We start from the raw sequence: 72,089 nt of genomic DNA, 5'->3' as shown, positions 1-72,089 counted from the left end.
TTGTTTGATTCATAATAAAATGTCATGGCGGCTGCAGTTCCAGTCTTTTCAGTGGCAGCTGGAAGGAACGAGCAGCGGATGGTGCTAGGATATACTGTTTGCGTATTATTACTTCACGCCTGTATATGCTACCCAGGCTCCTCGGCCATCTTTGAGTACTTAAGGAGATGATATCTCAGGGACACCTCACTTAGATTCCTTCAGCACCCCTGCTTATGGGGCGTTGACATTCAAAATCTCCGTTGACCTTCAAGTAAAGAAAAGGGTATTTTGCCATGATGGGATCTGCATTAAATTCCTTAACCTTTACAACTATTCCACTGAGCCTGGCGAGTACCAGGACAGACTTCAAAAGGTTGATTTTGAATTAGAAATGCTGTTTTCCTTGACATTTTATATTGCAAGGATTTTTTCAGCTCAGGCCCAGGCAGGTAAATAGGGAGAGGTCATGTTCTAAGACTGGAAGGACCTCAGGCAAAGGCTACATGGTAGCATCGATCCATGGGGGAGATGCACAGTGCTACCCAGGTGTGATGAGGTAAGTGGTGTCCAGAGCTCCAAAGAATCATTAACTGGAGAGCAAGCACGCCAGAAGTGCATTCTTTTTCCTCTACCCTGATGTCGCCATTTTATCTTTAGCTCTTCAAGGGTGCTCAGAATGTACCCCTTTTAAGGAACAAGTCAGAAGTAGAATTCTAACATTCCCAACTCTTGAAAAAAAATATACTTTAGGATACAAATATTCAGTTGTCTTTCAATTCTATTTCAAAATGCCCTTTCCCTGCAAGGCGGCGATGAAAAATTATCGCCGCTTTTGCGGCCGTTTTCAGCAGAAAAGCGGCGCTAATTTTATGGCTATATCAGCAAGGTCACGCAATTGCGGGAATCCTTGCCTTAGCGCCCTTTCCCATAACGCCCACCTTTGCACCTCTAATGAGATGCAAAGTGGGCGTTCCAGCTCAAAATAACTGGAGAAATGTCGCTAACTGACATTTCTTCAGTAATCAATGGGCACGCAAACAAGCATAGCTATAAGAAAAGTAGCCCTAACCTTGGTTATCGCTACTTTCCTTACGCCTGCTTTTAGTTTGACTTAGCCATGATATCCAATAGAAGGTGGATATAATGGCTGAGTCTGCCCTGCCCTATCAGCAAGCTATCGCCAAACGTTGTGCGATTATCGCTGTATTTCCAGCGATAATAGCACAATTGGCAGCTTGCGCCTGGAATTTCATCGCTTTTGAGATAAGCGTTGCTAATAGCACGCTATCTCAGCGATAAAATTCGTCGATAGCCGGCGATAATTATCCTAGTGCTAAGTGCGCTTAGCGATAATTATCGCCGGTTGTTGCTGATATGCCCTGAAGTTCCTTTAAAAGTGGAGCTTTGTCAAGTAAACCCCTTCCAGAATACCCAGCCCCAATTTCTGGTTCCTTGGTTTTAATAATCTGTTTATAGTCATTACATCTGAGAAAAGTTTCACTTCTTTTGCGTTAGGTTATGGTTTTTCCCCTGAATATGATCCTGCGCGGGATATTCTTTGATATTTTCGAGTTTTTTTTACCTGCCTTACTTTGTGTTTTTGATACTCAGAAACACATACGGCTGCATTCTTCGAACCCTACGACGTTTTCATGCTAAGTCTCCTGCCACTCATGTCTCACGCTTATTCTTGTTTCTTTGGCCATTCAATTTACATCGATCACTGTAAACCAACAGTAATGTTTGGTGGCTGGGCCACTCTTCCATTCTGTGGTCTCTTGCTGAGACTACTCCATCGGGCTGTGGGAGAGCAAAAGATGGCTTGACAACACTCATTTCAACTTTAGCTTCTATCGCCCTTAGAAATCAATTTAACAGCTTCCCTTATTACCGGCTGGTACATTTGTCGATTTAGCAGAAATACAAGGTCATTTTGATCAGATTCTGTAATAATGTTTTTAACAGCACACAGAATATGGTAGTTGTAGAATTTGGTAAGGAAATTAGGCTGTTTGGAAAGGAAATAAGAATTGACTATATGTATGTTTGGGCTTGGGATCTCAACACGTGCAAATGCCAATGTCCCGTTAGTTTAGCCTTTGGCTATTCAGACTGTTGTGGGAAAGAACAATCTCATTTTCCTCACGACTTATATGGCGAGTCTATAAAATTAAATCTTGTATAGACTCAATATGGATATGATTGAGCAAGAGGTAGATCAATGTTAAGTTTTGCTACCCACAGCCCATGGAAATGTACATTTTTCTTTTGTAGACCACATAATGATTTCAGTAACTGAACCAAATCACACCTGCCCTCAAATCCCTTAAATGGCTCCCCATTGAAGGTAGATGCATCTACAAGACTGCCTGCATCACCCACAAAGCTCTTCACTCATAATCTCCAGTTTATTTAACCAATAAACTCTCAACAACCGGAACCTCCAGAACGATGAGAAGCTCGAATGCTTTTCTCCTCGTTCTGCCACTCCTAAAAAAGAAAGCTACCCAGTCTTGTTCCTTCTCTGGAAATGCGCCTAGCTACTGGAATGCCCTTCCAATTGACCTTCGGTGCAACCTGTCCTACATCAGCTTCAAAAGAGACCATAAAAGACTTCAACTCAACAAATTCTTGAGTCAATAAATTTCTTTCTGTTCTTTCCATCCTTTGTGCACCTGAAGCAGACTTTCATCTCTTCTCCCTTTAGCCCTTTTTCGTCTTCTCTGTATGCTACCTTTTTCTACTACTGCCAGTACTCCCCCTGGTACCCCCACCTACTTTTATGGATTCTAACTTCTGGTCGGTTTGCTTTGTTTTTGCGCCCTCCCTGAACTTTCTTAGCTTTCCTGTCCTCTTTTATCTTAACCCTCCTGTGAGAGGTTGGCCTGGTATATGCTGACCACTAATTAAAGTGGGCACCTTGTACCAGTCCAAGCAACACTTATTGATGATTAGGTTAAAGACAACCTTTATTGAAAGCTATCCTAGTGGTAGCTATGGAGAGCAGCCTTCAGGCTAAGTCTCGAAGGAATGTAAAGCAGCTTGTTTTACCAGATCAGAACCTCCTGAATGACCAAATGAAAGGAGAACCTCACAAGATATATAAAATATATGTATTTATTACTAAACACTCTCTACTAACCTCTTTATGAGATTAGAGCACAAAGCACACAATATTAAATCACTAGAACAACAGTAAATAGCACAATACACAGCGGGCTCCAGGGGGAGACCAAACCATATACTCAGAAAGTGATATAACAACCACTACTTAACTAGACACAGTGCTTAGAGCACGTAGAATCGCTGGGATCCCAAGGAACCACCCAAAGTAGTGACACAGGGGACCCACGGAGGACGGATGCAGTGTGTGAACACAGGCGCGAGCTCCGTACAACTCTATGGGAAAGTCACGGTTGGAATTTTAGAGTTTAAGGACACTTCGAAGAGGACTTTAAGCAAACCCTTTCAAACATAGAAGTTCTAAGGCCAGCACCCTTGAGAGTACCGAGATACCCATGTTACCTATCTCAGAGGAGCCGGTGCATAGGGGTCAAGTGATGTTGGAAACCTTTGTCGTTTTCCATGGCGTGATGCGGAAAAGTGCTCCTGCCGGGAAGATGAAAAGTGTCCAGTGGAATCCAAGCCTGGATCCAAGGTGAGAAGAACCTGAAAGCAGAGGGGACAGAGTCTGGGTCACTTCAGAATGACCAAGGGCACGTTAGACGAATGCCCACCGATGTCGGGTACTTCAGGTGTGAAGATGTGATGCTTGACTATGCAGCCACGTGAACCAGGAGATGTCGACGACCAAAGTCTGGGGGTGAGCTGTCTCACAAAGGATGTCGAGTGCTGGGGGTGGTCAGTGTTCGGATTGAACACCAACAAGCCTTGGCAACTGCAACCCACGCGGGCAGAGGAAATAAGCTTCGGTGAGGACCAGCAAGGTCCTGGGGACTCTCCAAACAATGGAGAGTCAGGGCACATCTGGAGCAACCAGGAAAGCCCAAGGAAAGTCAAAGTTACCTTCGCAGGGACCCACAGGCCAACGGACCAGGGATCGCGAAGGGACCTCGAGCTGAATCACGAAATACCAGCCCACGGAACACTCGTGGAATGTAGGCCAGAATTCTTCGGTGGAAATACTGCTCGGGGTCAGGACTACAAGTAGCCCAAAGCACAGCCTCAGGGGTCGCCGAAAAGCATATGCTGCTGCAAAAGTACACAGTGCACAGGGGTTCGGGTTGCACGGTCCCCACAAGGGATACTGGTCTCAGAATTGCTGAGAGAGCAGATTGACCTCAGAGACCTCGATAACCCACTTACTGTGGTGCAGAAATCTTCGGAGTCCTCAGGAGTTCGGGAGATGCAAACCGGTAAGATGCATTTAGGTGCCTGCTGCTGCAGGGGAGTAACTCCTTTACTCCAAGGGAGATTCTTCAGTCATCCAGCGTAGTGTAGATCATCGAAGTACTTGGTTTCTGTAGCAGAGTTTAGTCAAGGTAAAATCTAAAGTCCTGTAGTCAGGACCTCCTACTTTATACCCAAGGAAGGGGTGGGACAAACTCTGGGGACCCACCTATGGGAGTGTCAGAACAGAGGGGTGGCTACACCCATTTCCTTTGTCCAGTTTCACGCTAGAGCAGGAGCCAATGGCTCCTGCAACCGGTTTGAACTGGACTATGCGCAGGGACACCACATGTGCCCCCAGTGCAGACTTCAAACAACTCTCAGAGTGCACCCACCCTGCCCCAATACACCTCCCTGTGACAGGAAACCTATTATCAAGCCTTCCCCTGTTCAAGCTTGGCTCAGCAGCAGGAGGGCAGACTCGTGTCTGTGGCTGGCAGCATCCATTTTGTGATGCCCAGGTCGAGAAAGCTGGTACAGGGTGTACCGGTGGTTCACATAAGTCCCTCTAGAAGGGTGGAATCATACCTCCCACACCAGTTACTTGTGTGGAGGTATGATTCCAAGGTGTTTGATACCAAACACAACATGTTTCTAAGCAGCCGTTTTAAAGTTAGCATTTACCGCGAGGTTATAATGCACTTAAATATATATGGTTGGCTGCATCACAAACAACCCCAGGAAATAGGTTCCGCAGGCTGCAGAGGGGCTCTGCTCATGCAGGTGCACCCTCTCACATAAAACCCAGCACCCTGCCTTCAGGATTGATAAGGCCTGCCATAAGGGGGTGACTGATAGGTTGAAATGTACAGTGATTTAGAATAGAAATAGTGAACCTATATCTAAGTGTGCATGCACCACCTTACACAGGCTGCAGTTGCAGACCTGTGGTGTCAGTTTGAATGGTCTCTCAGGGGTGGCATAATACATGCTGCAGCCCCTGGGAGGCCTCTGGGGTACCTATACCCTGGGTACATAGTATACCATATACTAGGGACTGATAAGGGTACAAGCAAAACACAAAAGCTACAGAGGGGTGAGAGGAATGTCCCTCTTTGACCTCCCACTCAGGACTAGGATATCACAAAAAGAAGAGGGAAAAAAACAGCCAAATACGTAGAGACCAAACAGTGAGTGGGAAATACACCAAATTTGTAAAACTGCCCTCACACACAGCAAGCCGTGTCATGCTTCATCCATAATCCAATCTGGAGTGTACCTAAAGTACAAGAAATCAATTTAGAGGAGAAAGCAGCTAGACTGGGGTCATGGATAGCAGGATCCCAGTCAGTCTAAGTCGAAAACAGTGATACATCAGCAAAAAGTGGGGGTAACCATAAGAACCAGATCCTACTCTCCCCTATTTCCCGACAATACTTTTTTTGTTATAGTCTATTGTGTGCTCCTATGCTCCACTTCCCCTATTTCATTTAACTTTTTGTAATGCTTGAATACGCAGTACCTGTTGCCTCTCTCCTGTTATTTTGATAGTGAGATTCCCTGGTTAGTGATTATATTTACTTGGAACTACTGTACTTGCCTTTTCCTTGCATATTTGAAGCACTTCGATACCTCCAGGTCTAGCCAGCGCTATACAAAACCTTAAAAAGAAATAAAATAAGATAGAACCTTCAGTACTTAGTGATCATTCGGTGCTTGAGCTCACACTCAACATCATCAGTCACAAGATGAGGGGCCCAAGACAAGCAATACCTATTAAAACAGCAAGTAAAAACGGGGTCAGCCTAAAATGGGCAAGAATAAACAGAAATAAGCTATTAGAAACTGTAGGTGAGGAGAATATTGAAGCCTTTGATATTTGTAGCAAATGGGGAGTGAACCATGAAAGGCATTCCATAATTGCAACTGCGTTGTAAACAAATTGAGAGCCCCAATAAAAGACCAAAGTAAAAACAGTAAGGCCCATGGCTGGTTCGTTAAACACTGCACTGAAGCTAGCATGAAATTAAGGAAAGCGCTACAGACACGCATGAGAAATACGGGGCATATTCAAGAATTAAGAAGGAAATCTAAATTAGCCCTAGCCACCAGGAAAAAAGGAACTACAGGAGCAGACTTGGGAGAACTTAATATGAGCAGAAGATACTAGTGATTGCATTTTGTTTTGGAAGACAGTCAATTCCCCTTTCCTTAAAAATAACTACGCCAACCCTGGAGGTCACAGTTGCCCCTGAAGTATAGAGGACCCACTTTGGAGGGATCTGTATTCCAAATAATGTAGACATTGGTCTACTTGAGGGCCTATCCGAGGTGGTAGCCTTCGAACATCTGAAGCCAATCAACATCGAAGAAGTCACCATAGCACTAAAAAAATAGCACCCTTGCAAAAGTGCCATGGCCAGATGGGGTACTCGTTGACATATTTAAATCTGTTGAATTGCTATGGGAACCCATACTTGCTATGGGTACCCATACTAACTCAAGTATGTAATGCAGCAGCGCATGGTAGCTTCCCTAAAACATGGAGCGATATTACCATTGTACCCATATTTAAAAAGGGAGGCGGGGGAGACCCATGGTGCTATCGCCTGATATCTCTATTAGATTCCTCTGTGAAAATAACGGGCAGGGTGATTTTGGGTAGACTAGAAGCTTGGGCTCAGCAAAATCACATATTGACTGATTCTCAATATGGGTTCCAAAAAGAAATTGGCACGGTGGAGCAGGGCATCAACTTACATTTGATCATTAGTAAATACACACTGTTATGTATGGAGCACAGCCAACTCTGCTTTGAAGACTAGAGTAGCGCATTTGATTTAGTGAGCCATGCTAAATTGTGGCAGACCCTAGTCGAAATGCACACCCAATCGACATCATATGCCATCTCCCACAGCTGTACGCCTCTTTAACAGCCTCCCTGCGCTTTGGGTGATGCGGAGAATGTACAGGCAAGTTTAGGGTAACAAAAGGCATCAAGCTGTTTCCTTGTCCCGTTCTTATTTTCATTATAAATCAATGGGGTCGATGCGTGCTTCAACAGCTAAATGCAGACGTACTCAAAATCGGTTACTGGCTCCACCCCAATATTATATTCAGACAACGCGGTGCTTTTAATTCATAATTTTGATTCATTTATGGAGGGCAGAAGCCTAAAATTTAACTTAACCAAAACATATACTATGGTCTGTGGCAATGGGAGAAAGAAGGTTAAGACACAATTCACAAAAGGCCAAAAGCTAGAACAGGTAAAGACCTTCAGATATTTGGGTAATTTATTTTCACAGGTTAGGCACTGGGGACCTCATCTAAAAATGCACACCTAAAATTTATAAGGGCCTCTGATATGGTCTTTAGATTTGCAAACAAAATCGGAACAAAATCTATTAGAGAAAGCGCCAAATTATATAAGAGCAAATGTCTCCTGGTTGCTTTATATGGGGCACAACAAACAGTAAAAAGATCCAGAATACCATTTTATGTAGCCTTAGCAGTCCTGCGTTCGACCTCAGCCTACATACCACATAAAGAACGTGATATTTTGCATATAGAAGATCACTTCCATCTTAGCAGTGTGACGAAATGGCACAGTATTTGGAGCAAATCCGGTTACTTGAGACGCCACAAGGAATTACCTAGAACTCAATCAGTATGAAAAAATCTCCTGGTTCCGGTATATAAATGGACTACTGCAGCAACTGGAGGTAAATTGGAGCATCTGGGTTCCTGCTTGCATTTTGCAATTCAATAAGAAATAATTAAGTACCGCCTTTTTAGGAAAAAGGGAAGCCCATAGAGAATCTCGTGAAAGAACTAAGCCCACAGTGGAGAGTTATTGCATTGCCCGATACAACAGGGGATACACGGTTTTCTGATAAATGTGATCAACAACCAGGATAGATTTTATTTGACTAGACTATGCTTCCAGTTGCTCCATCATACTGTTGCATTCCCTAAATCAAAGGTACGGTCGCCAAACCTACTCACGTGCCCATGTGATGGAAATCTTTATGTTGCTCTGCAAGCTCTATAAAGATGTTAGATTAAACATCCTCCGACACCTATTTTTAACACAGGGTCTTATTTATCATCATGTGGCCTGTGACTTTCTCGGAAGTTTGACAGATGTTTATACTTCTTGCTATTGTGACCTACATTAAGAATGCAATTAGGAGCTGTATATCATTGAGCCACCTAGAAAGGCTGTTACGAAGAAGAATACGCAAGGGTTAGGATTGTTACCCCTACACACAAAGTATAGCCCTGTATGAAATACTGTGAGGTCTCTTACCCAGTCTTAAATGAGAATTGGTTTTATACGAGGCTTTTATCCATCTGAATGCACTATCGTTCACATTGATGCGTTTTTCAATCACCGTTTTATTAGGATCAAAAGTACTTTTTTATTATGTATTTGAGAGGTTTTTACATAAACTTTGAGTTGCATCAAATACATTCATAACCCAAATTTTGCATTTCCCATATTGCACTAATAAAAACTGTTTATTATCCTTACGCTGGCAGATTGCACTTACTATATCTTATACTGGCTATGTGCAAGACTTTCAATGCATCTAATTTTATCATTATGTACGTATGTGTATTTTTACGCTGGCAAATTGCACCCACAATATTTTATGCTGGCTATGTGTGAGGCTTTTAACTGTAAATATTTTGGTTTGCTCCGCTTTTATGGGTTTTCTGAATACATCCGAATAAAGTTTATTTTGCTCCTGAGACTATTTATTTGTTATCTTGAAAGTGTCTAAGAGCACGGTGAGCTCCAAAGTAGCCCCTAGCCTTCGTCCTGCAGGGTCGTCTTCTGCTACCCCTAGACCTCCCCAAGTTGGGCTCTCCGTCCGTGTTTTACATTATTCACTTGCCATCCACATTGAACTTTGGGGGGTGAGGCAAGACGTTTCTCAGTGCAAATGTTTTCATCGATGCAGCGGATCTCCTCAGCTCCGAAACGGTCTCTGTGCTGACTCTGTCAGAGTTGAGATGACCCTCAATGTTCAGGTCTTGGACTCCTGTGGCTGTGCCACTGTCAATGCTTTAGTCATGCCTGCAGTGCCAGTGACATCTCGCCAACTCACTCTTCCACTGCAATAAAGGAGATTTTTTTTCTGCTACCGACTTGATCATCTCCTTTTAGTGGCCCGATGATGTTGAAAAACGTATTAGAGCAGATACTCCGATATCACAACCCTTACCAGACAGCCAAATTCCTTACCAACATAACGATAATCAGGCTATTGGAACAGTTCACAAGCACAATTCCCTCAATAAAATGTAACAATTACACCACTCGTACTATATAACCTGGTCCATCACTCACCCACCACCATAAGCCTGGATGGCTCTCTTCCAAAAACAGGTCAAAATATATGAAACTGGCCTGATCTTTAAGTCTATCCACAAACCTCGTTTGCGAAGCATGTCCCACTTGCAATCTGTTTAGCCAATTACAGCATCTTCATCGTCATACTCCCTCTCCGCGTTCTGATCCTTCAAGCTAATGGGCCGCTCCAATGGAGCACCCTCCCTACTCAGATCTGTACGACGGCTATCCTAACAAAAGTAAAAAAAGTTCCAAGAGCCCAGTTGCTTTAAGAAGAGCCTCGGTTTACATTTGCCGATAAACAATCTGCTAACTTCAAACCCATCAGCTCGCTGATTATAAATATAGATCTGTATCTGAACAATACCTGTGCAATTCAACTGACATGTTATTACACTGTCATGTCCTACCCATCTAAGTGACCCCTTTGCTATTGGTCTTCGTAGACACCATAGCAGTTTAGCACACAGAAGACTTTCAGTAAACACTGCAACCAAGTTATCTTTTAGTAGGAGGGTCTTCAGGTTGGTATGGTAGAGATCTCATCCATAGCAGTTACTTCCCAGGACCAGAAGGCATCATTAACCTGCCTAGGGTGCTTGTTATACACATTTCTTTATGGTGGTCTTCTGCATTCATGACCCTACAGGATGCTGTATATATATTTTGGGAGTTGGAGTATGTGAACATGTGCACACACGTGCTCTTATATACCCCTATATTTTATAGATAAAAGACCCCATATCCTGTTTACGGAATCCAAGAACTGCGATTGGCTCATGATTTCATATTGCGATATGCTCAAGGATAGTTGAAGTCCATTTCCATCCTGCCAGTTCTTCAGTAAAATGTTTGTGCGTTGTTATTAAGAGCTGTGGCCCATCTATTTTTAGAACCAGATCTCCTGTTGTAGGTCACCTGTTGGAGACATCATTCCTCATTGGGAACCAATCCTAAGGATGGTCTCAAAACTGTCCGATTGGAACCAAGAGCATCCTTCCCTTCTTTGGCAAGAAAGTAGAAGCATGATCTTCAGCATACCCAGACACCGTGTAGCCTTAGGTAGTTTCCAGTTCTTCTCTCCAGCTTGATCCCAAGAAGATTTAATATTCCTTTGTGCAGATCTACATCACACGTGGCCCATGAATGATTATCTCCACCTGATCCCTCTGAGCATAATGCAGAGTTTTCTACTTTTAGTGCTTCTAACAGGGGGCTTTAAGTGGTACCAGAAATGTGGAGGGACTCTAAAAATACAACAGGTGTGGCCAAAGAAATTGAACTATGAATCCTTTACAAGAGCTGTGGTTTATGTAATCCAGAGCATGGCACAAAATATGTGAAGTAGAATTCTCTGCTTGGCACACTGAGCTAGTATTTGGGTGCCTCTATTGGGGTCTTCTCTTATTGCGTGCAAACAAACACGCAACAAAATGGGGCACAAACACCTAAAAAAAAAAAAAGCCAGTCCTGTTGGCTTTACGAATGCTTGTCAGGACTGATTTTTACTCCATGTCACAAAAAGGAGTATGATCACCTTTCACATGACTTTCCTCTGGAATCTCCCTTTCTGCATTAATCATATCCTTTTTCACTGCACATCTTTCTCATCTGCATGTCTCACACCTAATCTCCTTCCTATCCATCACTGTTTTTTCACTTCTAAATATATTTCCTTTTATCTCTTCTACTTCATCACACACATGCACACATTTTATTTTCCTTTGTCTGTATTTGTATAGCCGTGTACTTTCTTCACATACTTCCCCATAGCATGGTAATTACAATTGGTACAATGTAGCCATAATCTGGGCACTCTGCAGACAGGAGGAATACCTTTCATGACAGTGAAAGGCACCGTTACAAACGTCCACGGTCTTCAGCCTCATCCCCAAAGCTCCCAATCATGCCCAACAATTAACAGCTATCCCCACCCTGAATTCACCTACACACCTACTGGTGGCAACACGCCATATGCAAGACCCGTGTCATATACAACACTCATGTCACATGAAAAACAAAACTACAGAAATATATCTGTGAGAAGGAAATACTCTTAGGAAATAGTGCCAAATCAACATGAGGTAAAACGAGAAATGTTACAGCAACTGCATCATGGACTTGGATTCCCTTATGGCGCTTGCACTCATTGTTGTAAAGAAATCGGTGGTTTTGCTTGTAAAGGTAATATCATAAACATAGGGCCAGTTTCAATGTTTGCTTTTAATTGTAGCTAGTGCTGCACACTGAAAAGACCCGCCCCACTAAAATTCCTTCGTGACCGGCCTCCTTTGGCTCAGGTACTACCGTGGTTTTGATAAGAATGCTAGATTACAGGGGTATGTATAGTGCAAGTATGCCAAATGTGTAATCCGTAGAATTGAGAAAGAGTAAAACTTCTCAGCTTTGATCAATCCTTGTAAATCAGGGTTTTCTTTTATAGGCACAGGAAGTAGATGTGCAGGGTGCTGCAGCACCCTCAAAATAAACCATGATGGAGGTCTGTCGTGAATAAGCAATAAAGAGGCCTCTTAATATTGGGTATCTTTCCACATTTGTTGTATTTAAAATAAAAAATGCTGCTTATTCTTTTAACACGAAGACGAGGAAGGTGGGGCCGGCATCGGCCCCGCCGCCATTATGGTGGTCGGCCGGGCCCCCGTCTCTCGCCCGTCCCGTTTCCCCCCGCATTGGTCGGGGGCCGTGCCCCCGGAAGTGATTGGATCACTTCCGGGTCATGGAAGGCTCCTCCACGCCCCGAAAGTGATCCGATCACTTCCGGGTCGCGGGTGACCCCTTGCCAGGAACCAGTTCCAGCTGGAGGCTAAGCGACCCTTTAAAGCAGGGGGAGCGCGAAGTGCAATCTCTTTACACTCCGCTCCCCTCGGTAGCACACCCGTCGCGTGTGCCCCCTCCCTCGGGAGGTTCTCTAATCTTTTTCCCCACCCACCATCCCTGAGATAGATGTTTTTTTTGAAGCAAAGTATGGTTAATGTGTTTTTCCACAGGGTGTCAATTACGAGGAAAAGTTGAATGTAGTGAATGTAAATGCCTTTTTTGTCGTGTTTTTAGGCGGTATTTCGAGTCATGCGGTAAGGTCATCGGTTAGACAGACTAAATTTACTAATCTTTTGGGGCGCCTTATTAAGTGGGGCGCCCAGAGGGGAGGGACATGTGGCTCTCATCAGACTCCAGGGGCAGTTACAACCGGTTGGTTGGAACGGTGCGGGCCGAAGGGGGGTTACGCTTTCCATTGGCTGGTTGGCCACCCCGCACGCGGGCGTAAGTAAGCTGCGCTGTCTGCATGGCCCATTTATGGAGTAAGTCTTGAACGTATGGGGGTTGCCTGGTGGGAAGTACTTCCGGGTCAGCTGGGCCCCCTGCGCATGCGCACTCTGGTTAGGGGGCGCGGGACAATTTGGATTAAAGGGGGAGGGGCCAGCGTGTTGACCTTGCTGTAGGCCCAAAGGAATACGCAGAAATGTGATCAGCAATATGCTTAGACTAGGATAGGAACATTATGTATTAGAGTTTTGTTAAAGCTAGGAATGAATCAAATGTACCGAATCCTGTCTTGTCATTTCTGCGTAATTGTATATTTGCTTGCAAATATGTGTGTTTGTTAATAAATACGATCGGGGGTCTACGGCCCCCTATTCCAAACAAATGTTTAAATTGGTTTCTGTCACAGTAGAGGGGAGGAGGGGGAGGTAGGCCGTACCGGACCATATGGGGTTTACTTTTCTTTCTCCGACTGCAAATTGAGTGTTTGGTAAAGTGAACTATGTGACAATCCTGCTGGCATACAGGGAGCATGAAAGAAAAGGCTGTAGGATATCCATTTTTCTAACACGAAAAATGATACCTGTAAATGAACTGTACATATTTGAAAATATATCACCAGTTAGGAAATCACGAATGAAGCACTTTTTTGTAACTGAAGTATTATGGAAAAAAAGATTTTAATACATTAAAAACACTCTACTTGGTGACGGGCAAACAATAGAAACGATGTCTGTGCAAACGTAGTGGCATTTCAAATGAAAGTTTGCATGAAAAGTTGTCTTTGCAGAAGGAAGCATGCCAACCGCTCATCCATGAACTGCTTCATTCATCCGTAGAGATCTTCATAAACCACTGGCACGAGCCACGGTTCGAACAGCCCACTGTACGAGAGGCAAAAAAGGCAGTGCTTTAAATAGGCAGGTGCTGTCTGATACGGAGTACTTACACTTCTTTAATTTGAACGCGAGGCACTTTTCAGCAGCAAACACTCTGAAATGAGTGCCTGCACTTCAATATTTCAATTTCAAGCTCTGAAGAAAAGTGTCATTGATCAGCTCTTCAAAATAAGTAAGCTAACTTTAAATGTACAATACACCGCGAGGGCATCGACTTGAATCTGCCTGATGTGACGCAATGTGTCGAGGCTCACTTGGCCCCCGGGGGATGCGCTGCCGAGCAGCCGCCGAGCCCACAGAGAGCATGGTCTGCCAGCCCGCCTGAGGCTCGCGTCAGTCTGTGTGGCAGCGCCCCGTGCCACCGCCGTGGGCCTAGCTGGCATTCATCCCCCGGAGGAGGCCCTAAAGGGTCCAAATACGAGCGCAATGATGCAACGAGAGCCGTGAAGACGAGGCGGGAATTCGGGGGAGGGAAGGAATGTGTGCTCAGGGGCTCGAGCCCAGGCCGCGTTTGCGTCATACACCTGACGTGGCGGCACCCCCTAACGCGTCTCTGTATTATGCAACTCTCGCTGCAGGTTACTCTCCGCTGGGCAAGTGATCGATGTACCCTGAGTCTAGTGTGCTCTAACTGGGGGTCAGTAGACTGAAAAAAGGGGTGCAACGGAAGCCGCTTATTGGTTGCCGCAAGGGCGCCTCCCTAGCATGAATAAATACACTGCTTGATGCATGTTTCTGGGCCTTTCTAACTCAACCCACAACCGGCAGCGGGCATCCATCTTCCACGCGAGCAGTGTGAAATACCCTACTCCATTTTCCCCCCTAAACTATGACCGCAGATAAATCGAGGCGGAGAGGCAAAGCAACATATACCCAATTACTGATCCCAGGGGAAATTACTTTACCCCCATTGCCTCAAATCCATCAAAAACGGGGATGCCCATCTTTAGTCCACGCCACGTAAAACGCTGGACAATACCAGCTCTGAACCCTCCTATTCACAAATTACTACTGAAATGTGGTCTCAAGGCAGGCCGTCACATAAAATCATGGCTGACTAGCCAGTGTGTGGTCAATTCTCATCAAATTAAACCATTCCAAATAAACCCCAAAACAACATAGGAACAATTCCATTCATTTCGGTGGATCGCTATTTTTGAATTATTCCAGATTTCGATGGTAATCACATTTCCCTGGCAAAGTAGAGTAGACCCGGATGACTGGTGCTCTTCAATGTCGAACGAGTAGCTGGACGTTCTAACCAACCAACCAACCGTAAGTGCAGCTATTTCAATAAGAGGCAGTCTCAATGCAAGAGCATTGGAACGAGCCTTGACCAGGTGAGTACAAATGTGCGTTCGCCCAACCAGTTACTTTTTATTGTCGCTATGCTTTTGTTAAGACATCACTTTTGTAATTTTAGGCCAGGAGTCCACTACATCATTTTCTTTGCAAAAATCAACAGCAAGATAGGGTCTCATTTTTGCGTTACTATATTCTAAGTTACAGTTGTCATAACTTGATCAATGCTTATTTATTGTGTTCCTGCTTTTGCTTTTTTTAAAGGACTGAATCCAACCTGTTACCATGACACTGAGCCTCCCATCTCATCAACTGTCCCTTTAACCATTATTAGAAAACTTATTTGCCATTCTCATGGCATGACAGGATTGTCAGTATCATTAAAATTAGAAAGCATTCTCAATAAACCAAACCAAATAACAAGTGTAAAGCATTCTGCATACACAGTGGCCACAGAATCAGCTTTGTGAATAAACCTCGCCGAGCTTAAAACAAACAAAGAGGCAGGAAACCATTAAGGGCACATGAAAAACAGTAACACCTAATGTCCTCCTGTTCGCATCACCAGCAAAATGAATTTGATTCGTTCAACAAATACAGTCCACTAATCACACACTCACTGATACTGAGGGTACAATGGTCATGTTTATCTTCAAGGCGGACATTAGATATGTCTCCATTAGAATGGATTACCCAACACAAGATCTCGGTCTTTGCGATTTCCAGTGGAATCACACTGGGGTCCACAAGAAGACAAGAACACATGAAACATTGAATTCAAAGAAGGGACCTTCTAGCAATGTATATTATCATGCTATATTCATATCAGAAACAAGGCTCTTATCTACAGCAAAGTTACGCCATCAGAAGGAGCACAAAGGACGAGACACAACACATGGCCATTGCTGTTAAGTTGTACGCCTGGGTATGTAAAGTTAGATTCTCAGCTTTCATCACCAGCAAAAAGCATTGATGTTTTGAGCACATTTCCATAAAAAAGTTAGGTGAGTACTATCTGGCTTCTTAGGATACCTGGGGCTGTGGATAAAAGTCACGAAAAATAACAGGCTCAAGCAATCCCAGTAAGAGAAGACCCGTGCAGAGTATACACCACTAAACCTGTAAACCTTGCAAGGGCGGAGCGTCAGTAATAGGCAGGAAGCCAGCAGACTGGACCATCACTTTCAGTTTATTATTTAATTCGGTTGCAGGGAAGGTCAGACCAGAAAACATTCCTATAATCTTTTTCTAGGGTAGCAAGGACTAATAGTTTCGAACACTTGAAAAGTGTTCGGTGTCCTCTGGATTCTGGACTGGGCCATTCAGGTCTCTGCAGTGCAGGTCTCTGATGCACCATACTGGGCCCCTGTGGCCAGACTCCGAACTATCCTTTCAAACGGAACAGAATTGGCTCAGATGTTAAAAGAGTTTAACAGCTTTATGAGGTGTTCAGATGAACGTTCTCACAAGAGGCTGGATGAGCATGCAGCAAACCCACTGTTGACACAGCCACACATTTTAACCACTCCATTGCCTGAGTCCTTCCATAGAACTGACCCAGGACGATACATAACTCAAACTACAGACACACACTAGGGAAAAGGGCAGTACGAGCTGAGTCACCTTGTGGCACTAACTGAAGCCATAGATCCGCAATGAGGTCAGAGTTCAAAGTCTAGGACCACGTCACTAAAAAGAGGCAAGTGTCCCAAGGAAGTTCCAGGACAGCTGTTACTGCAAGACAAAACTTCAAATCATGAGGCGGGGCCCCATGGGAACCTGGGAGTGACACCAGGCTCTGACCAACAGGACCACTTCCTGTGCCCCTGGGGAACCAAGACAAACATAATGCTGAAAACAGTGCTGTTTGCAGTGACAAAAAACAGAGTGCCAGTGACCCACTCAGTAATCTGCCATCTCTAATGTTCTTGTCACTCGTGTCCTGAAGGTGTCAAAGTTGAGGGCAGTGGGGGAAATCACATAATCCAGAGTTCCTAATACTGTGGATACTTTCACACTTTTAGGGAGACCAGATTGACAAAAGCATGTTCGCAATCAAGTACCAAATTGTAATTTTAAATGGGCTAAATAAACAAACTACAATATTTGAAGTGTTAAACATGTTCATAGTTGCTGATTTAAAGAATTACTGCTTGAACAATTCATGAAATCGTTACCTGTGCTCCTTACACCTTTGGGCCAGGTAATTAACCTGCCCCTGTCTGCAGCAGTTGTCCCCAGGACTTGGAAATAAGCAAGGGTGGTCCCTTTGTTAAAAAAGCCTAATCTTGACACGGCGAAACCAGATAACTTTTGTCCCATCTCTCTCCTACCCTGGGTCTCTAAGATTTCTGAGGCCTATATTAACTCCATCTTGACGGGATTTCTGGAGGACAACATACTGGACCCCTCCCAGAATGGTTTTCGCCCTTGCCACAGTACAGAGTCCGCTCTCCTAGCTGTGACTGAACGTCTGAGAGAGGCTTTAGATGAGGGTTGAACCTCTGCACTGATTTTATCAATCTCAGTGCTGCGTTTGACACGGTCTCCCACCAAATCCTGCTGCGGCAGTTGGAGGAGGTGGGCATCGTGGACTCCACCCTGGATTGATTCGCCTCCTTCCTTGCCGAGAGAACCTTCCAGGTAACAGCCCCCCCTTTTGCCTCCAGGTTTCACTCTCCCAAACACTGGGGGGCTACAGGGCTCAGCTTTGAGCCCAACACTGTTGAACTTATATGTCCAACTGTTAGTAGCGGTGGCCAAGAGTAGAGGGCTCACAGCAGTATCATACGCAGATGATACACAGGTGGTAGTCGCACTCTGATGACTCCCTGCGGGACGCTTGCAAGTTTTGGAGCGACCTCGAGGCTGTCGCTGAGTGGATGACTGCCAACTGTCTCCAGCTCAACGCCAGCAAGTCTGAGATCTTGCTGGTAGGGAGAGATTCTGAGCTGTGGAGTGAATGCTGGTGGCCTGCCACCTTGGGTTGTGCACCCGCCCCCAAACAGGTGGTAAAAAATCTAGGTGTTTGGATGGACTCTGCCCTTTGCTTTCAGAGGCAAACTAAGAAGGTGGCCGGGACTTGTTTTGGCCTACTGCGAGGGCTGAAACCGTTGCTGGGGGTTTTGATTTTTCTATCAGGCAGGTTATCGTTCAGGCCTCCATCTTGTCTAGATTAGACTATGCTAGCTCGCTCTATCTATCTATCGACAAACAAGACAGAAATTCTGAGACTACAAAGGTTCCAAAATGCTGCTGCCAGAACTCTTCTTGGCCTGCTGAGAACTTGCTCTACCACAAGCGCTATCAGTCGGCTATATTGGCAGCCTGTGGCCTAACGCGTTGAGTTTAGGTCTCTGCATTGCTTTTAAAATGTTTTTTCTTCACCAGGCATCCTGGCCGACCTGCTTGTTCCCTATATCCCCTCCCGCCAACTTCGGTCGACGGGGCAGCACTTGGCAGTTGTTCCTCAGGTGAGAAGGGCTCGTGCCAGTCGGCGTTCCTTCTGTTTTCTGGCAGCCAAATTGTAGAACGTGCTACCTATGCATATTCGCAGCATGAATAATTATTTGGCATTTTGTAAGGCAATTAAAACGTACCTTTTCCCACTGCTGTAGGCTTTCACTCTGGTCAGTAGCTCTGCAGTTTTTTTTTATCAGCGCTGGGACGCCCCTGTGCTGTGGCAGCTGTGCGCTTTATAAAATGTAGAACATAACATAACAGCGAGACAATATGCTTGTCAATATGAGGGGGTGGGATTTCTTTACAAGGGTGGTGGGGGAGGGGGGGCAGCACCAAAAGGTTTGATTAACATTGCTGTAAGATAAATGTGGTTCGATATTTAGAATATGTCTATTTTCATATAATGATGGTCCAAAGTTTTCAATAAACACCAATATAAACTGTTACACCACATACTTAGTGTATGTTTTAATCTGCAAATGTAATCGCATTTATGTGGGGAGCACTATCACAATGCTGAAAGATAGAATTCAAGAACATTTTAGAGCAGTTAAACAAGGAGACCCAAGATATCCTTTTGCAGTACATACAATGACCTATGAGAAACAGGATTGTCACAGAACATTTCAATTTCATGGGATTAAAATGGTGCCACCACTAATCAAGGGAGGCAACAGAGAATTAAGATTACGTCAATGAGAAGCTGTATGGATAATGCGCCTTAGAGCAGTCGATATTGGTCTTAACATTGACCGGGAATGACACTATTTTTTAGGAGAATAATCTGAAGAATATTTTGTCTATAAGCTATAGTGTTCATTTACTATAGACCAGGATTTTGTTTTTATTTTGTCTCTCAGTGCTACAAACCCAAACACTGTATAATATATGAACATGTATTCTAATTGTGATACTGAATGTATAATAATTTACCTCTGTGATTATCATTTGCAACAATAGTAGAAAAACAAGTTCTCACAAGAAATGTTTGTGATCTACATGAAAAGGATTTCGACAAAATGACGATATTAAAACTTTTGAATGTAAATGAATGATTGGTAACGGTCGCGTTGTTACTATAGAAAGGATTTTGTTAGTTACGCGATTTTACGCTGTAAATACATTGTACGAGACAATATGGTAGCTGACTTGAATGTATAATCTCTAAAACCTAATGTGTTATTTGGTTAGTATAATGGCAGGTGATGTGATATTAGTGCAAGTTACACGTTCATAACGTGAAGGCTGGAATGTTTTAATCATTTTATCACATGTTGCAACAATACGGCAACTATAGAGGCTATTTTGTTTTGATTGAATAACTTCATATCTTGAGGTTTGGCATAACGTTTTTGTTCTGGGCATTATAAAGGCCGATCCTGCTATATTATTGCAAGTTACGCGTCTTTTCAGCTAAGCACAATATGCAATTGAAAACGGGAAAGCTGGATTGCTTTATGCATTTTACGACGTAATACGATTCTGGGGCCACTTTAAAATTATAATTGCGGTCGATCAAAAAAATGTATTCGAGTAAAACGGGAACACACTAAAAGAGTGATACAATATATATTTCTGACCACTATATTTTAAATTCGGAGTCCTGAACAACAATGGACTATAAATTAGGTAAGCTTTTGCCTTCGTGGCAATCATACTATTGAATATACTTCTAGACCCTGGACTATAGATTGACTATATTTTAATGTTCCTTTAATGCAGATTTGGAAAACCGTTGAAATTTAAATAGCTGGTTTGAAATTTACGTATACAAGGTGAGCATAAGTAAGCATGTTATAGACTTATTCATTCTAGATGTTTGAAGGGAGATCACTAACAAAAGCAAACCTGGTATATAACTTTATTCGTGAACTTTGACTTCTAAAACTTTATTCATTCAAGATTTAGTTCACATAACAACTTCCTTTCACCTTATTTCCGGCATGGTTTACAGCTATCGCTTAAAAAAACAGAGGTTCCAACCTATTACTTCACGGTTTACTTACCAAGAAAACAATTCAGCCCACTAATGTGGAGACACCGGGTGATATGGTGGTGGTCACAATATTTTACACTAAGTCCTTCAATATCTCATTACAGGATTTGTGTATTACAGCATGGCGAGAAAAAATCAATTGCTATGGGCCATGAGGAAGTCCAGTTTTAAAGTTAACGGACGAAACACGTGTTGGCTTAACCTATGGTGTTGTCGAATAAGTAAATACATTTGTATATAGCTTGGATAAAAAGGAGAAAAACATGTCTGAATAAAAGACATTGGACACTGAAAAACATTGGACACTGAATACTGTATCTTAAGTTATAATATTGCTGAGTGCTTGGAGCTTTGTAAGAAATTGCTGTAAAATAAGCCTGGTGAGATGTGGCTTTTGGGTGGCGTGGTGAGGTTCTGTAGCGATCCGAACCCGTGTATTCGGTATCGTAGTACTGACACGATTTTGGTACCAATGAACCGTAAATGATCCATTATATGCATGACAGTGTTTTCGCTGCGCAACTAGCATGAATTCACTGAGAAATAGGGCATTCTGTTGTTAAGTCATGGCATCCATTTTAGTTACGGCATCCATTTTGTTTCTTGCCCTCACATAGTCAATGAAAGGGCGATGACCCCGGCAGAATCACCTTGTTAAGGATACGTAAGCTCGAGCCCCGAGAAAGGCTGACGCTGCATGACTAGGCAGAATCAAGCTGCCTCCCCTGCCTGAGACCAGTCCTGCTATACTGGTTCTCGTGTCCATTGTCCTGACTGAAAGGCCGAAGACGGTAGCCATGCCCGTTTATGATCCATAAACACCTCTTATCCTACTTTTCAATCCTTTGCACCTGGCTCTGCTCCTCTCCTTCTGGGCTTTTACAATGGGGAGGTTACGATTTTTATGATGGGGAGGATCGGGCAAAGAATGGAAAACTGACAAGGGGACCTGATCGAATACCGAAAACCTACGATTAGTTATTGTTTGATGTCTATTTACTGTTTGTTTGGGATACCGGGTTGGGCATGAGAAATATTCGTGTAATGTTGCCTAAAGACATTTTTCGTGTATTTAAGGAACAACCCACTTAATGCAATTGGAACAGTCTCGTAGATTCTGCCTCTGTGTGGTTCCTATGACTTCTGTGTCCCTGCAGTGAATAAATCTTGGTCTCTGACGCCACCATCGAGAAACCCGCGTCTCTGTTTATTTGTGCACCGAGACAGGAAGGAACTCAGGGGTCTTCGGGTGTTGTTTCCCTGACACCTCTGGACTCTTAAAAGTCCAGAACCTCAAATTGGCGCCCAACGTGGGGCGACGTCATCCGGTACCGGTCCAAAGCCTGAAAAGTTCGAGGAGTTTCGTGTGAAGATTCCGGAGGGAGGTACCCCGCTTCATCGATCCCTGCATGTCGTAAAAGTGGCCCGACGATCTCTTCCACGAGGGTTCCCGTTCCCAGACGGCTACAGAGGACCGCTGCCTTGACTGTCGCCCTGTCTTGGACCCGAGGTGCAGACCTTAGTACGGCGAGATGTAGACGGGTTCTCCTTGGTGACGTCTTCCACATTTCAGTTAAGTATTAAGTGGGTTACGCTCAGTTTGGTTGTTCTTTGTTGCTCTGGTTTAATTCGTAGATTATCATTGGTTGCTCTTGTTTAGATAATCTTTGTTTTGGTATTGGTTCATTTTGGTAGGCCTAAGTTCCCTGCGCATTTTGGTTGGAATTTGTCTTTGTTTGTCATGACTAACAGTAGTAATTGTTTCCTGTCCTGGTTACGTTGCAACGGGGATTCCCGGTTGGAGGATTCGTGTTCGGTTCCTCCGATTGGAACTCCTACATATGAGCTCTATTGTAAACACGGTGTAGGTCCTATTGCGTATAATGAAGTATGGGTCCGTTATACCAGAAAAGATGGTGTCCTTAGTTGGCCACCGCATGATAGCTTCGAAAGCGAAATTCTAGACAATCTAGAAATGAAGTTGTTTAAAAGAAAAGCCCGGCCGGCAATGTTTGATTCTTTTCGCGTATGGCGTAAAGAAGCCAAACAGAGAGAAATTAGGAAGACGAAGAAAGAACAGAAAGAGAAAGGGTTGACTTTAATGGAGTCTGCTAGGCAGCTGCATGTCAACGAGACTGAGAAAGCAATGGAGATGGCGAATAGAAAATATAATTTGGCAATTGATAAATGTTACCCTGTATTGCCATCTTGCCCTACTAAGCCGATAGAGGACCACGAAAAGGATCCTCTGTTGTCTTACCTGTTGAAATCACCTCCACTGTATGCACAGGGTATTACAGTACCACAGTTACTACCTGTTGTACAGCCAGCTGCTGGTCAGCCTGGAATAGTTGCTCCACTTCCTTTGATTCCAGCTCCTGTCCTTCCCGTGGTTAATGTTCCTTCGGCACCCCCTCTTCCTGGGTCGCCTGTTCCGTCTTTGCCTGTTGTTTCGCAAACTGCTTTACCTACTACTCCCACCCTTACTATTTCATCTGCTCCAGCTGCCCTGTCCCCGAACCCTGTGGACATTCTGACTCCGCTTTCCGTTCGTCGGAAAATAACCGACTCTGTAACTAATATCTTAACTCCTCTCTACAGGTCTTTAATTGGGACCCCCGTTTCTGACTCTATACAGAGACGTAGCCAGCTTCCTGGTCCCCAGGAACGAGAAATGTTAGATCCGACAGCTCTTAGGTGGATGTCGAAAGCTGCGAAGTATGATGCACGAAGAGTGTTAGATACCTTTATGCAATGGAATGAACCAACTCAACGTTATGTTTTTGACGTGATGTGTTCTCTTGTGCGTGAGGAATGGGAAGATGATGACTTAGATTCCGTCCCCTCTGATCTGATAAATGTTCAGCAGAAATTTGCCGCAGGAATGGTGATAGGTTCAGAAGTAAGGGAAGCGATAGAACTGATTTTAGCTTATAGGGATGATTTCCCTCTTCGAGCGCCAAAGGACCCTTATGGTTCACCGATCACTAGGAAAAGACGAGGTCAATATCCGATGAGGGAAATTCCACCGATATGGCTCGATGCAGTCCGAGCTGATGTGGCTAATGGTATTGCAGCTGCTCCGGCACAATTCCAGAGAGTGTGGATACACATCCCTTGGAAGCGGGCCGAAGTATTAGCAGTAAAACAAGCGCTGCCGGACCCGCGTAAAAACCCTGCTGGTTATTATAAAGAGTTAACACAGACAGTTCAGGCGTGTGTCATGAATTTGGCAGGCATTGAAATGCTATTTGGCAATGTAGTGCCACAGCCTATATGGGCCAAGATTCGGCAAGAGAACCACCCAGTCGCCCTAGGAGGTGATTGGCCAGCTATTGTAGCAGCAGATGCGCAACAAGTTGGCGGTGCTAAACCTGAACCTCTGATTGCTGCCTTACCTGGCAGAATAATTAATCTGATGAAAACGCTGATGCCAGCGTTACGAGTTAATTGGGATAAACTATCGGCATGCAAGCAAAAGAAGGACGAAAGCGTCTCTGACTTTTTCACTAGATTTGAAGAGACCTTTGTAGACCACAGTGGGCAAGATATGAGTACTAAGGGAGGCCAAAGGTTGTTTGTCGACAAGTTCGTGTTTAATTTACTACCTGAGCTTAGTAACAAGTTAAAGGATTCTGAAAGTGCATGGGCAGTGTCGACGACAGCACAGATACTTGCAACTGCTCAGTATTACGAGAATAGAGAGAAAGAAGAGAAGGAAAAGTCAGAAAAAAAGACAAAAGATTTGAAGACTAAAGTACTATTGCAACAGGCGTATCCGCCTCGCTCGAATCAGTCAGATTCACAGCAGCGACCCCAGTTTCAGCAACAGCCACAATTCCAGCAAGGGACGTCCCAAAGATTTAATTATGGTTTTTCCCGACAACAGTTAGCATGGAATCAGTGTGCCTATTGTAAAAAGGAGGGTCATTATAAGAATGAGTGTCCGGTACTGCACGCACAGACTAGTGGTGTCCCAGCTCAGAGAGGTAATATTGGGTTTATGCAAGGTCCTAGAGGTAGAGGACGTGGTACAATGACACCACAAGCCGATCGCCCATCAAATTATTTCGATCAGCGAAATGTACAACCTGCGCAACTAGGTAGATCTCCACAGTATCATGTTGAAGATTACTATGATCATAATGAAGAGATTCAGAGAAGCGAGTACTAGGACAGCCACAGGCAAAGAGAGGGAGTAGTATCAGTTCCAGTTGATCAGAGTGGACCTTATGTCGCAGTAGTTACATCAGGCGTGGTCGAACCGTTTCTGTTGGATACTGGTGCGGCAAAAAGTTCAATTATGCATGTGAAACTCCCTGGCGCACCTTTGTCTGGCTTAACGAACACTTCAGTAGGTTTCTCAGGCTCCCCTGTTCACAATCCTGTTTCCAGTCCTTTATCAATTTCTGTTGGGCCATGCGAACTAGAAGCACCCCTTATCCTAATAACCGGTTGTAATGAGAATCTGCTTGGTTTAGATCTGTTGAAACGCCTGCATGCAACACTGTACTGTTCTCCTTCAGGAGTACAGCTCACATTAGGCAAAAGAGTCATCTCTCCAATGTACATGTCGATGGATAAGCTCCCACCGGAGCTGCGTTCTCTCCCTGATACTCTTTGGGCGACTGGTCCTAACGATGTAGGCCTCTTGGAAATTCCCCCTTATGTGGTAAGTCTGAAAGCGAATGTTAGATTCCCACGAATCCCACAGTATCGGATTTCGAATGAAGGTGAACGTGCACTCTTGCTGATTGTGAAAGACTTAATACAGAAAGATGTGATAGAGGAAACTAGAGGAAATGTCTGCAATAGTCCTGTTCTGCCGATTTTAAAACGCACTGACCCGTCTAAACCTCCAATCTACAGATTTGTGATTGACCTCAGAGAGGTTAACAAAATAGTTTCCTGTGGTACCAGATATCACTGCATTATTGACGTTGATTCCTGCCTCAGCCTCATGGTTTACAGTGATCGACTTGAAGAATGCCTTCTTCAGCATTCCGATAGCCGAGGAAAGTAGAGACATTTTTGGTTTCTCCTTAGGAGGTCGCAGTTTCAGATTCAAACGCGCTCCACAAGGTTATCGTGAGAGCCCTTCAATTTACAGCCAAGCATTGAAGAGTCAATTAGATGCTCTTGTACTTCCTCCTGGTGTTGCTCTGATCCAATATGTAGATGATCTTTTACTGGCTACTGATGACAAGGAAACTTGCAAAATAGCTACAATTTCTTTATTACGTCATTTGTCAGACTTACATCACAAGGTTTCACCTTCCAAACTGCAATATTGTTGCCAAGAAGTTACCTACTTAGGTCATCTTTTGTCAAAGGAGGGAAGAAGGTTGACCCCAGAGAGAATCAAAGCAATTTCGCAGATGACTGTACCAAGCACACAGAGAGAAGTACGTGCGTTTTTGGGTATTACGTCATACTGCAGGCAATGGATCCCAAATTTTTCTCTCATGGCGAAACCATTGGTGGCCCTGACTGGAAAAGGTGTTCCGAGCCCTTTGCCATGGTCTGATGAATGTCAACAGAGCTTCTCCGACTTACGTGATGCGCTGTGTTCAGCTCCTGTGTTGGGTACTCCTGACTACAGTAAGCCGTTTACTTTATATGTCCATGAAAGAGAAGGTTGTGCGTTGAGTGTATTAACACAACAATTTGGTGACAAACAGCGGCCTTGTGCATATTTCTCATCCACATTTGACCCGGTAGCCAGAGCATTGCCAAGTTGTTTGAGAGCTACAGCAGCAGCTGCAGTGTCTATTCGACAGTCTGCTGGACTAGTCATGAACAACATGTTAGTGGTCATGGTTCCACATGCTGTGGATACACTCATGAATCGAACAAAAACTCAGCACCTCACCAGTGCTAGACTATCAGGCTATGAGCTGACGCTTTTGGCAAGTCACATTCAGATCAAGCGATGCAACATATTGAATCCAGCAACGCTGTTGCCGACTACTCAGGAGTCGAGTGATTCAGAGCCTCATGATTGTTGTTTCAGAACTGAGGAAGAGACAAAAGGTAGGATTGATTTAAAAGACACTCCGTTACTAGATCCAGATGGCACTTTGTACGTCGATGGGTCGTGTTTCAAACTACAGAATGGTGATGTGACGGTCGCGTATGCAGTTACGACTTTGAGTACGATTGTTGAGACCACAAGAGTGAGTCAGAATTCTGCCCAAGCTGCAGAATTAATTGCATTAACAAGAGCGTGTGTTTTAGCTGAGGGAAAGAGAGTGAATGTGTTTACTGATAGCCAATACGCCTTCGGCGTAGCACATAGTTTTGGACGTCTGTGGAAAGAAAGAGGTTTTCTCACGTCCCATGGGACTAAGATCCAACATGGACAGTTAATCAGCGATCTATTGGAATCTCTGACCCTACCGAATGAAGTTGCGATTGTGAAGTGCAGTGCACATCGAAAGATTACGGATGATGTTGGCCGTGGGAATGCGTTCGCTGATGAGGTCGCCAAAGAGACGGCCAGGAACATGACGAGCCGAATGTACGTTGCAACGTCTGCAAGATGGATTGCTGAATCAGGAATGCGTGAGAATACGATTGAAAGTGTGAAGGCAATCCAGAATGAAGCAACTGAAAATGAGAAGAATGAATGGAAGGAGAAAACGGGTAAAATGGATTCAAGTGGATGTTGGGTTGATTTGTCTGAACAGCAGCGTTGGATGTTACCTGATGCATATGTGCTCGCAGTAGTCACGATGGCGCATGGAGCGGCGCACATCAGTTCGAAAGGGATCTGTAAAATGTTAGCTCCAGTATGGAAGAATGATGGAATTACTAAGTGTGCGGAAAGAGTGGTGAAAAACTGCATGATATGCCTGATGCATAATCCTGGCAAGGGAACCCCAACCCCAACTGGTCATTTTGCTCCCCCTTCTTGTCCCTTTGAAGTGATTCAGTTGGATTTTATCCACATGGACAGGTGTAACAATCTTAAATATGTCCTAGTGGTAGTCTGTGCCTTTTCAAGATGGATTGAGGCATATCCATTAAAGGATAACACTGCTATGTCCACTGCCAAAATCCTCCTCAAAGAGTACTTCCCCAGATATGGTATGCCACGGATTGTTTGGTCGGACAATGGAAGTGAGTTCGTAGGGAAAGTTATGAAGAGTGTGTGTGCAGGTCTGGGAATCGTCCAGAAATTCCACAGTGCGAATCACCCACAGTCAGCAGGTTTGGTTGAAGGGTACAATGGTACCCTGAAGCTGAAACTTGCTAAAATCCAAGCTTCCACTGGTCTATCTTGGCCAGATGCACTGCCTTTAGCTCTACTGTCCACCAGAGCGACTGTACACTCTCGAGTAGGGCTTAGCCCATATGAAATTGTGTTCGGTCGTCCTGCTAATGTTTGGGGAGTCCCTAGGCCAAAGGAATTCAAACAGATCGAATATCCAATGTTGATTGATTATCTTTATGACTTGACTGCTAAACTAAGCCTTATTCATCAACAGGTATTCGAATCCTTGCCTAAACTGCCAGAGAGTCCAGGCCACACGTTGAAACCAGGTGACCAAGTGGTGGTACGGAATTTTGAGCGAACCCGGAACCTCCAGCCAAGATTCGTGGGCCCGTTCCAAGTGCTCCTAACAACGAGAACTGCTGTACGCCTAGCTGGAAGGAAGAATTGGGTGCACGCTAGCCATACGAAGCGTGTCCCTCTCCCACTCCCCTATGACAACTGGGTTAGACAGGGATTTGGTGTATCCGAGACAGAACCTGTTCCTAGGCTCATCCCTTTCAGTGATGCAGAGTACATAACGGACCCACGAACTGAAACGCAGAACTCTGACACCTCAGCAGGAACCGCTCCTTTGAACTTTGGACAGAGTGTTGTACAAAGTGAACATTTGTCACCTGTGGAGTCGAACATTTCTGCACCTGTAGACCAGCTATTCCAAGATCAGACAAGACCCGGGAAGTACAGATATAATCTACGTTCTCATGCTATGAACTAATGACATTGCATAATTACCTTTTTGTTTGAAAACTGTTTTGATCTTATCACATTCCATTCAGTCAGGAAGTTTGCTCTAAATTTTTATCTTTTTGTTTTTGTTGTTCTTTCACCTTGCCGTCTGGGTTACCGTAGGGTCGTAACGTGTGCCTTGTTTTAATTTGCAGGGAACCAGACACAAGGTCGATTCCTTCTGTTTACTTTGGGAACTCCCAGGGTAGACAGAGGCAAATTTTTAACAGGTACAAACCATCCGTTGCGAACGGTTGTAGAAGATGGAGCTTCCTGAACTGCGACGGGTTAACGTCATAAATGTGCACAAGACAAAACTATATGACATATTGTATAGCAAATGTTTTCTAATGCAATGTGCTCTGACAGTTCTGATTGTTTTAATAACTTTGGTAGGCGGAATTATTTTTGGTATTCAGTTGATCTTTACACCTGTTACATCTACAGTATCTCCCCATGTTCCCGTTTCTCCGACTGTTGTTTCTCTTCATTCTTTCCATCCTTTTCCTGCCCACGAGCAAGCTCAACGTTCTGAGTTTATAAATAACACTTTCATTCAGCTCTTGCACCAACATCAACTAGTGGTTAACACAACGAATTGCTGGGTGTGTGGCTTGATACCACATACCATGGACAAGGGCATCCCATATCTGGTTCTGCCCTTTAGTTATAATGGATCATTCTGGGCATTTCAGACCATGTTCGCTTATGCCCTAGAGACCTATCCTCCACGACCTCCGCGTTCCACTAGGTATAACTCCGCTAATAGAGCCTTGGTAAAAGGAATCACTGACATGGTTAGAGACGTCAATAACACTCCGTTCATTCCCAAGGATGAATTGCGAGTTTACATGGGTTGGAATGGTACGGAATATGGCATTACTTTGGGTGAGAACAAACGTAAAAGCTCGACTCCGATCTGGGTCGTACCCCACCAAGGTCAGGTCTGTTTGCAAGGAAATGGGAGGAATCCGAAAGCTCGACTAGGGAAGAGTGACTGTATCGAAACATACGTTTTCCCGTCACAGTCTTCCCCTGCATTTTTAGCTGCTAAAGGCACCTATTTTGTTTGCAAAGACAGAGCATACACATGGCTGCCCGCTGACTTCTCAGGCTCATGTTATATCGCTCAACTGTTACCTCCAACATACACTGCTGCACCGGACTATCACAAAACTAGAGTTGTGAGAGGTGTTTTCAGTAAAGAAGATACTGCTGGCCAAGAAGCAGGAGACTTCTTCAAAGGTTTCCTTCCATTCTGGGGGCCTATGGCCAACAGTAGAAACCTACGTCAACTAACACGGGTAGTTGAATCCACTATCACCGAAACAACGGGTGCCCTTAGTAACCTGACAGCTGAGCTTCAAGCGGATCGCCTCATGACGTTACAGAACCGTATGGTCCTTGATGTGTTACTTGCAGATCGAGGTGGGGTATGTAAGATGATCCAGTCGAGTTGCTGTGTTTTTATCCCAGATAATGCGCCAACGGTATATAAGGCCATTTCTAAGTTACACAAAATCTCTGACTCTATTCATGTAGAGGAAGGTGACTGGTCATTAATGGGATGGTTCTGGAGTCTGTTATCCGCGTGGGGATGGAAGGTTCGGATAGTCACTGGTGTTGCGTTGGTATTTTTATTTTCGTGCTGTCTCATTGTTCAGTGTGGTCCTGCCTTATGTAGCCTTTGTGTTTCGACATGCGTAAGAAGACCACCTGTTTTTAGAGATACGCCACGGGATAGAGTAATGCTTCAGCAACATATCAATGACCTGATGAACATAGAAATGGACTCTGACATAGAGTAAGTTATTGCCTATGTAAGGGCAAAAGGACGGTCTGAGGTTCTGTAGCGATCCGAACCCGTGTATTCGGTATCGTATACTGACACGATTTTGGTACCAATGAACCGTAAATGATCCATTATATGCATGACAGTGTTTTCGCTGCGCAACTAGCATGAATTCACTGAGAAATAGGGCATTCTGTTGTTAAGTCATGGCATCCATTTTAGTTACGGCATCCATTTTGTTTCTTGCCCTCACATAGTCAATGAACGGGCGATGACCCCGGCAGAATCACCTTGTTAAGGATACGTAAGCTCGAGCCCCGAGAAAGGCTGACGCTGCATGACTAGGCAGAATCAAGCTGCCTCCCCTGCCTGAGGCCAGTCCTGCTATACTGGTTCTCGTGTCCATTGTCCTGACTGAAAGGCCGAAGACGGTAGCCATGCCCGTTTATGATCCATAAACACCTCTTATCCTACTTTTCAATCCTTTGCACCTGGCTCTGCTCCTCTCCTTCTGGGCTTTTACAATGGGGAGGTTACGATTTTTATGATGGGGAGGATCGGGCAAAGAATGGAAAACTGACAAGGGGACCTGATCGAATACCGAAAACCTACGATTAGTTATTGTTTGATGTCTATTTACTGTTTGTTTGGGATACCGGGTTGGGCATGAGAAATAATCGTGTAATGTTGCCTAAAGACATTTTTAGTGTATTTAAGGAACAACACACTTAATGCAATTGGAACAGTCTCGTAGATTCTGCCTCTGTGTGGTTCCTATGACTTCTGTGTCCCTGCAGTGAATAAATCTTGGTCTCTGACGCCACCATCGAGAAACCCGCGTCTCTGTTTATTTGTGCACCGAGACAGGAAGGAACTCAGGGGTCTTCGGGTGTTGTTTCCCTGACACCTCTGGACTCTTAAAAGTCCAGAACCTCAGTGGGAAGGTCACAGAAGTCTGAGGGGCAAAAAAAGGCCCTCATTCTCACGTTACCTATTATCTCCAAGTTATGTGCATGATATGTCACATTGGTTAGAAGTTCTGCAAGGTGACCGTGTAAGAGCAGAGGACATGGAGAACAGCATTTCCAACCCACCTCCCATCACAGCCATTTGCATACAGCCAGACCACCATCGAACTTTGAATTATATCTTTGTGTTTCAAAGCAGTCTGTTACTGTACGTCTTAAATGAAAAAAAATGTAAACCACTGAATTGAAAAAAGGCAGCAGAAAAATGAACTCACAGTCTCGCCTCAAATTATGTTTCTGTTTCGAATGAAAAGTACTTAACTAGCGGTCAATGCGAAAGTACTTCCAACTGAAGAAAGCGAAAAGGATGAGTTTTTCATTTTATAGTGTACAATGAGAGCTGAAAATACTTAATTCCAACTGGGCCCTGTGATTGGAAAAACAGATGTCGCTCACCAATGGAGGCAGCCTATCACCCTACTAGGGCGGCATGGAAGACAACTATATGGTTTCTAATGAAAGATACACTAAACACCCATCTTCTGCTAATTGTGACTTTTTTTTTTTTTAAGAATCTTTGCCGGCATTCAGACGCAGAGCTGGGTAGAGGAAGGGGACAAAGAGGTATGGCCATTCTTGAAACAGGTGGGCAGAGGTAGGAAAGGTTTTTGCATATAAGCAAAGGCATATGCAAATTGGCCACAGAACAAAGTGAACTGGGAGGCATTACAAGCAAATAGAGCAAATGACCAGCTTGAAAGATTGGAAGGTCAACAGAGGTTCACTCACACACTGCAAAAAACACTTATTCACATTGAGAACAAACCCCAAAATAATAGGTTTCGTTCCAGTGTGGTACTTACACCTAACAGAGAGCATTTATAAAGCACAGGTTTACCGAAAAGGGTATCTTGCCACTGAAAGAACAGCTGTTTACTATTATAAGCCAGCTGGTTCACAGCGGAACTCCAGGCCTCCAAGCAAACCTGCCGAAAACTAGAGAAGAAATGGTTCCGCGATCAGACACCGGACAGCTACGCAGCCCACAAGAACGCCATCCGCAGACACCATCACCTCATCAGATTCATCAAAAGGGCCTCCTTCAAAGACCGCCTAGACAACATCGCACACAGTAAAGAGCTCTTCAACATCGTTAAGTAACTCTCCAACCCCAGCTTCAACACCAACGGCATCCCACCTTCGCAAGACCTGTGCGACTCCCTTGCCACCTTCTTCCATCGCAAAAATCGCAGACATCCACGACAGCTTCAACACCATGACCACCCCGACAGCCACCGAGACCTCCGACCTCACGGCCACCACCCACACTGACCCCCTGCTCACCTGGACCTACATAAACAACGAGGAAACCATCAAAATCATGAACACCATCCACTCCGGCTCTTCATCAGACCCATGCCCACACCACATCTTCAGCAAAGCCAGCGCCACCATCACACCCCATCTCCGCAAGGCCAGCAACATCTCCTTCGAGACCGCGACCTTCCCGGAGAGCTGGAAGCACGCCGAGATCAACGCCTTACAAAAAAAAACCAAGGCTGATCCGAAGGACCTCAAGAACTTCCGACCCATCTCCCTGCTCCCGTTGCCGGCAAAGGTCATTGAGAAGACCGTCAACAGACAACTGACCCGCTACCTCGAAGGGGAACAGCATCCTGGACCCATCCCAGTCCGGGTTCCGCAGCAACCACAGCACCGAAACCGCCCTCATCGCCGCCACCGATGACATCAGGGCCCTACTGGACAACGGCGAAACCGCGGCCTTCATCCTCCTGGACCTGTCAGCCACCACACCCTACGCACATGCCTCCACAACGCAGGGATCCGAGACAAGGCCTTGGAATGGATCACCTCATTCCTCTCCGGCAGAACCCAGAGCGTCTGCCCCCGCCCCTTCCGATCCGAAGCCATCGAGATCATCTGCGGCGTACCCCAGAGTTCATCCCTCAACCCGACATTGTTCAACATCTACATGGCACCGCTCGCTCACGTCGCCCGACTGCAGGACCTCAACATCATCTCCTACGCCGACGACACCCAGCTGATCCTCTCCCTCACCAAGGATCCCCTCACCGCCAAAACCAAACTCCACGAAGGAATGAAAGCTGTCGCAGAGTGGATGAAGAACAGCTGTCCGAAGCTGTACTCGGACAAGACGGAGGTCCTCATCCTCGGCTCCACCCCCTTGGCCTGGGACGACTCCTGGTGGCCGACCGCACTGGGAGCAGCACCAACACCCACCGACCAGGCATGCAACCTGGGGTTCAACCTCGACTCACTCTCCATGACCAAGCAGGTCAACACCGTCTCGTCCTCCTGCTTTAACACCCTCTGCATGCTCCGCAGGATCTACAGGTGGATCCCCACCGAAACAAGAAAAACGGTCACCCAGGCCGTCGTCAGCAGCAGGTTGGACTACGGAAACGCCCTCTATGCAGGTGCCTCGGCCAAACTCCTGAAATGACTACAACGCATACAGAACGCCTCCGCATGCCTGATCCTTGACATCCCTCGTCGCAGCCACATCACACCCCACCTGGGAGAACTGCACTGGCTTCTCGTCAACAAGAGGATCCCCTTCAAGCTCCTCATCCAAGCACACAAAGCACTCCACAACACCGGACTGGCATACCTCAACAGACGACTCACCTTCTACACCCGAACTGCCAGCTCTGCTCCACCGATCTCGCCCTCGCCACCGCCCCCCCCCCCCCATCTTAAGAGCGACCACCGGCAGCAGATCGTTCTCCCACCTCGCCGCTAAGACCTGAAACACCCTCCCCGTCCGCCTACGGCTGACCCACGACCTACTAACCTTCAGGAGGCTACTCAAGATCTGGATATTCGAGCAGTAGCAGCACCCCTTACCCTTCCCTCCAGCACCTTGAGACCCTCACGGGTGAGTAGTGCACTTTACAAATATTCTGATTTATTGATTGATTACCAAACTGGATAGTAGCAATTTAATCGACTTCCAAAGGAAGAACGGGCGAGTGGACCCTCTTGGATTGAAACCGGTCACCATGAGATCATACAGAGACCCCTGCCGTGGATGCATTTTTCACCAGACCAAGCCACTAGTCTCCTCCCATGATTATGACTACATTGGACAAGTTCCTAGTAGAGGATTACACCCATGGGTACGAAGTATTTGCCAAAATTATCAGATGAGGCAGATACTAGAATTGGTTTTAAGATATGGGGTTCAAGAAAGAACACATCTGTCTTTGTCCTTTGCCAGAATGTTGGCTCAAGTTCAAATAAGGATAAGTTTCTTCTCATTTTCCTTTGTGGCATCATTAAGAAAATACAAACTGATGAACAAAGCAATCTCTAGTACCCTTCTGAATCTCTCTCGTTGTATTCTGTTGCTTTGGTTAATCTGATGGAGACTTCTAGCTGCAGATTCCCCAGGCGTTAGGCAAGGAATCTGCAGCTAGAGAGTCTCTACCAGATAATGCGTTACTGAAGGTAAGTAACTTGTTCTTTAGCGATTTCCATACATCAAGCAAGGCCATTAGTGCTTTTATATGAGATCTGTTTGCAGTATTCATATACCTCTGCATACACCTTAGAGAGCGCTCCGATTTGCATTAGGGTCTTTGCTACCCATCAGAGCACAAGACTGGAGGTGTATTTGACCTATATTTGACAGTATTATCCGGTCAGAGAGGTTGGAGGACACATTGGGCCCAATGGAGTGACACTGAGGCTGGGTGCAGATGCAGCTGTGAATGCAGTAATTATCATCTTTTGGCAGGGCAGAATCATATGTAGAACTCGTTGCTGATGTTGATCAGCGTGTTTATCATGGTGTGTGCAGCTTGTTCAGGTGCAGTCATAAGCGCCAAGGTCTGTGGGGTAATGGGACTTGGGTCCAGAAATGTTTGAGCTCAGGGCTCCCACCTTGCAATGGCAGCGTGTGTGCTGAAGGGGCATGGAGCAGAGTGCGAGAGGGCAGGGAATAAGCTGAGTGGCCAAGGTGCAGTGTGTAAGAGGTCAGAACCTACATAGGGGAGTGGGTGAGCAGAGATTGTAAGAGTTTTAAGCATAGAGGGCAGTATATGTGCATGGGCCAGTGCGTGAGTAGATGGGTTAGCGTGCACACAGTGTGTGGGCAGGAAGAGTGGTGTGGGGCCTGAGGCGCCAAGGGAGCAGGCTGCTGGAAGGAGCGTGAGAGCACAAGGGACAAGATGCACACAAAGCAGTCTGAACAAAACGGACAGGGAGCAGAAAAGGCTGAGCGCATGCAGACGGGACAGGGTCCAGAGGGGGCAGCCAGCGAGTGCGGTGTGGGCCAGAGGGACAGGGAGCAGAGATGGCACGGTTTGAGCAGAACAGATAGAACACAGAAGGGGCAAATTGTGTGACACAGGCAGGGAGCACAAAGGACGCGGCGTGAGCAGTGGCGGAGACCTCTGTGTTTGGGCAGAAGAGGCAAGACGCAGCTAGGGCAGAGTGTAAGCAAGAAGAATGGGCAGTTAGCAGAGAGGGGCGTGTGTGAACAGGAGGGAGAGAGAGACAAGGTAGAGTGTGAGCAAAGGGAGCAGGATGCAAAGGGAGCAGTGTGCGAGTAGAGGGGGGCGGGTGCAGAGGGGGTGTGCATAAGGTGGAAGGCGGGGGCAGTGAATGCGCAGAGGGGACACAGAAGAGGGGGTAGTGAGCATATGGGACGGGGTCTGCCGGCTATGTGAGAAGAGGGCATTACCTAAATAAGAAACGTTATTTTGCAATGAAATTAACGGCACTGCAAATGTTGCAATAGATCAAACTGCATGTATATCTTATAAGTATAGGCTGCTACACTCATGGGTCAACTTTGGAGCTAAATGGCTATGTCTGGTCTCTCTCTGAGAGAGAGTCACAGATCAGGTATATGTGAGCTTGTGTGTGTGTATGTATAAAACATCCATATACGAGAAAGTCTGTAAAATGGAGTATACACAACTTTCAGAAAGATAAGTGTGGTTACACACAAACACCAATCACAAGGACCGACTGCCATTTCCCATTCAACGCACCCATCACAACAGCTGACAAAGTCATTTGCAGGGTGACAAGGTCACATACCAACCCAACCAGTAAAGGAGGCAAGATGGTCAAACGAGAGCGTTGATCAAGCGGGTACCAACAGAGACGAAGACAGTTACATTTAGATGCAGGAGAGACGAGGGAAGGTTTCACTAACACTAGGATTGACAACGTGCTTTTGTAGGGCGGTACAGAAGCTATCTCCGAAAGCGCCGATCCCAGACCAGAAGCAGTCACATCAATGCACCCAGATGTAAAGAAAGTTAGGAATCGATAGAGAAACGTCAAAGGATGACGATTCGCTTCTGCCACATTTAAAACAAGCTCGACACCAACACAAAGTAATCGTTCCAAATATTCTGTATTTGTAAGGAAGGCTCTTCATGTATTTACATTATATTAACAAATTCACTCACAGCTTTCAGAGATTATTTCATAATCTTAGAAATGATTGCATTGTACAGTATTTTGTTTTCATGATAAAGCGCATGTTGACGTGATCTGATTGGAAACAGCTCTAATTGGCCAAGTCGCACGCCAAACTCATGAAAAGTTTCAGGTCCATTCTATATTTACATTCAAGCCGTTAACTGGAAGCTTATATTTTAAAAGGGATCTATAGCAGCATTTCCTAATAGAAGCTATTTTCACCTATAGAGACCTTTTTTTTGCACATAGAAACGACATCCATCAGTATCAAAATATATATATTTATATATATATATATATATATGTACCAAGTAAATGACATTACAGCTCATGAAATAAAGGTGTGGATTGCAGATTCATATATGACACAGTGACATATGAAACAAAACCATTGCATGATAGAAAAAAGGAAAATAAAAGTGACCGGGAAAAATGCATGTGCCTCAGCTAGAGCAAGTATCTCAAAAACCTAGACATGTTATATCTTTTGTATAAATACCTACATATAAATAGAGGAATATGGTGATCGTATGTTGATCATACTTTTCTAGGACACCACGGATACAAACGGGGTCAGACCACCACTTGACAAGTTTGCAATGTTAAAATATAGACCACCATAATCTTATTTCCATAAGTGCTTCGTTTACGGCTCCTTCGATGGCAGTCATGAAGGTTGTTGGGCTGAATTCGGTCCGTAGTCTCACAGAACAAAACAGAAAAAGTGTTGTGCCTGGGGGTGGGCACATTTGTGGCACGCGTCCGTAAACTTCCCCATCATAGAATCAGAGAAAAATAAGGCTACAGGCTCACACAGGTCAGATATAGGTTGGCGCCTATCGTTTCACAAGAGCGCAGCAACATGGTGGCATACTGACAACTGACACCAGTAGGCATGGAGAGAAGGTATTCTCTCTGAAACCAAACAGAGACTGGGAGAGGACCAGTCATTTGACCCACTTAGAGCAGGACAGCCAGTGACTGAATCCACGCAAACAGAATCAAACCAGTCACTAAACCCTCAATTATGTACTGTAGAGTGAACCAGCCAGCCCAACCTTCAGGATGGGTTTCCAAAGGAAATGCAGGAATTATTATTGCCACTTTCCTTATAGGTGGACATCCCAACACGTCCTCTGGGACAATGTGGTATGGAACATTCTGGGTTAAACCCCTAAACAATATAGTCAAGTGGTGCCCACTAGACAAGGATATCCTGGGTATGGCCTATTAGTCCATTCACAGCCGGTGCTCTCTACACAAGGGCTACCTCAAGCTCACTCAGTGCTTCCACTGGACTCTGGAGTTCTGTTCTTCACAAGCCTGACTTTTGTAGTTGCTCTTTGGAAGCTGAAACCTCCATCAATCTGCTGCCACCTTACACAGTTATGTACTCTTTAAAAGTGACAGTCAGGCAGTTTGCAGTGACATCTGTAATAATAATGTTCCCAAAGAAAGGCTTAAATGAGGGCGTGGGCTCCTTTGGCTCTAATCGCATTTCCACTGGCTCTGGCAGCTTTGATGCTGGGGCCTCCACTTTCTCCTGCTTCCGCTCGTCATTACGCCTGGACTTCACACATGTTAAGTCTATGGGCTCGTCCAGATCAGAGTCCAAGAGGATGATGTCTGGTGGCTGGTGAGCCACCTGCATATTCACAGGACCCTGAGCTGAGCTGTCCAGGCTGCTAGGTGCACTGAAGCTCCGGCAGGGAAGCAGCCTCTTACATACCTCGCTTCCTACTTCAGTCTCAGAGAGGCAACGCTTTCTGGAAATGGAGTACTGGCAACCCGTATCCTTGGGCACTGAAATCCCATTTAAGGTGGTCGTTGAGGAAGGCAAGGGCACTGAATGTCGTTTGGTTGTCAACTGAAGCGGCTGGTCTGAAATTGGCTCAGTCGTAGTGCAAGTCTGTTTGAGCCGTTCTAATTGAGAGGCACCCCGATCAGCGTCTTCCGAGACCTGCCCTTTGGAGTCACTTATTCTGATCCTTTCTTCAACTCGTTTCTTCCAATGCTCTGGCTTGTCTGTAGGCTTCTGCACAGTCCTCTCGTCAGAAGGTTTCTCCAGACCATCACCATTCACTGTTGGGCTTTTTAGTTCATGGCTGTCCTCTGAGGACTTGATTTTAACTGCCTGCATCCCATTGTCCATATATTTGCTCATGACTATCACAATTCTGCCATTTTTGTTTTTGTTCTTTACGATTTTCATTTTGCCCCCAATGCCATTGGTAGTCACTACCTCCTTTTTGGGGACACTGATTCTGTTTGGTAGTCCTTTCTTCTCACTGCCATTAAGCTGGCTGCTAGCAGTGCTTTTTGCATCCACAGAAAGGTCCTTTGCCTGTGGTGAGTACGTTTTACCAGCAGCCGGGCCCCACTTATCCACATGGCTGGACAATTGATTTCTTTTGTGGTCAGTTGGGGGCTGAGTCACAGGTTCCTTTATAGTGGGATACTGAACATCATACATTTTTGGGTCCGGCTGATAGTGGTGGTGCTTCTTGCTGTTCAGCTGGTAGTAGTATTTCCGCTTACTATTTGAGTGATGCTTGACTGAGTGGTCCTTGCCGTTGGGTTGGTATTGATGGTGCTTCTTGCTGTTCAGCTCATACTGGTGCGACTGGCTCTTGTTTGTGGAATTCAGCTCAATGTTTGGCCGGTTGTCCAGAGAGGAGTCCTGCAAGCCCGTCAAGACGTTGGAGCGCCGTGCAAAGGAGGGCACCTAGGAAGAGTAGAAAAACAAAAGCACAGATTACTTACTTGTCTTGTAGATGCATTTATGCTGTAACAACTAAACAGTAAACTTGGCATACATGTTGTCAACACTGAAATCTCTCTGGTAGTTAGCAGCAAACCCAAGACCCGATTCGCATGAATGGAAAGTGGCGAGGCTCTCTGAGCCGTGAAGGAATCAGACATGCTGTGTCAATATATTAATAGTTTACTCCTAATTTTCATAACCAATCAGTAACAGGGGAAGGCCTGTCCACTACGTAGCTCTTACAAAACTACGGCCTCTCAAATGTATGCACCCTCTTTGACTGGCATTATTTATACTTTCTATACTATTAACTATTGAGAAAAGTACAATGTGCAGGTCGAATACATCGACTGTAAACTCTAGACCATGGGACTTCAAACTGTGCTCAATTGATCTTGTGGAGGTGCAAAGGACTGATTACCGGGACAATGCTGAACACAGTGCTGTGTTTTAGTGAAGAAAAACATAAGCAGTGAGCCACTCTGTAGTGGGCCATCAGTAACATTATCTGTCACTAATGTTCTGACTGAGAATAGATGTCAAGGGATGGCAAGGAGGGCTCCAAATAAGCCATAAAATCCTTCCCCCAGATTTCTCATAAATGATAACACTGTGGATATGTTTACTCTTCAGGGTGAGCAGATGGACCACGGCATGCAGTTTGCATTTTTAAAAGGGCAAACTTAACATACCTGCAATAGTTGAATGATTAAATATGCTTAGAGCTCCCAATGTGGTGGGATAATTTAAATAGAAAGTATCACTGTAGTGCGGGGCGATTCATAGTTTTACACAAGGGATTCTGCTGCCAATAGGCTTGCCACTTTTCTCTCAGCAAATGTTCTTATCCAACACACTCTAAGGGTTCAATTCTGGACCTTGTTATTTCTAAAGCAGACATGCTACAATCGCTATCCCTATTCAAGTAGACTGGTCTGACCACTTCCTCATCCCCTTCTCTCTTCACCTGTCACACTCTATAACTCTTGGCCAACCTAAAAGGACTACTACCTGGTTCCGTAACATCAAAAACATTGACCATGACACTCTGTGATTCTGCTATGCTGTCACTTCCAAGGTTAGACCCTAACTTGGATGCCAATGATTTCACCACTCAATGCCTCTCAGTCCTTGCAGTCGAAATTGATAATGTCGCTCCACTTCAAAGCAGAAGGAAAGGCCTACTCCTTCAGCACCATGGTTCTACAAATGCCTTTATGAAGAAAGGAAGAACCTGAGAATCCTGGAGACACAATGGAGACAATCTCCATCCACCACTGATATTTCTATTCTACGTTCAGCAAGATCAAAATACCACAAACACACCTTCCATGAAAAAGCATCACACTTCAGAACCCTCCTCGACTCAGCCAAAAACAAACCCAAAAAACTATTTGACCTCATCAAAAATCCAAAAAGCTCTCGCTCAACCATCAAGCCTGACGATTCTCCAAAGAAAGCAGCAGAATTCGCCATATTCTTTGATGAAAAAGTTAAATCACTGGTGGATCAGGTCATTCATCCTACCCCCCTAGAGGAGCGCAAATCCTTAGTCACTGGGCAGAACTTTGACGTCATCTCTGAAGATGCCGTCCTCAAATCCATCCTCGAAACAAAACCATCTAACTAAACGTTTGACCCCATCCTAGTGACATTGCCATTGATTTCTACAGTGAGAAACACAAGGGTGTACAGTTCTTATGGGTAGGGAGGGGAAGACAGATATTTTCTAAAAAGTGCCCTCACACACCCCAAAGGATGTCATGCTTCATCATTGGGCATGCTCCTCATCGGGCCGGCGCTGCAATGCCTGACTGGCACCCACGAAGGGGCTCTTTGGCGGAGATCTTTTGATGATGAAGCCGTAGGGTGAGTGGGCTAAGTAGTGCAGTGAGTGTGAAGGATAAAATAGATCTAGGGCAACCTTAATTAATTTGGTTTAGTCACAAGGGGCACTAGTCTAACTAAAAACGTGGGCCCAAATTGGATATAATGATCCTGTAGGGCTCGTGTAGAATTGAGTCGACATGTTTCGTGCCTGGTTAGCTTCTAACGGGTCTAGTGGCACTTCATCAGGACCAAGAAATGATATAGCTGCACTCTGGCACTACCACAAATCTGGTTCAGTAATTCTCAGATAGTGACCAGATCCAGTTAAATCCCCCGGGTCAAATGATCCAGAGGAGAAAGCCCCCAATAATGTAGGGCTTGTAGCTAACGGGGACAGCGCAACTTGCTTGAATTCTACCCTCGCTCCGGGCCAGCTGCGCTGTAACCTGCCATCAGAGCAATGCTCTGCCATCCCTGTTAGCTACAAGCCCTACATTGTTGGGGTCTTTCTCCTCAGGATCATTTGACCCGGGGGATTTAACCGAATCTGGTTACTATCTGAGAATTACTGAACCAGATTTGCGGTAGACAGCTTAGCGGGCTAATGCATGCACCCACAGGCATCATGCATGTTGGCACGGTTTACTCGGCTCTATGTCTGGCTAAGAGCACCAGTTCATATTTGCTTCTATCACCTAAGGTGCCTGTTAAAACCTAGCAGAGGGTTAAACTGTTCCAATCCACTCCCCCGGCTCCCAGCGCTGAGCCGTGTAACCTGAAACCCATCTCTGCTTTGTAAACATAGAGCAGCTGTGCAGCACGGCACGACGCACCGCCACGCAGGGTTAGGAGTAGGGTGACCAGAATTTTAAAGCCAAAAACGGGGACATTCCACAAAAATAAAAGGACAACAACTTTACTTCACGCGAGCGCACAGAATGACAGCGCTCCTCAGCAGAGAATTACAGAACAGGCAGTAAGAACATACATAAAATGCAATTTTTAAACCCAGTAGCTTGCCTGTTAATTAAACTGCTTTCTTGAAACAACTGCTAACTATCCCTGCTTTGTAAAACATAAAAAAGCACCTCCCTCCCTTTTCAGTTTACCCTCTTTAAAAACCGGGACATGAGCTAAATTTCTTGAAATCTGCCAGGACAGCTGGGGGAAAACAGGGACCGTCCTGGCAAATCCGGGACGTCTGGTCACCCTAGGTAGGAGTCACTCGCAGTTTAACTCTGCGCGCGCCCTCGGACTGCAATTACAAGCGCTAATCAATGAATAAGGAGGACAACTTGAAGGCTGGATGATTGATACCGAAAACTCCCACTTGACGGGAGAACCCTTTTTACTGCTGGGCCCAAGCAAACCTCCAGTGCAGCGCCGTGATCTCGAGGGCCCAGAGCGGCTCGACCAGCATCTGCCGCCACATCAGGTTGGAAGCTTCAAACGCAGGGAGGCTCAAGGCCTCCACACTTGGGTTTAAAAAAGCTTTATGCTGTAGCGCCACTGTAACCAGGCTACTGATGAGAAGGCTCCAGGCAAAACGCTTCTTTCTATGATGGGTAGCCCCGGCTAACCACAGCCAACCCGGTTATGTGGGTAAGCTTTGTGCCATGCCTACGATTCATGAAGTGAGCCCACGGGAAGCGCACACATGACGAAACATGCAAAATATATGTCGGTGCTACACAGCTATTAGGAGGATACTCAACATCCAAGATAGTCATATAGTTTACTCTGCTAACAACCCGGAAGTGCACTACAGTTCACGGGAATGTTGGCATGTTCTATCTTTAAACCAAAGAAAGTAAGAAACCACCAAGGGTAGAATGTCACCAGTGGGACAAATTAAAAAACCTACTGTGAAATATTTTTAACAAGTAAAACATTACCGCCTATGTATTTCTTTTTAAATTCAATGTGTACTTTGGTGCAGTTACCTTGACAAATAGGAACACTTTTATTAAAAACAGGTTAAATATAAACACATCGTTGAACCAGCTATCTACAAAGAGCTTCTAACAAAAAATACTAGACAGTGGGGTTTGGTAGTCTGTGGTGAAAGAACAGAACATGTTCAATTATTCAGTAGGAAGGATTTTAAAGGAGAAGGTTTTTCCTGTGGTAAGAAGCACATGTCTGTATAAGTGATATTTCCACCATTGCCCTATCATAGCATTGGGCGGCTGTTTCCAGATGCCCACCCCGGCTTCATAGCGTTCCCAAGAACAGTACATTCCTTTACAGCACAAACCTATCACACCAGTTCTTAACAGAAAAAACGATCACAAACACCAACATTAGCCCCAGAGTCCTTGACACAGAAACTCACTCTCTCCTGCCACAAAAACAAATTTTGAGGTACCAAAATAACCACACAATGGACAATCAAGCCGAGCGGACCACAATCTTTAGGAAACTCTTTTCGTTTCTCACGTTTCATGCTCCTAAATGCTTATTTCCTTTCAACATGTTTCACCCTCTTGGGCTGACAGAAGATCTGCGTGCCTTTGAGTACCATGTCAGAAGTCTACATTCTCTTCTCAAAATGTTACGATCCAAGTTACCCTATGGAGTGTCTACTTACATGTGCCAAACCTTTCGGTGGCAAACTTTGAGCATTCAACCCAGGTGCATAACACCCTCTGACAATCAATTGTCTTGCTCGATCAAGACAGCAAACAGAGGAGGAAAATATGCCATAGATAATTGCTGAATAATCCTGTGACCCAAAAAGTCCAAAATCTTTAGTGAACAATACTAAACACGATTTGTTTTGGTAATCCTTCACGCCAAACATCTTAAACAAGAACTTCAGAGCTTGGGTTGTTACTTCTCATAAACACCACCTCAATCCATTATGAACAATAGCCTACCAAACCAATTACATAATATGCACCTCTTTCTAAAACCATAAAACAATATTATACCAATTGATATATTTCCCAAAACTCTGGATGCTTTATGGTGTAGTATGTAATTTTGGCTCTTGTCACTCAGATCAAAAGCATGACCAATTTATAGCTGCTTGCTAAAGTTCATCATCCTTGCTTGGCCACCAAAATGTGTGACAAATCCTGAGACAGACTAGAAAATTCACTATCTAATGTGAACTAGAGTTATAAGTTAGCACCAGAGACTAGAAGGTAGAAGGAATCTTTGTACTTGTATGTCCAGAAAATTAGTGGTTTAAAGAAAAACTGTTTGTTTCCAAGTCTACTGAGTTCGTTCGAACACATGCCACAAGTACACTCCAACCTAATGGATTTGTAAGATTTTTAGAAATCACATCCCGCTGACGTTCAAACTGACGTTTTCTTTGCAAGCACATTACTATGCGCGTTAATGGCAGCAACCCATATATCACACTGTATGTCAACTTTGGTACCATCTCAAACTTTTAAGAAATGAGAAAGTCTGCAACCAAATGACTGCACTTCAACAAATCCACCACTCACTGAAATACTTCAGGTGGGGTCCCATCTGCCAGGACACAGTCGTGAGATTGAACCACTGTTTATTTGTCTAACAAAGAGACACAGGAAATTCCCCTCAGAAACATCCTTGAGTTCTATTTCCACCACGAAAAAGCCAGAGCCTATCTCTAGAACGGAGTACCTACATTCAGAACAATACAAAGTTTGGGAGACATGGACTATCCTATTATATCAACCCTTCCGTACCATAGAAAAATGAAGTGATCTGTGGCTTTTATGCAACAAATGCTGATTATCTGAAGGGCAATAATTAACTTTGGGAGTGTGATTCTGGGCATTTGTTATCTAAATGTATTACCGTGTGTAGACATTGAGATTCTCATAAGAAAATCAGAACGTAACTAGTTCTCTAGTTCTCTGCCCATTTCATGTCATCCAAACTTCTCAGAAATTGTCATTTCAGCACATTGTTGAAAATGATAATTCAGGGGTGTGGCATCAACTCTTTTCTATCAAATAAAGGTTTTAAAACTACTGACTTTAGAGGAAACATTAGCCAAACTAAGCTTGCTGAGGATTTAAAAGATTGGGCAGTGTTAATTCAGAAATTAACAGATACACCAGATATTGGACTTCCTTATAGATGCTAGCATTAGGATGGTATTGCATGGAACAGGCTGCATGTGAACAAGGGGAGGAGCCAGAAGTTGTTTGAGCTAAAGGTAATAGAATTTGACTGAAGAAGGGAGGAGGCAGAGGGAGTCATCCATACCAGATTCCTTACTGGCAGACTGTGGCAGGCACTCTCAGAGCTCTGAGGTCATACTGCTGAACCAGGGGTGGCAGTACATGCTTTTCATCATGAAGTGAAAGGAGAAGACATACATTTTCTGGATTGCCGGTGCCTGTTTGATACCACAGACCATGAACTTTGGACTGAATCATGTAGCTCATGCATCCAAAGTGACATACAGTCTTGCATTTCAGATATTTTAGAATTCAGAAAATATGAATTCAGGTTGAACTCTCTACACAGATGTTTATTTATGAATAGGAGTCCAGCTTATCGGGATGCAACTGATACGAAAGGGAGATTTCTCATTTGGAAGGTATGGCTGGTTATTGGGTACAGTCTATACATGAATTATCTGAATGAGCAATGATCTGGTTTAGATTGGAATGAATGAGGAGAGTTCTGTACAGCAAAGATCTGAGTAGGAAGAGTCTGAATGAAAACTTATCCGAAGGGAATTGATTGACATGGGTGAATTTGAAGTCAGAAGTGCAAGGGGCGGTAAAGAATGTGCAAAGTCTACCACTGGGAGTTGGAGGACTACAATATTGTAACCTCTGAGTTGCAATGTGCTATGATATTCCCTATAACTTTATACGTGCATTGCAGCCCTTCATATGTCGTATAAATATACATTAGGTTATCTGCATTTTAGGAGGCATGCAAGTCCCACCTGGTCACTTCACAAGGCTTATTAAAAGCTATACCAATTACTTTTGCAAACATTCTCACATAACTTCAAAATTTGTTTCATTGGACATCAAACCAAACACGAACTGCTAAACCATAATTATCTCAATCTGCCTATCCCATCAATTATTATACAAAATAAGCAATTATTACAGGATTGCTTGAAGTTAGAAAAAACAAGAAGAGTGTTGTTGTCAACTGCATTGCCCGGAGAGCAGCATTATAATCCCAGCTTTTCCACTATTAGATCAAAGCTAAGAAGAGTGAGCAAACCACTTTCTCCCTCTGTTCCATGGTCTGTAAAATAATGCTTATAAAATCATGGATGCACTCGCTAAAGGCTAAGCAATCGTCAGGAGTGTGTATCGTCTGATGAGGTTAGCGTCGTCTCACCCAGGTACAGGTTACCGGCCTAATCGAGGAGTTGCCACCTTTTCCTAATATTACTACTTCCATGGTATTCTTTTGAGAGTTGGTGTCGACAACTCACAAGTATTTTGTATGAGAATGCTTACTTTGCTTAGCCGTTTCTCGTGAGTGACCACACGAATTACACGTGCCTACACACAAGTTGCGAAAGCCCCACTTTGCAACTCCCTGTGTAGTTTTTAGAGTTTAAGAAAAATACAATCTTTGCGAGAAAAAGGAAATACTAGTTTGCATTCCCTTACTAGGGGCCTTGGCTTAGGGAGCCAAGCACTCGTCGGTGATGGCTAAAGCTTCGCTGTCAAGGCTTGTATGAAATGGGGTTGTTATTGTACTACACAGGCCCCAGGAGGTAAGGCAGGTGCAACTACCGCAGGTGACAGAAGCAAAACCCACCTTTTCAGACTTTCCCGCGCGCCCATTCTTTGAAGCCAAGAAGTGCGTTGAAGGAACTGTGTTCTCAGAGCTGCGCCACGTGGATTTACCTCTGAATTACACACCCCTCCCCCTTCCAGAATAGTGATTCCCACGGTCCAATAAAGAAATGATGTACCACCCTGGGCTGCTCCAGTGCCCACCTGAGGTCAGGGACATCAGCCACTCCGCGCGAGAGGCTTTCCTTACACACGTAAATCATTCATGGCTAATATCCGAGCCCCCCAGGAGCAGGTGCCCGAGGCAGACAGCTGCTTGCAGCGGGAAAGGCTTCACCGGCGAAAGGGATGCCACTGATACATGAACAGATCTGTCAATAATACATGAGGGCGTGTATTTATCCAGGCAGGGCGGTCTCAGGAGGGGCAGGCCCAGCCATCCTCAGCGCCATGATCCACCCTGCTGGCGGGGCCAATGAGAACACGCAGTTTCAGACCACTGCACTGAAAAACAGAAGGGGGGGGGGGGGGGGGGAGACCGTCATATGGCAGGCTTCACCTGACATGAGACCGACTGCCACAGCCCTCTACCCTGTCAGAACCCCACCCTCTAGTAAATCGCACGGTCTTTATAGTCCCTTCCCCCCTGGTGGGGGTGGGGTTAAAACAGCCTTCCTGGCTCTGAAATCATTAAAATGCTCCGTTCACAGAAATAATCCATCCGAGGGAGCAGGGAATCCGCGGACTCATTCTCCGAGCAGTCTGCTGAGCTGTTGTGCTGAGTTCAGATGTCTGGCATGCCCAGGCAGCTCGCGGGGAGAGATTTAATTTGCGCAGGGACATTAGCCCCGGCTGTAGTCACGAGACTAGCCCGGCAGGCTGCTGGTCACCGACTCCAGGGCCGGCCGGTGTCCGGGAATGGCTGGGGACGTAAGGGGGGCAGGGAGGGGAAAAAAGCATCTCATTCTGGGGAACAAGGTCCACTCTTTCCCTCCGAGTACAGAACGGCTCCTTCCCACACGGCAGCCTGTTTACACTAGGACACACTGCGGGGCTGGGCAGAGACAGGCCCAGCACTGTTCGGCGTGAAACAAGATCTGCCGAAGTCACCGTGACAAAGCGCGGGATCGGCCTGGCACGGACATTTAAAGCTGCAGAGCCCCCGCCAGCAGCGCTCAGCAAAACACCCGCGGGGCCTTTTCAATAACATCCGAGGTGCACTACTAGAGCAGCATCTGTGATCTGCTTTACCTTCACATTATTCTACTTGCATTGATGCCGACAGGATATGTGGGCAGGCTTAGTGGGAAAACCACCAGAAATCTAGGTTTGCCGATGCGACTGGGTCAGTCATATGTCAGCCCTACCAGCCTGCCATAGGTCATTGTTCCTATCGGCCTACCAGAGGCAAGTGAGCCATACAGGCAGATTAATTTCTGTCAGTCAGGCAGGCCTTTTAAAAGTTTGTACCTAAATTCATGGAAAACTGACAAACCAAATTACTAAAAACCAGGATAATGGGAAAACAAACAAAAGGCAATGGAATATGATATAAAATAACAACACTCTAACAGCAGTTAAAGTGAGCTAATTACTAAAAACACTTTTTTAAATATTTGTTGAATGGGAAAATGTCTGGGTACCATTGAGATTACTGTTAAGGAACACGGTTTTAATATTAATGCTGGAAAAAAAGATGCAACTAATCGTGTGGAAGTAGGACACATAAAAAAAATGTGTGAGGGGGCATGGGGGAGGGTGAAAAACGAAAGGGGTTCAAAGAGGGTGCCCACACACCTCTCCCACCTCCAAAAAACAAACTGGGTAGGGATGGAAAAAGGGGATTACGAGACAGAACATGGAGGGGAGGAGTGGGCAGTAGGAAGAGGATTGGGAATGCAGAACCTTGGTGAGGACAACTCTTTAAATACACAATGCGAGACATCACCCAGTACCAGGATTTGGGAGCGAGGTGAAATGTCAACTTTGCAGAAAAACCAAGAGACAAACCATTTAAAAAAAACAAGTAAATGTCAATTTCGAAATAAAATACACATAATAAATGGTTTTCTACCAAATGGCAAAAGCCATTCCTTTGGAAATTGTAAGTTAACAGTTCGGCTGAAAAGGCTTCTCAGAACAGATATTCTATGAATTAATGTTTCTATAAAATCACATACAACCAAGCAAGGCTATACGGATCCTCACCCAGCCTGCCCTCCTTGCGGAGAGGTAGGCGAGCCAGAAACCCGGCTGTCACTTCCACAGCTCTGGCCCTTGGAGTGTGCTCTGCAACACCATAAGAGATACAACATATATACAACAGGGTGTTAGAGAAAGATATTATGCCTCAGTCTCACCTGCACCAGCACTGTCTTGGCTTTGGGCCCTCGCTTCTTGCACCCCAACAGCTGATCCTGCCGCTCCCTGCAGAAAGAAAGAAAAAAAAAATCAATAACAAATGCAATTAACACAACCTTTCCAACACCGCAGCGAAGCTTAAACCACCTTTAACAATCCATCTAACACATCAGCGGCCTCTGAAGGGGGGCTCCGGGGGGGAGGGGGTACAGCTAACCGCACAGCAAGTACACTCAAACAACACATCACTGCTAGATCAGGACAGGACGCTTCTAGCAGCAGTAATGAAAGGGGGCAGGAGGGCTGAGAGCCGTCAGCAACCAGAGATGGGTTTATTTATCTGAATTCTACATCCGCAAAAAACGTCGATAATGGGGTTATGCACGGTTTGCCGTGAAAAAGGGGTTTTTATCTGGCGGTTTTGTGTGATATCAACAAATATACGAATCAAACTTATTTTAGATTCTCAAAGCTATAACACTTATACACAATCAAGAAAATGTTTCTTTATGTCAGGGCAGCTGATGCCAACAGTCCTTCAAGACTACTCACAGGACTGGAAAAAGACCGAGGCGTATCTTGGTGGGGGACGTATGCGTGACCTGTGCGCCAAGGGGCAGCTTGTCCAATGCCAGGAAGAGAGGCCAGGCCCATCCACAGGGAAAAGGCGCCCCATTGGGCAAAGGCCTAATCAATCCCAAATACAAGGAGAGCTTCCATCAGCTCCGCCAACATGCTAATGACCTCATTACGATTCACATAACGAGTCGTTGCCTGAAACAGCACCACCTCAGCCCAGAGAGGGGGAGGGGGCGCCGATCTATTTATTCAGCAGCAAAATTAGCTTCCACGTACAGAGGGGGTTGGAACGGCTCAGATCATCGTCCAAAGAACGGCCGGAAATTTACTGCCATTTAGAAAGCCACACCGGGTTTAAAGGGATCTTAAGGGCCCTGAGGGCTACAAGATGCGATTGTTCAACAATTGCAGATAGATCTCGTCAGCGACTCCAGTGTCGGATACAGCAAAATGGTTAGAAAACCTTACACCCTACCGAATACCAAAAGCCTCACCCGTTGTTTTAGCTCACCCTATACCCAGTTGTTTAATGGAAAATGACACGAAGGAAATGCTGCTAGAACCCTAGAAGTCAATTTTTGACCCGGGGTGAGCCTTAGGTAATCCCCCTCCCCATTCCTGGCCATTTCACATCTCTGCCCCGAGCACGCTCCAGGATATAACCCAGGCAAGATCCAATATTCCCTCTGCCCCTCGTTCTATCACTCTCTCCCTCTGGAAAAAATCACAGGGAAAAGAGCCAGGTATTTCACGGGCCTTGTGGTTATTTCACATTACGGGAAAACACTCAATTTTCGGAATTTGCTACTGGTATACTAGCCCATAATCAGGGATTCCAGCCTTCAGGTACTCTCGCACCAGCATCTGCCAACCTTGTAAAATGGACCATATATACTAGCTCATAATCAGGGATTCCAGACTTCAGGTACTCTCGCACCTTACTTTGACTGATATTCCCAAGACTGTGATAAGTGCTGTACCTATATCCTAGACCTCTTTTGTAAATCTTTTACTCTCGCACCAGCATCTGCCAACCTTGTAAGATGGACCATAATGTATCGAATAGACGAGCAACGTTCAGGTAAAACATGGCGACTGTATGGTTACAGCACAGGTCTTTGGTGCACACAATGATGCTGAGTGGATGCAGCGAGGGGGAGGGTAGGTGAGTAGATATGAGAAGATAATATTGGGCAGGGCGTCCACCCCCAATGGGGGGGTGGACGCGGCACTTAGGACCCGGGCCCTGCACGATCTGGCGGGATGCCAGCCTTGGGCAGCCAGAACCAGTTCTGGACTTCGTGCCTTCCGATCTCACGATTAGCGGGTGACCGGAAGTGCGTCAGTGTTGGGCGCTACCGCCGGGATGGTCAGGGTGGGGGTATAAAGACCCCATGCCCTTTGGCCTTTTCTCACCTGGCCATCACGACGGCGTAGCGGATCGGCACTGCATCTTCTTGCTCCCACCGACCCTAATTTTAGGCTTACTGTGGGTCAGCAGTGTCTAAATATACATAAGTCACCCCCCACCAGTTAATAGGGGGATGGGGGTTCCTTCGGAAGTAGTCCCCCTCCCCTCAGGCTAGTTCCAAGGGGGAAGATTAGACAGTCCTGGGCCAACCAGAGGATGTACACCAGCTTGTGGACTAGGGCGCACATTTAGATCTCGGGGTCGGCAAGGGGTGCCCTGCTCCTGCCCACCTTTTCCGCAGCCCCTGGGGAGATTGGTCTTTGGGGACGGTGCCCATTGTGAGGACAAGGGTACAGGGGCATGGGACCGCCCCTCTCTAATGCAGGTGGTTGCACCTTGTGTGGTCCAACGGTGTACAGCATTGCGAGGTGCCCCCTTGCGGTAATGGTCTGGAAATTTTTCCTAGTCACACAAAGTTATTGTATTAACAGTTTGTGCCCTCGTGGTTTTGAATGTGATTGATGTACACAATTCTATGCACCGTTTCTTGTGTTGAGTTTATCTTTTGCACAATTGTTGAATAAAATGATCCACAAACTAAGCTTATTTTGTGTCCTGTTGGTAACTCGTTTGGGTGGTGTTTAGGTCCGGTCATATCGGGGGTTCCTGGTCTTATAGCTCCTTCCTGCTGTACAGGAGAGTGAGCCTTGGGTAGAGGGAGCAGTCGGTTTCCTTCAATGGAAGTGAATGCATCGAAATGTCTAGGGTAACAAAGTGACTTCACTCACCTCGATACCACAAGGAGTACCATCACAATTATTCCAGCCATGATGGCGCCTGAGAAATTCTCCCACTAGGTATTTGATACTGATGATACCAAAGAAAGCAACTACTTAAGTGGGAAAACTATTGTAAGTGAAATATAAAATAACAATTAAAGTTCAAAATGTAATTTTATCCCCCGTTGTGCCCATAGTGTGTTGCATCATATACCCAGCTACAGTTCACATGCCAAAGTACAAAACCATGTGCCCAAATATAGTCTCACATGCCCAAAGCTCTAAATCGCAGACACATCCATTATATTCCCTGGCACATGCAACTCATCTCGGGTACACAGCCAAAATGTCCAGGGCAGTCATGCTATGATTAGGTGCAGTCACAGATATCCAGTACAGCGCCATAATGCACAGATATATTCTTACATGCACCTGAAATACCAATTAGTGGTATATAGCGAAAAGCTATTGCCTAAAACACTCAGCGCAGCCTCATGCACAGGTATAACCAGTGGTGTTGCAAGGGTGCCATGAGCCCAATACAAGCTAAGAAACTGCCCCCCCTATTGGGTAGTTAAGAAAATAGCCAAAAGTGTGGTGCAGTCGTGCAGTGGGCCCCTCATATCCCTGGCCACGGTGCCACTGCACTTACTGCACACATAAGAGTGATGACCTTGGGTTTAGCCTCAAATGCCCAGTGCAGCATCACAATGTGCAGTTATCACTTTAAAATGGCAAGTGCAGCCCCATAATGCCCAATACAGTCTCTAAAGGTACAAAAATAGCATCAAACATCTAACAAACTGTCAGTACATGAAAGTTTAGGCTTAAATAACAAATGTAGCCTCAGAACACTTGGAGGTAACCTTAAATATACCAGAACCAGCAGCTCTGGCACATAGGCCACATCTCCGCCTTTGGGAGTATTTTTAACAGTATGGCTGTACCCTCATGGTTGGCGGAAGGGTATACCAAACTATTTACTCGGGCTATTTACTCAGACACAAAAGAACTTTTTTTTTTTACACTTAACTGGATTGGGAGCAGCGGATTTTGGTTGGGTTGGAGTGCGGCCGTGCTTCCCCTGCTCCCTATAGACTCTTTGGGTCAAAAGGTTTAGGAGAGCGGGGGCAACTAAAACACAGTAGACATCTCCTTATAGGACAAACAGTGTTGGTTCTTTTGTCACCCGGCTACACCCGAGGGTCAGTTCTGCTTCTAGGAAGCAGGGTTAGCAGAAGTCAGATCCGAAGTGGTGACACCATAGCATGGCCCGATCAAAGTAATATAAAAGGTTATGTTGATATGATCGTGACCTTTCTTCCAAGCTCCGGGATGGACCCAAAGCCACTGTTAACACAGGGGTCTCTTTTTGGTTCGATATTCATGTCGCCCTCAAGAGTGCCTCACATCTGCCCAACAAGCCAGTGTTGGGCTACCAGGGGTGAATAAGAGCCAGGGTGGTTAACTCTGCTTTCAGTGGGACAAGTCTTCAAGACTTCTGGAGGCCGATTGGTAGCCCTATCGCAGGCCTGGTAAGAGCCTATTCCTTGACGGTCGGTTGCAAGCGGAAGGACAGTGGTAAGTAAGGTAGGGGATATCAGGTCCAGAGGTCGTGGGCTGCTTGAAGACATTTAAACACCATTTTTCCGGTGGTGGGCAGAGGATAATCTGGCTACTAGAAGAGCCTGTGATAGCTGAATTTAGTTAGCATGGCCAAGAGTTTGGGTCAAAGCAATGAGCTAGACTCTCACCTGACCTCGATTCTCAAATTAGTGTTTGGAAAAAGGCCAGGGTAGAGGACTCTGGGCAGAAGCTAAATGCATTGTCGTATGTCCATGGTGTCCCTTTTCAGCCAGTTAAGGAGACATGGAAAGCAGCCAAAAAGAAGAGTTATAGTCAAAGTGCACCAAACATATCAAGGAAGTCCGTGCTCTAAGACACCATGAAAGATGACTTTTCAGCAGTGAGTCTGGTGGGTGAAGAGGACATTCTTCATAGTGGAAGGCTATGTGCCCCAATGAATACCAGCAGTTGAGGTGATGTCACTGTTCTCAATGTAGAGGCCCAAAACTGAGACACATGCCAGCCCCAAACAACTCAGCATTGGCAGCAATGATGTGGGGGTTGTTAGATTTCATTTTAAGGGCACTGATTGAAAAACCTGCAACCATGGCTGCTGATCTTGGAGGCACCATGCACATCTCATTAGCAGCAGCATGTTCTCGCAGCATGGATACGTCTCCAGTGCTCTGCCACTGCAGATAGCAAATTTGTTGGCGACTGTTGCAAACTTTATCCCCCCTACAGTAAGTTATATGGGGCAAATTCTAGCACCGAAGATTCAAGCTAGGAAGTATCCCTTCCTTAAATAGAGCTTTGCAGACTAGTGTATTGGCTCAGCTTACTTGGCTATTTCCTTCGCAATGGCCTAATGACACCTCTTCCAGTGGGCAGATGTATTGGCTCGCCAAGGTCAGCGACTGTCCATACTCCTGCCTTCTCCACTACAGCAATCTGTCCCTCCAGTGATACAGAGCTTGGAGCACTAGGGCTTAATGCAGAGGCCAGTTATAAAAGAGGAGAGGTGTATTGTGGCTCAGCTGCAGAAGGAGCTGGACAAGGAAGAGGATAATTTAAAGCAGACAGTTGTGGCTCCCAGGACAATTTGACGCAAAGGAAGACAAAAAGCATTAACAAAGCAAACAAGTTTGACAACTGCACTCGAGCACTTACAAAAAAATGCATGATGCACTGCAAAAAAAACAAAAGTATTTTTTTTTTCTATACAATACTTGGATGAGTATTTAAAGCCGAATATGAAAATATACTTTTCACATGTAAAATAGTATTTCTTGCATTATATTGGAAGGCGAAGAATAAAGAAACAACAGAAAGAGCATCAAACTCAATACGTCTGTGGGCTGATCCAAGATGTGATTGACAATGTCGCAAGGCAATGGCTGAAGGTTGCTGAACCAAAGAAGAAAGACTGTATAGAAAACGTTTTCATTACACTTTAAACCTAAAAAAGTAGGTATCAGAAGAACTAGATGAGAGACAAATAATAGAATGGCCGAGTCTATTCTGTCCAAGTGACTCTGAAGACTAAAGAGAAGCTCTGGAAGGGACCTTTGTGGAGATGTTCCTTTTAGTAAGGGCAAGGTGAAGGAGGGTGGAATCATCAGACTCCAAAGGGTCTGCAGAATACAAGAGACAGAAAGTTGAGGACAATGTTACTAAATAGCTCTTTGCTTTGCATGTGCATAAGACAACTTTAAACTGGTAGTACAGCTTTTCTATCACGTAAATAAGATTTTTTTAAAGGCACAGCAAAGTTATGGGGCACATCATGGCTCAATAATGATCATGATTTTAAATATGCATCATGTGGGATAACACAGTAGGCACAGTATAGTTGGACTCAGTTTCAGTACTCCCACAGATAGCATTGCCTGCGACATGGGGCAACAAGAAATGTGCTTTTTAGGCATTTTATAGGTCCTGGCCTCCCACCCCCTCTGCAGGCACCTGATTTCAGATTGTGTCTATGTGATGAGCCACTCATGTATGCTATATACTGCAGCATGGATCTGGCAGTCTAAGGTGACCTGAGCTATGGAGCTCTCCGGTAAGACATTCAAGTGGCTTGGCAATTGAGATTTGTGGTTTGCATAGCTGTGCAAGACGGTCTCCAAGTCAAGATCTTGTGAGGTGCTCCAGTCCCCAAATGAATTTATCCTCCAACGCGGCGTCAACGATCTGATGACATTGGATCGAAAAAGGTTATGAGAATCCTCTTGGTTAGGTAATCTGACATGAAGGTACTCATAGGGTGCTCTGATACCATTCGCATGAGAAGGTAGGGAGCAAGCATACCAGCTAGGTTTATGATTAGGTGAGGCATCTTAATACTAAAATGGTGAAGTTGTGCAGCAAACATATGCTGCATAAGTTGACCAGAGGTGCAAACAGGTTCAACATTATGGAGTTCATTTATCAGGTCAGAGCACGGATGCGTTGGTGGAGTCTTTGCGTCCCTTGCGAGGGTTAATGACCTGGTTGTCATGTACACCCCTGCGGCAGAACAGACTCTCTATAATGAACAACTGAAGAAAAAGTCCCTAGTAAATATTAACACTGATTGGCTTTTTTTTATTCTACCTCTCCCCATAGTGGTGGAGTCGATGAGATTAAGACTTGGGCAGGGCATCAGGTGAAGTAAACTTTCCATTACCTGGTGGGTGTGGCAGAGAAAAGATGGGTCGAGGGCTGGCATGCCCTCTCATCGGTTGCACACTGAACAGACACGTGGGTGGCTTGTGCAAATAGACAGAATGGGAATGTAATTTTGAAATATAGTGTTGGGGGCTACTGTAAATATCAATTGAAATGAAGTGATGAATTACAAGAATGTCAGATATATGAACACCCTTGTTAATCAAACCACAATTAGAATCACATCTATTTGGAGGGGGTGGGTAATCGACACCAAATGCATGCCTCTGGCCTAATAAAACGTCAATGTCTAGAATGAAGTGTTTCAATACAAAGGGAATAGGCCCTTCATAAACTGTTTGGAAGATAGAACAGTTAAAATGAAAGAGCAAAAACAAAACGTGCCAACCTGGCTGTCTACCAAGTATCTCTAGCGCATGAGTGGCATAGCACAACTATATCTGGATGTCTGGTGAGGATTTTGTGATCAGTCTTTGCCACCTTCAATTAGCAGGTGGAAAAGGGAGGGTAAAAGCGCAAACGATACGTGAAGGTTGTTGTGGGCCTTGGCTCAGGTTTGTCAGATGGAGTGTGGTAAGTGAATGGTTAGTCCAAAAATGTGGATTGGACTAGTAGAATGTCTACAACGAGTACATGTGAACACTGGGTCAGTATGTATGCCCAGCATGCTGCTTTTCAGAATATTGATTCACCAATAATCCTTTATGGGTTCTGGAGAAGCATGCTACTCGCCGTAAAAAGTGCTTCAAAGCAACATCAGGGGTAGTAAGTGCTATACAAATGCAATTACAATACAATACAATTTAAGGCTTCCATGCTCTCTGCCATGTCCAGTCATTTTAAGCTCTTGGATGTCCACACACAGGTTGCAGTGCCCGAATAACAGCATTTCTTGAGCCAGGGCCTGTTGGTACATTGTCAATATGAGGGTCTCATTCAAAAAATTACTTGTCTCAGGGGTTGTCCAGTGATTGCTTCGACCAAGATACTCATCTTAGTTCCCAAAATGTTCGTAATTAATATACAGCACAGAGAAAGAAATTGATCTATAGTGGCGATTTAGTGACCGACAATCTAAGTTTGTCAGACCTTAGTTCTGGCATTTGTTCTTCCCAAATGTAGTTGAATGTTATGGATGGGTTTGTTTAGTAAATAGAAAACACCACATTCAGTAAATGCTGTGTTTGCAGCACTCTTAGGACACCAATTCAAAACAGAGTTTGGAACCATCAGCATACTGATAGAGTGAGTTGCGGATAAGCAAGTTTAGTATACACATTAAGGTGGATCTCTATAGTACCCCACAGATAAGAGAGCGCAAATAGACATGTACCCCCAGTGACTGGGCTTACGAGGGCACCTTGCCCCACTTGCAGGGAGGCTGGCTGAGTTCTGCAGCATAGCGTCAAGCATGATAGGTAGATGTGTGACTAAGTCTGTAGATGCATGTGTTCCTGTAGTTGCACGTTGAGGAGAAAAACGATTGCGGAGGGCAACAATGTACTACATTTCTGGGCCTCCTTCTTCTATCTCACCTCCTCTGCTTTTGGAACTCACTACAAAAACTCCTGCAATACTAAAATCGGGTGTTCTTTGGCTCACTCAAACAGGGTTCTGGTCCATTTTTAAAATGCAATGCACTAGTCAAAAAATCAATACTCTGAACCAGAATTTAAAAGTTCCATATCTACAGCCCACTTAGAAAATAAAAAAAACTACCATGGGCCACATTTCTTAATAACATCTTATAGGTCTGCACACAGTACCTCATTCATAAAATGTGTCCTTCTGTATGGCTCTGTTTCAAGCTGTCAAACTAGGAAACATGAAGGATTCAGCGAGCCCTCTCAGGGTTATAAGCTGTGACCGCAGGCAACACACAGATCTCTGCAGCAGAACCTGAACTAAGAGGGAAACGAGGCGGCGTCTAGCCACACTGGTTAAAAGACCACAGATGTACAGTGACACCCATGCACCATCCGCAGATTTCGCGGAGACCAGCTCCTCTCGAAAGAGTGGGCTGAGGAAGCACAAATATTACATCCATGCAGTTGATCCCCAGCCTCGTATGGTACGCTTAAGAGAAAATCGGCTCAGTGCACACACATCTCTCTCTACAGCTGCCTGTCATAGTGCAGAGTACAGAAGTAGAGTTTCTCCCATTGGAAAAGGGGGAATTTCCAGACAGCCCCCTGTCGAAGTTGAAAAATACAGTAGGGCTGGGGTCAGGCCCGGCTACCCCACAGACAGCTCCCTCTTTCACCAGCAGGCCAGACTACACCCGTTCCTTTCATTTCCCACGAACTCAAGGCGCATTCTTCGAAAACAGGGCCCGATTGCCGGTTTGCAACAGACCGTTCCCAAATGATTCGGCAATTGGGGGTAAAAGGGTATATAACTTCTGAGATGCTATCCGCTGGCAGGATTTTGAAAGTAAGCAAATGCGAAGCTTTTGGGCTGTCCGTGTTGCAAATGTGATTTACAAATATAAGAACCACTGATCAGTGCGAGCAAATGCACAGACAGCCGGTCGCGACAGGCCCTTCAGGCACATGTATGCGCAGGAGTATGACACCAGTAGACTCTCTTCGCAGCCGGGCTGCTCGGTCATCCTATGGGGAGGACATGCTTTGATGCTCCAAACTGGATGGGCAATTCCATGGTAACCGGCACGGGTGAACCAGCTGGCTCACGGCAGGGTGATGCGCCTGGGTCGTGCAAGTTGGGGAGGTTATTTCATGCCGACAACCTCTGACGATATACAGACCAGCCGGATTGTGCTAAGTGCACAGGGTCGGATAGCATTGGTGCCGGGCTCAAGGCTGGCTCATTGTATGACTATAGCTCCAGTGGTCATTGGCAGGACCACTTATTATCCCAATTTATCTGGTGTTGCAGTGTGACTGGACTACTCCAAAGCGGCAGGTTCAGGATCAGCACGCTGGTTAAGCTATCCAATTGGAACAGGCTGCGAATGAGTTAATTCTTGGTAACAGGAGGCGATGGCACAATCACCCGTGTAAGTCCAAAACGACAGAATCAACTGGTAAAGTCTGCTCATGTTATTTCATGGGCTCCGATGGTACAGACAGTCTAGATGTTTCCATGGTAACACGATCTGCAGTTGTGTTTATGTTCAGACAGACAGGCTGGATAGCTGCATGACTATAACGTTGTAGCCTCGAATGAGTTAACTCCACTCGTGACGCCGAACAGCACACGCAGAGTATTGCGCAACCCGGCCCCAGCGCCGAGGCTTCTGCTGCAACGAGCAAAACAGCCAACTGCAAGGAGGCACGGTTACCAAAGCAACAAGGACATGCGGGAGCACGGGGCAGACGTGCACCCTTACCGCCTGCGCCAATCCCGGTGCAGGACTGGCCTTCCTCCCCCAAAATTAACAGCACACGGCCGGCCTACCCCTGAGCAGCAGGGAGTATTCTGCCCCCAGCCCTCGCAGCACAGCTTCATCCTTAATAACTACAGCAGGGCAGGCCCGGCCTGCTGCGCAAGGGGCTGCAGCCAAAATCCAGCAGAACAAGGGCGATCGCCACCACAACTAACATCGTCCACACCGACAGGACCCAGCTCGATGACAACAAGCACCATCTAGGCCGACGTTCACCAACCACTCACAGCACAGGAGGGCCATTCTGCAACCAACTCTGGACCAATGTACACAAATCCCAAGGCAGTGTCGAGATACAATCACCAGGCCCTGCGCCGACCACCCCAGCACACAGCCAACCTGCACCCGCCAGAGCAGTGCACGGAGCTGAACCTGCACAGCTGCTCGATGTGCCAGTGGTCGCGCACCCCCTCCCGCGACCACTGGCATTGCGCTTGGTGACAGTGGAAGAGTTAATGCGCGTGCTGCTGCTCACCTGTTCTGGAAGGCGATAAGGAGCCGGGGATCGAGGATGTTTTCTTCTGGTTCCCAAGTGTTGTACCTGGAATAGATAAAAGAGAAAATATAATACGTGATTAAACCAAGAATTCACATACATACAAGCAGCAGTCCCCAAAATAACCCGAGCACTGTGCGCTCACACCGCTGTAGACAAAAACGCAAGGCTGTTATGAACATGACCAAGGAGCACCCTGCTCTCCTCGCGTGAACCTACTCCTACATCACGAGCAGACCACACCCCCTCTCCCGCTAATGTCATCTTGTATAGGGGACAACCCCCGAGGTGCTGCCACTAAAAGAAGACGCAAAGGCCCTCTCGAACTGCCGCGGAGTGTGCCCTCTGGCGGCAGGTTCGAGTGACAGCAAAGCTAAACTGAACAAGAAGCACTATTGTAAAGTATGCATCACTTTACCCATCCGGTGTGCTTACTTTGACAGTACCATCCAGGATGTACAGTGTCGCGCTGTATGCTGCAGATTCCAAGGCGGTCCCTCATACCCACCCCCAAAATACAAGCAAAGACGGGGCATCGGGAATGTCGCACCAGTCAGGATCAACTGAAAAGGAGGTTGCACCCACCGCTGTAGGAATGGGGGGCGGTGGGCTCTCCACACGACAACACCTGCAGTATCACACGCAGGGTGATGCCCTAAAGATGAAATAGTGGAGGGTCCGTCTCACGGTTACTGCGCAGCCAATGCTGCGATATTCAAGTAGGGAAGCCATGTTCTCCTGATGTCTCACTGCTCCTCCCCCATTTTACCACCTTGTCACGCCCCATTCTAAAAACACCAGTGGGTGCAGCTCTTCGGTACGCAGCCTATAGACGAAGTGCCTCCAACATCCAACCTCTCCAAGCTCAATGATCGTGGCATACTTACTTGGGGGACCATCCTCTCCATTTCACCAGGTATTCCACTCTGCCCTGCAATGGGAAGCGATAATTGGTTAGTGATGCCGCCTGTGCACACGAAAATCCTGAGCCATGCACTCAAGCCATCTCGCCCTCCATGCCCCCCAAAGAGTTCTGTCAACAGGCCAGAACGTTCCCATCTACGTTTGCACCCCAAATGATCGACAAATCCTCTAAACACTTAAAAGACCTTGGGGCAACCCCCGGACGCCCTCCGCAGCGTCTATGCACCGCAGAACTTTCTCCCCGGCCTCGTTCTCGCTATGCCGGCTGGATCCTCCATGCATTGCACACACCCTCCTTCCCTCGAAAACAAGTCACTCTGGACACCACACCCCTTTCTGCGCCCGGGTGTTCCCCAGGTAGCCCAAAAATAGGCTCGGGGACTATGGAGGCAGTAAGTGCGGAATAGCGCCACGACAGCACAGGGCAGGTATTGCTGGTTCGTATTTTACTGTTAAAAAAAAATCAGCGTCACAACTCCGTTCGGAAACTTGCAACGGCGCCAATGACCTCCGTGCACCTGCCCCACTATCCCCCCACCGATCACGCTTCACATCTAAAATAAATGTCCGAAGACTCACCTTGCGGACCCGCTTCTTTTCGATGCTTTCCACAGCAAATACGTGCTCACCGGCCGCGGGCAGCTCCATTGCTGCGGGCTCGGCGCCCGCTGCCCGGCTGGAGTCGCTCGGGCCAAGGAATGTCGCCGCCGCTGTCCTCCTACGCGTGCCTGGGGCGCCTCGTGCAGTGTCTCTTGGCTCACGCCACCTCGGAGGCTGTAATCCACTGTCTCCCGCCCGCTGCCCGTCAGTCCAGCGCGCCCGCTGACTCGAACCCGCCCGCTGCACTCCGGCTAGTCTGGCGCTCGGTTGCAGTGCAGCTCAGGCAGACCCGCCGCGTGACGTCAAAGCACCGCCTACTTGTCACTCTGTGGCCTTGGCGGCAGCTGATTAGGCACTGATCTGAGGGGGCGGGGACGGGCAGCGAGATGAGTGGTGAGGATGGTGCATTGCTAAAGGAAGGGACGGCCTGGGATGGAGGGAAAATAAAGGCAGTGGGAATGGGATAGACAGAATGAGAAAAATGTTGCGAATGTGGAGAGGGGAAATCAATGAAAGAAAGGAGGGCAACGAGATAGGAAAACAGGAAATGAGACAAGTACAGGGGAAGACAGGGGGAGACAATAAAGTATGGCGAAAGGGCAAGGTAGAAAAGCACAAAAATAGAAAAGAAGAAGCTAAAAAGGGAAGAGTGTTAACTACATCTGGAAAAGAGAATAGCAAAAAAGAATAACTGAAAAGTAGGCACGACGCGAGGAAAGAAGAGTCACTTTGTACACCACACCCCTTTCTGAACCCCAGGACGCCCACAACGAAGGAAGGAAACTGGGGAAAGAAAAAGTGAATTCATGAAAAGGGAAATCTGGAAAATGTGAGAGAAGAAATGAGAAAAGTATGGCAGGGGCGGGAGGGGGGTCAAACAAAAAGGAGAAAGATAAAGATATGGGGAAGAGAGATATAGGAGGAAAAGAAGGATATGCATGGGGAAATTAAAGAACGGACATGAGGAGCAAGAGTAAGAAAAGGAAAATAAAGGAAGGGAAGGAAAAAAACAAAAAGAGGAGCGTAAGGAAATAGGAAAGCAGGAATCTAGTAATGAAAGAAACATGCCTGCGGAAGATGAGGAGGATGAAAAGAAAGAAACAGAACGACGGTGGAGATGTAGAAAAGAAGAAAGAGAAGGGGAGAGAACAATAGAAATAGAATATGTTATGCTGGAAAGTAAAAGACAAAAAGATGGAATGGAAGATGCAGAGGGGGATAAAATGCAGCTGAAAAAGAGAGATATTGAATAAAAAAGGTGAAAATGAACTCAAAAGAAAAGATGCAACAGATAGGAAGAACATTTGTAACGCTGTAAACAAAATGTGATGCAAAGAAAGAAAGACAGAAACAAATGAGAGAAAGGAGGAACGGGAGGCATAGTGTTGTATTTGAGGCAAAAACAGAAAACGGTGACTAGAGTAAAGGGATATTCGGAAAATAAAGGCATGTAACAGAGCAAAAGGGAGAGAAAGCTCTTCTGAAAACAGGGTAAGACAATAAAAAAGATGCAAGGACGAAACGCACTTTAAATGATCATGTACGACATCTGGAGGGGAGAGATAACTAGGGGAACGGGCAGGGACACGAACGGCTTTGAAACAGGGCGGGGGACATTAGCAACATATAAGGGAATTAAGAAGGTAGAATAAAAAAGATGAACTTGTGACATTAGAGAAAAGGTGGAAAGCGGAAACATGCGAGAAAGAGAGATGTGCTGTCGGAATGAGAGGGGGCGCTTGAGGCGTGGAAGGGGAAGGAAGAACACGGAAACTGGAAAACGATAAGAACATTGACAGGTGGGGAGGTTGTGATACAGAAAGGTGTGTGCCTTTTACAGAGCGGGAGAGGGCAAGGAAAACTAGAAGGGAGAGCGGCACGCGGGGAAAGAACCCGATAGAGCTGACATTGTGCATTCAGGAGAGCAGAGAAGGCCAAATAGGGAAGTGAGGGGAGGGGACAGGGAGGAACAGGACGGGAATGGGCAGAGCAGGTCTATAATAGGGAGAAAAACATGCGCAGAAAAAAAACGGGCGGGGGAGGGAGAGACAGGCAGAATACGAAAGAAAAGGGGCTGCGAGGCGGAAAACGTGCCATAGGGTAGAGGGTCTCTTGTATCCTGGAGAAGATAGGGGTAGAGAAAGAGGAATAAGATACGGCTTGTGGTGAAGAGCAGGGCAGACGGGAGACAGGGACGTGGAACCGGTGATAGGAAACGGGGCAGTGTAGACCGCACAGAAGGCGGGGGGAGGGGGGATAAGCGAAAACAGTGGTGAGGGAGCGGGTTGCAGAGAAGGTGCTGAAGAGAGATAGAGAAGGGTGGTAGTGACCGGTGCGGGGGCTGGAGTGGGCCAGGCGGTTAGGGAGGGGTAGGATCGAGGCAAGAGAAGCAGAGGGGTAGAAGGGGGCGAGAGGGAAGGAGGGCTGCAGCCCTGGAAGATACAGCGAGGAAGAGATAAGAGAGACAGACTGAGGGAGCGATACGGGAGAAAGGGTTGGATCGAGGCACAGCGAGCGGCGAGGCACGGGGGTACAGGGAGCCCGAATGGACACGAGGGGGCACGGTGGGGCTGGGTGGACAGGTGAGGTATCAGGTTTGAGGCAAGTGGTTTAGAGAGGTGGTGGGCAGTGAGAGGGGTGGTTTTAGGGCTCCAGTGGGGAACCCTACTATGGTTTGTACAAAGGAAGCCCCCACCGACCTCTTTGAGCTATGTAAAGCCCGTCCTTCACGTACCCCAGAAGTGATCCCTCCAGTGACTTAGAACCTAACACTTTGAGGACATCTACATAGCGCCTATATACCCGGCCTCGCTCCATATACAATTGAAAGATCAATGTACTACCGTACAGTGTGACATTGCTGGAGTTAGTACACTGCTATAGCGCATATTATTTTCTTGCACACTGTAAACAGGCATAGAGCGCTTTGGACAGAAAGACACTGCTTTCTCCGATTGCACACCTTCAACGATATTTGCGTTTCCTTGAAACTGCACTGGTCACCTTACAGACAAGTTGAAAGACGATGTGTGCCCGACACCACCCCATTTAGTTTACTTCCGAAGCAGTTACCTAGGTTTGGGACGATCACTCTACTGTGAGGACAGCCCCAAAGCGCTTTATACATAACCTCAATCTCTCAATACTTCATAAGATCACCTTCAGTTGGGTGCTTGTGGAAACCAGTGAAGTATCTGCTACTATAAGCGGCTGGCCTCTCTATGCCTTGGAGGGAAGCGATCTAATACTTGATTGTTGCTGTTTTTGTACTTTATGAGCAGCTACACAGCCCGCGCACCCTGCGTCACTGAAGCTATCCATGCTCCATTAATGGGATATTTGTACATGCTCTCGGTATTTCCATAGAACGTTACACACAAAAATTCATCTCGTGTGCTGCTAAAGCGATCTTATGCACTGCTTTGGCTTGCCATATTTGTTTCCCTCCTGGGATAAGGTACACTGGACCTCGCTATCATACGCCCCTGTAGCGATGCATGCACGGCTTAGCCTGTAACCAGCACCGTGACGTTATTTTTACCTTGCACACAACTTCACGGCGTCACGTGCAAGACGTTTTAAATAGCTCGCACGTGATAGCAATTAATCAACCGGTAATTAAAGCGGCATAGAGTGGAACAGTGCGTTGTATTATATGTTTTTAGCTGTAGAGCAGTAGTTTCCAGTAAATGGCGTCACAATGTGGTGTGGTGTGGTGGGGTGGGGGAGGGGGCGGCTACCCGACTACCGCATCTACGTTTCATTTTCTGATTATAGTTTTTTATTCTGAGTTTTCATTCAGGCAGTGGCGTAAAGCAAAATGATCGGCCCCCTGCAAAATGTCATGTGGGGCCTCTGAGTCTCGCATATCTCACAGCTATTCATTGGACTTTGGCAGAATGACCCCCCCCCCCCCTCCTTTCTCTCCAGTGTTTGGGCGACCCTGTATGACCCCCCCCCCCCCTTTCTCTCCAGTGTTTGGGGGACCCTGAAGGCCTGCACTCCATATGTCTGAAGCTAGCCGGTGTGTGCTTCTGCCCACGCACGTTTAGTGTGTTTTGTGACCTAATTTCGGGGCGACCATCAAAAAGTGTTTTGAGGTGTCTTCCCAGTGTGTGCACGTGATGTGCCTGGGATTCTGTTTTGCTGTATTTCCTGTTTATTCTGGGCTCATCACCCTCCGATTGGGTCTTGGCAACTGCTGGTAGGGATCCCCCGCTCTGCTGCGCGAGGTAGGGGTGTCCTTAATAAACCGGACTGTGGGGGCTGAACCCCTCTGCTTCCCTCTATGCCGCGATTGAACCTACCCCAAGAATCCCGTCGGGAAATCGGGGGCTCAGATGGGGGGACAAAGAGGGCGCACTGGAGCGGCTCTGCCGGGAGAGCGGGAGCACAGCCTCGTGATCTCGCGATGCCTGCGCCGCTTCCATATATGGGATCGAAACTGCGAATTGCGCAATCCTCTGCGGAGGCCTCGAGCCCGGCCACAAACCAGCGGTTTACCCGAGATCCGCCTCCACCGGAGCGGGGGGCAGAGGCGCCGTATCACTCTCCCAACAGATACATGTCTCGTGTTATGAGTGAAACTGAGACCCGGGGAGGGGGAGGCGGGGTGTCCTTTTTAGGAAAAAGAAGGCGTTTGTTGTTACCGCACAACCCCACCCCCCAAAATGTCGATTTATTGTCACATCCGTAACTCGGAGGCATCTCTGTGAAGGTGAAAGCAGGGAAGGCCCAGGGCTTCATCACAAGTGTTTATTAAGTTAACATTAAAATAACATCTCTTTGTGGACGGTGACGGCCGATGCCTGACCCCTACCCAGTAAGAATGTGCAACAACGTGCAAACAAACACTGGCGTTGCCGAAGGAGGGGCAGATGTCACTTTACAAAGTCCAACACATAAAATGTTGAAACGTTGTTTTACGGGGGAGGGGGGGGGGGGAGATACCGAGATGTTTGAGTCGTGAAAAGCAAGACTTAAGAGACCCGCTGCGAAGTTTACTTGAGTCGATGTAAGAGTAAGGTCACTTTCCGACAGAGTCTTGAAGCTCAAAGTACGCCCCTAAATCAAGTATTAAAGCACCCCCAAGTTTACTGGTGCCTTCATTGTTTATTAGTAAATGCCCCACTGAAATACCCTTCCCAGCTCATCTCCAGTAGTCAAAACTATAGAGAAATGGCTACATATACAGATTAAACGCGTTCACACACAATATATTTACATGTACCGGTTAGCACATGTGTGCGTTTACTGCGCTGTAGGCAGCTTCTGGGCGCACACTGTGAGACGAGTAGGTAAGGATCGGCCGTTGCTCAGTGGATTAATGAAACCCTTTTAGTAGTCGGTATTGGACCGTATGGACACACATCTCGGCGGTTCTACTCAGTATGATATCCTTTCAGAAGTCGATAAACTGACTACCATTGAGTTGGGTAACACTAAACTCTCGGCGCCAGCGTACCAGTGGCGAACGCTGCTTTACAAGTTCATGTTATGTGGCTGCTGCTCGTGGTGGTTTTGTAGTGCAAGCGGTGTGTGGTAACTTCTCTAGAAGTCTCTATCCACGCGCTGATTATGTATTCGCAGTTGTGTTGGGGGCTTGCTCACTCCATAGAACCGCTGAGCTGGGCGCTGCGGAAGTAACCTTCCAATACACAGTCAGCGGGACTGTCCCAAACTGTGGCTATTTCAGGAACTATTGTTTCATCAAAAAGCGACGCTGTCCAAGAGTCCCCAGGCGGCTTTTGGGATTTCACTGCGTTGTAATCGCTTACATCAGCAGATGGACACGTATTTGGCGCACATCTCTTCTTTTTAAAACATCCATTAAACAATCACAGCACAAGGTCATTCTTTAAAAAAGAACACACTTGTGTTGGAAAACATGTAACACGTTTCTCTCGCCTGGCATCTCGGTGTCCCAGGGGCTTCGAAGTGAAAAGTGTTGTACGCTCATAATACAGAGTGTACGAACCTGAGCGGCGGAGGTCTCAAAGTACCTCAGAGGAAAGGAAGGGTCGACACTGCTCCGCCTCCGCGGTGAGAGGCACCGTGGAAGCCAAACACTGCGACATGACACATTCTGCGACAGGTGACGCGGCCTTTCAAACCCTCTTCTGCCCGGTCAGGACTTTCGAAGTCACGTGACTATGTAAATGTATACGCTTTTGTGGGTACGTGTTTCCTGCACCATTGTTTTACACAGGTGCAAAATAGACACGCACAAACAATGACCACAGAGATAGGTATACATCGCAGACTGCAAGCATATGTGTGCCAGTTCTTTTGTGCTGTTGCGTGCATTTCGTTTTTTCGTTGTCTACGTTAGTGTCTGGCAATCAGTGAGTGTGCACGCATGTTTGTGCGAATAGAATGCAGCGAAATAACCTTTTGATGATTATTATTTACGTTGTTAAACATGCACAGTGCTGTATATTGGTGAGACTGTCCGGAAGAGTAGGGTGACTTTGCCCCATCCGCCCCGACGTAAAGCCGAGATTTGCCTAACCCCCATGCCCTCTTCTCTCAGCTGGATGGGCTTGTCACAGAAGCACTTTAAACAGAAGTCCCGCCTCCTGCCAGCTCTATCGGCTGCAGTAATTAGCGTGTTCAGTGTAATTATAAACGCGAGCTATATGCAAATCATTATGCAAATACACTGATTTGCAGAGTATTAGGGGAGGCAGCTTTCGCAGAGTGCTTTGTGTGTACGATTTGTGTGTGACTGGTAATGCTTTGCCGCTGCCCGAGTGTTCACACAGCCAGGAAACATGTAGGCATTGTGTGTGTACCTGCCATTGCTGGTGGACAGTGGGTGTTGGACTTGCACACAGTCAGGCTGACTGCATGCACAGGGTGTGCGAAGATGAGGGCGCATACGTTCATGATACTGGCACAAACTAGCTTTGTGCTTGCGAGTTAACACCTCTCCAGACCTCTATGCATACTCTGTGTCTAACTGGGAGCACAGCATTAGACATGCGCACACTGTGTGTGTACCTACCGTTGCCGGTGCACACTGGGTGCTTGATTTGCACATGTTCAGGATGCCTGCATGCACTGGGTTTGCAAATGTGGGAATGCATACAGTCACAACTGCCACAACCTAGGTTTGTGTTTGTGAGTTGAGTTAACACCTATCTAGCCCTGAGCATGCTGTGTGTTTATGAGGCATGCACACACTGGGGGTGTGTCTGTGAGCGTGTACTGTGTGCACTGACTATGTTCCCGAGTGTGAACAGAGCCAGATCTGTGCATCTACAGTCAAAAAAAGTATAAACAGCAGGCGTGTGTCAGTGAGTGTGCAATGACTCCGCTCTGTTCATATTAGGTACGTGCCTGAATGTGCGCCACCCCAACACTGCACTGTTTGGGAGTATGCACACAGCCACAAGAGTTTCATACAGTAGGTGGGTCATGTGGGTGCACACTGCCGATATACCTACAAGCACTAGGTGTTGTATTACACCATGCCTGCTTTACAGAGTGCGTCTGGTTTTGCCCCCCTACCCTTACACATTATGTGTGTGTCTGAGTGTGCACACAGCCAGTGGGACAGGGGGTTAGCACTGCGCATGCCTATATTTTAGAGCAGATGAGGTGACCATCCATGTCACTCTTTGGAAACCCATTTCATGATTCTAGTATACATGTGTGGAAGTGGGGTGATCCCACTTAAAGACTTCTTTGCCCTCTCAATAATTCTTAATGTTCTGCATGGTGTTCAGCTTCGCACTAGGGCACAAAAGTGAGCCAGCAGTGCCTAGTGTAGGATTTGCACTGGCTGTACATCCTCCAGTACAAATTCATATCTGTAGACAACAGCACAGACATCAGACATGTATGATGCATGATTCAGGGTAAACCCCACAGTGCAAATAGATACTTGAGACAATTTACCACTGGACCGATTGCCTGTGCCTGGCTGCCTTGGGGTTTTACATGCACAAGTTGATTCACTCTGCTACTTGTGTCACACGATCTGTTGCACAAACCTTTAGTAAATCTGGGCCTTGCAGTATCTCTAAGAGTATCTATTGACCCGTCCCTGCTCCCTGTGAATTGTTCTGCAGTGCTCCATCTCTCCACACAATGGGTGCGTGTCTGAGTGTGCATAATGATGGCAAATGAACATGTTTGGAACATGATTACCTAGTCTTCTGTTTTCTAGTGGCGTCGAGTGGCTGTGTTGCAGAGAGGTGCCAAACTCTTAGTTCATTCTCATAGCTCTGATAGCTCGATTGATTTAGCACCAACATCCCCTGAGACACTTGTTCTGACAAGTAGTATCTCATCTTCTCTTGGACACTCTCTTGGGATATGAAGCTCAATGTATAGAGGTATTTGCAGTCCCAAAGCCGGTGATTTTCAGAATCATAGCATTTGCAACCACAAAATACCTTTTTATTAATTACAGAAGCCCTTTTACCAGTCGGAAAAGTATTTCCGATTCGTAAACGGCCTTTTGCAACCGTGTCAGAATCGCAAATAGGAACGGGTGTGAAAGGGATGCCCCCTTCCTATTGTGATTTGGAGAGCAATATGTCAATGGTTCGTAACTGCAAATTACAGTCACAAATCATTAGTCCCATGCAACAGTTCAAAGGGGGTGGTATCTGATTTGCAAAGGGGACGGTGTCCCAATATGGCAGCTTCCAGTTTGGGAATCATGACAGCGTCTAGGTCCTTTCACGGACAAGGGACAATCTACCATAGTAAGTGCCAGCACCTCTGTTTTGACATTTTAAGGATTCTGTAAGACACTACAAAGATCTTTCTGAGATTGAACTCTTTTTTCTTTCATTCCAACTGGCACACACCACTTATAAATTAAACATACACTCCTGACCAACCTCACACTACAGAACACCAAGAAAAACCATCCTCCCTCAAACAATGCCACTCGCTGTTCTGGTTCAAAGGGCTCCTAAATTGAAGTGCTACAGTAACATATTAATGATAGAAAGCACTAGGCATATGGTAAGACATAAAACAGAGTATTATTTGGCTCTAATGGGGTTTCTAGTGTCATATAGAGCACTGACCCCGGTTTCCTGGTCAAGGGTCTAAATTCATTAGACCACTCTTTCTTCAGCTCAAGCTGTTTACCAAAATAAATGAACATTTATTCACAGAAATGGTTTCTGATTTAAATAGTTTGTCCTAAATGTCATTTACAAAAATATTTTCATAGTGGGTGCTGATTTTCTGCTATTAACTCCAACGAGGAGATACTTTATAGACAACATCTAGAGCACAATATTTACGTCAGACGATATTCTGACGAAGATATTCAGGTATCACACCCAACAGGATACTGGTGCTTTGGAAGTGACATTACATGCTGCTTCACCCTCAATGTTTTGTTATGCCGATTTGTAGGGTGAGCTATCACCTGATAGGGTATCCTGGTGCTGAGCAGGTAGGAATTTGACGCTATGGATGCCTTTAGTAACATTGCTGACACTTGAGTTAATCCCAGTTATATGCTTTTTCGGGGGCACAGGGAACTAAAAAATAACGAGCTACACCAAAAAAACACCCTGAGATACCGCAAGAATGCACCTAACACAAAAACAATAACGCGCTGGCCATTGACATGCACTTTGACGCTACGTATGCTTGTAGAAATGTCTCCCAAACACGGGAACGTCTACCTGTGTACTCCACGCCCACTTATCTTCGATTAAGAACTTCAGTCGAGGAAACTGTTAGCCTAAGTCTATCAGAACAAGCTTATGCTTATGCTTATGACGTCATATTAGACCGAAAGATCTATCGAGTATATATTACCCCCTGATGTGCTTCACATTGAGTGTTTCCGTTTACAATTTCGAAAGATCTTCGCACTTTGAAAGATATACTGCTAAGTATGAACTTGTTGAGGTCAAGAAATGTGATTTGAGAGCCTTGGTCTTGAATGTACAAAAGACGTACTTAATCAGTGTGAATGCACAAAATACTCGCCTAATTAGTGTGACCCAATCTCTGTGCAGTGCACCACCTATTTTCTCTCTCTCCCCCCCTGCCAGAGCTTGTCCAACACTAGAGGAACTCCTCTGGTTTGACCTACCGGGTACAGATGACACCT

General features: G+C 45.9%; 1 protein-coding gene across 1 annotated transcript; it reads right to left on the bottom strand.

The window, feature by feature from the left end:
- Positions 1-38,117: 38,117 nt before the first annotated feature.
- On the bottom strand, positions 38,118-62,268 carry CBX4 (chromobox 4). The gene is made up of 5 exons (XM_085617443.1): positions 61,976-62,268; positions 61,360-61,403; positions 60,452-60,517; positions 49,559-49,625; positions 38,118-39,606 (listed from the first exon to the last, which is right to left on the bottom strand). Exons 1-5 carry the CDS (start codon positions 62,042-62,044, stop codon positions 38,260-38,262), a joined length of 1,593 nt encoding a protein of 530 aa, XP_085473569.1. The 5' UTR covers positions 62,045-62,268; the 3' UTR covers positions 38,118-38,259.
- Between the last annotated feature and the right edge of the window lie 9,821 nt (positions 62,269-72,089).

The sequence above is a fragment of the Triturus cristatus genome, chromosome 7 (assembly GCF_964204655.1).
Source record: "Triturus cristatus chromosome 7, aTriCri1.1, whole genome shotgun sequence".
In the NCBI taxonomy this organism is placed as follows: domain Eukaryota; kingdom Metazoa; phylum Chordata; class Amphibia; order Caudata; family Salamandridae; genus Triturus; species Triturus cristatus.
The sequence above is the reverse complement of the archived record's forward strand: the minus strand, read 5'-3'. Positions and strand labels throughout refer to the sequence as shown.

Coding starts and splice junctions, on each gene's coding strand:
- CBX4 (XM_085617443.1), bottom strand. CDS start 62,044: ATGGAGCTGCCCGCGGCCGGTGAGCACGTATTTGCTGTGGAAAGCATC. Junction 61,404..61,975: donor AAAAGAAGCGGGTCCGCAAG/GTGAGTCTTCGG, acceptor TTCCCATTGCAG/GGCAGAGTGGAATACCTGGT. Junction 60,518..61,359: donor TGGAGAGGATGGTCCCCCAA/GTAAGTATGCCA, acceptor TATCTATTCCAG/GTACAACACTTGGGAACCAG.